The sequence below is a fragment of the Triticum urartu genome, chromosome 1, assembly GCF_003073215.2.
Source record: "Triticum urartu cultivar G1812 chromosome 1, Tu2.1, whole genome shotgun sequence".
In the NCBI taxonomy this organism is placed as follows: Eukaryota; Viridiplantae; Streptophyta; class Magnoliopsida; order Poales; family Poaceae; genus Triticum; species Triticum urartu.
In genome coordinates, this window is record NC_053022.1 from 145,878,348 (window position 1) to 145,950,436 (window position 72,089).

Sequence of the window (72,089 nt, forward strand, 5' to 3'; positions counted from 1 at the left end):
ATAGCCCCTCCGATGAAGTGTGAGTAGTTCACCTCAGACCTACGGGTCCATAGTTAGTAGCTAGATGACTTCTTCTCTCTTTTTGGATCTCAATACAATGTTTTCCCCCTCTCTTGTGGAGATCTATTCGATGTAATCTTCTTTTTGCGATGTGTTTGTTGAGACCGATGAATTGTGGGTTTATGATCAAGTCTATCTATGAATAATATTTGAATCTTCTCTGAATTCTTTTATGTATGATTGGTTATCTTTGCAAGTCTCTTCGAATTATCAGTTTGGTTTGGCCTACTAGATTGATCTTTCTTGCAATGGGAGAAGTGCTTAGCTTTGGGTTCAATCTTGCGGTGTCCTTTCCCAGTGACAGTAAGGGCGGCAAGGCATGTATTGTATTGCTGCCATCGAGGATAACAAGATGGGGTTTTCTTCATATTGCATGAGTCCACCCCTCTACATCATGTCATCTTGCTTAAGGCGTTACTCTGTTTTTAACTTAATACTCTAGAAGCATGCTGGATAGCGGTCAATGAGTGGAGTAATAGTAGTAGATGCAGGTAGGAGTCGGTCTACTTTTCTCAGACGTGATGCCTATATACATGATCATACCTAGATATTCTCATAACTATGCTCAATTTTGTCAATTGCTCAACAGTAATTTGTTCACCCACCGTAGAATACTTATGCTCTTGAGAGAAGCCACCAGTGAAACCTATGGCCCTCGGGTCTATCTTTATCATATTGATCTCCTACTACTTAGTTATTTACTTTGCTATTTACTTTGCCTTTATTTTACTTTGCATCTTTTATCATAAAAATACCAAAAATATTATCTTATCATATCTATCAGATCTCACTCTCGTAAGTGGCCCTATAGGGATTGACAACTCCTATTTGTGTTGGTTGCGAGGATTTATTTGTTTTGTGCAGGTGCGAGGGACTCGCGCGTAGCCTCCTACTGGATTGATACCTTGGTTCTCAAAAACTGAGGGAAATACTTACGCTACTTTGCTGCATCATCCCTCCCTCTTCGGGGAAAACCAACGCAATGCTCAAGAGGTAGTGGTGCTTCCTTGACTTCAACCACCATTGTGTAGAGACTTGGTGATGTAGAAATTGCTCAAGATATGAGTGAGTTGCAATCTCATGGATTTAGATTCATCCAAGTACCTACAAGGGTTAGATAGCATGCAAGGGTGCAAATATATCTAAGACATATAAATAGCAACATGAAAGAAATATCAAGGATTAGTCAAGGGCTCATGCCTTGCATGTATCCAAATGGAGTTTCTACTCCAAGTTTGAAGCATCAATGATGTTCAATTCAGCTCTCAAACGGCAAAAGACTTTCTCATCAAGCGGTTTGGTGAATATATCCGCCAATTTCTTATCAGTGCGGACATGCTTAAGATCAATGTCTCCTTTGGCAACGTGATCTCGAATGAAATGATGATGGACTTCAATATGCTTAGTTCGAGAATGTTGCACGGGATTGTGAGCAATCTTGATAGCACTTTCATTGTCACAAAGAAATGGAACATGGTTCACATATATTCCATAATCTTTAAGAGTTTGGGTCATCCAAAGTAATTGAGCACAACATGAACCAGCGGCAATGTATTCCGCTTCGGCGGTGGATAAGGATACCGAGTTTTGTTTCTTGGAAGACCAAGACACAAGAGATCTACCAAGAAATTGACAAGTACCCGAAGTGGACTTTCTATCAACCTTGTCTCCGGCATAGCCTGAATCGGAGTAACCAACAAAATTGAAAGAAGACCTCTTAGGATACCAAATGCCAAAATTTGGTGTGTGTATTAAGTATCTCACTATCCTTTTCACAGCCTTAAGATGACATTCTTTAGGAGCCGCTTGATATCGTGCACACATGCACACACTTAGCATAATATCGAGACGAGAGGCACATAGATATAACAATGAGCCAATCATAGAGCGGTAAACCTTTTGATCAACCTGTTCACCATCTGTGGTCAAATCAAGATGTCCACTAGTAGGCATGGGTGTAGTCATACCTTTGCATTCTTGCATGTTGAACTTCTTGAATAAGTCCTTGGTGTACTTTGTTTGAGAGACAAAGGTACCTTCCTTAGTTTGTTTGATTTGCAAACCAAGAAATAATTTGATTTCACTCATCATAGACATCTCAAACTTCTCCGACATTAGCTTTCCAAACTTCTCACTAGAATGAGGGTTAGTTGAACCAAATATTATATCATCAACATAAATTTGGCACACAAATAGTTCTCCATTAACCCTTTTAGTAAAAAGAGTAGAATCTATTTTTCCAATTTCAAAGCCTTTTTCAATAAGGAACTTGGTCAAGCATTTATACCATGCTCTAGGAGCTTGTTTAAGACCATAAAGAGCTCTGTGAAGTTTGTAAACATGATTAGGTTTCTTAGGATTGACAAAGCCGGGAGGTTGCTTAACATAAACTTCCTCCTCAACTTCACCATTTAAAAAAGCACTTTTAATGTCCATTTGGTACAAGGTGATATCATGGTGATTAGCATAAGCAAGTAAGATGCGAATTGACTCAAGTCTAGCATCGGGGGCATATGTCTCACCATAGTCCATACCTTCGACTTGAGTGTAGCCTTGGGCGACTAGACGTGCTTTGTTGCGAACAAATTGTCCATCTTCATCTTGCTTGTTGCGAAACACCCATTTGGTACCGATGATGTTGTGGTCGTTGTCGGGCTTCTCAACCAATGTCCACACTTGATTTCTCTCAAAGTTGTGTAGCTCTTCATGCATGGCGTTTATCCAATATGGATCTTCTGATGCTTCTTCAACCTTCATAGGTTTAATGCTAGAGATGAATGAATAATGTTCACAAAAATTAGCCAAAAGAGTTTTAGAGCGAGTGATTCTCCCGGTTTGGATATCATTGTAGATTTGCTCGACGAGATGGTCTTTGGCGACTCTTGCTCGAACTCGTGGGAGGTTTTTCTTGGCTCGGGGTGGAACATCCTCTTCATCTTGTTCTTCTTCTTGGCCTTCTTCATTGTTGACGTTGTCGTTCTCTTGTGGTGGTGGAGAAGGAGGTTGTTGATGTTCATCTTGGTGTACTTCCTCGTTTTCTTCGTCTTGGTGTGTCCCACTTGTGGATGCTTCCGTATCAACTCTTGGTTCACCTTGTCGTGAGGTGGAAGCTTCCACTTGGACGGACGAGGTACTCTCCTTCACCTCCGTTGGACGAATTTTGCCAATAGACAAGTCTTGGATTGCTTCTGAAGGGTCTTTGTCTCCTACATCAATTGTCAATTGCTCTACTTGCGAGCCGTTAGATTCATCAAACTTCACATCTACCGTCTGTTCAACCTTTCGGGTGAAATTGTTGTAGACACGGTAAGTGTGAGAGTTTGAACCATAACCAAGTAGGAAACCTTCATGAGATTTAGGAGCAAATTTAGAACGACGATGCATATCAAGAATGTAGCACTTTGAGCCGAATACTCAAAAGTATCCAACTTGGGATTTGTTACCGGTGAGGAGCTCGTATGCCGTCTTGCCGAGTAGCTTGTGAAGATACAAGCGATTTGTTGCATGACAAGCTGTCTCAACCACTTCCGTCCAAAAGTGTTTTGGAGTCTTGTACTCATCAAGCATCGTTCTTGCCATCTTAATAAGAGTCCGGTTCTTCCTCTCAGCAACTCCATTTTGTTGAGGTGTGTACGTAGCTGAGAACTCGTGTGAAATCCCTTCTTCGTCAAGAAAGGTATCCACATTTGCGTTCTTGAACTCTGTTCCATTGTCTCTCCGAACCTTCTTGATCTTCACTTAAAATTGATTTTGGGCCTTGCTAGCGAAGTTTTTGAAGATCTTTTGGACCTGCGATTTATCATCAAGGAAGGACACCCACGTAAATCTTGAAAAATCACCGACTATGACTAGACCAAATGAGTTACCACCGAGACTCTTGTAGGCATTGGGACCAAAGAGATCCATGTGAAGTAGCTCGAGCGGTCTTCTCGTGGTCATGATGTTCTTCACGGGGTGAATCCCTCCAACTTGTTTTCCTGCTTGACAAGCACTACAAAGTCTATCCTTGTCAAATATAACATCTTTTACTCCAAGGATATGATCACCTTTAACAAGCTTATCAAGATTTCGCATGCCCACATGACCTAGCCTTCTATGCCACAACCAGCCTTTAGAAGATTTAGCAATTAAGCAAGTTCTAGGTCGAGCCTTTTTAGTGAAATCAACAATGTAAAGATCACCTCTACGTATAGCGGTAAAGACCATTTTATGATTGTCTCTTCGAAACACCTAGCAATCTACTTCAGTAAATAGGACATTGAAACCGAAATCAGCAAGTCTAGATACTGAAAGTAATTTGTACCCAAGAGATTCAACGAGCATGACGTTTTGTATGGAGATATCATGTGAGATGGCCACCTTACCGAGGCCAACCACCTTACCCTTTGAGTTATCACCAAAAGTGACATACTTTAGAGGGTCGTCGTTTTCAGCAAGCTCACGAAACATATCTTTGTCTCCGGTCATCTGATCAGTACATCCACTATCAAGAACCCATTCCTTTCCTCCAGCCATGTAGCCGCGAATATTAGCCATAAGACCAAAGTGTCTTATCGCATCGTCAAGATCACTGTCACTATCATCATCCTCATCATAGTATCCATGTTCAACATCGTCTTGTATTTGATCAATTCCTAGAGAGGGTAATTCATTAGATAAATGATCATCACAATGGTCACCTTTATGAATTCTAATAGCTTCAGATATGATATTGCTAATGATTCCAACATCTCCTTTAGCACGCATAATATTGGTAAGCTCAAATAGACAATCACCAAACATAGGATCACTAGAATTCATCTTACTCAATGCAATAGACTTATGAAGAATTTCATCTAAGTTTTGCAAGGAATAGTTTGGAAATCTTTCCTCAAGAAATCTCCATATAGTGTAGGCACAATCAAGAGTAGGCAAACATCCAATCAAGTTTCTAGGCAAGCCTCTAGTGATAAGATTAACAGTTCTAAGGTTGCGGATCATGTCAATAGACTCGTCAAGGGTAGGATGCAAAGGATCAACATGAGGTGCACAAGGGCTAGTAATGTACTTGCTCAAATGATATTCATTTAAAATCTCAAGCATCTCATTTTTCCACTCATGAAAGAACTCTCCATCAAGAATAGGCACTCTACGTCTAATACTCCCCAACGTAGACTCATCCATCTTCCTCCAATGGTGATTAAACCAAAGCAATGGAGACCAAAGCTCTGATACCAATTGAAAGGATCGAGAAGTGGAGTCTAGAGGGGGGTGAATAGACTCTACTCAAGAAAAGTTGTAGTTTTTAATTTCTTTAGGTTTAAGTAGAGTTTTGGCACAAGTTTAAACATTCACAATACATATCAAGCAAGCATGACAAGATTATATGAGCAACGAAAACTAAAGCATGCAAGTCGCAAGAATGTAAAGGGATGGGATTGGAGTGTGCAAACGCAATTGGAGACACAGAGATTTTTGGCGTGGTTCCAATAGGTGGTGCTATCGTACATCCACATTGATGGAGACTTCAACCCACGAAGGGTAACAGTTGCGCAAGTCCACGGAGGGCTCCACCCACGAAGGGTCCACGAAGAAGCAACCTTGTCTATCCCACCATGGCCGTCGCCCACGAAGGAATTGCCTCACTCGGGTAGATCTTCACGAAGTAGGCGATCTCCTTGCCCTTACAAACTCCTTGGTTCAACTCCACAATCTTGACGGAGGCTCCCAAGTGACACCTAGCCAATCTAGGAGACACCACTCTCCAAGAGGTAACAAATGGTGTGTTGATGATGAACTCCTTGCTCTTGTGCTTCAAATGATAGTCTCCCCAACACTCAACTCTCTCTCACATGATTTGGATTTGGTAGAAAGAAGATTTGAGTGGAAAGCAACTTGGGGAAGGCTAGAGATCAAGATTTATGTGGCTGGAATGGAATATCTTGACCTCAACACAAGTGTAGGTGGTTCTATCTCAGAAAATGTATGTTGGAAGTGTAGGCATGTTTTGATGGCTCTCTCCACGAATGAAGAGTGGGTGGAGGGGTATAAATAGCCTCCACACAAAATCTAACCGTTACACACAAATCACCAAACTCGGTGGGACCGAATCATGAAACTCGGTCAGACTAATTCAGTTTGAAATGTGACTGTTAGGCATTTCGGTGGGACCAATGTGCTAGGGTTAGGGTAAAGCCTCATCTCGGTTTGACTGATTACACAAACTCAGTGGGATCGATTTGGGTAATAAGCAAAACAGAGAGTTGGCCAAGCAAACTCGGTGGGACAGATTGCATGTCTCTGTGGGACCGAAATTATTGCAATAGGCAACAGAGAGTTTGCAAGCCCATCTCGGTGAGACCGAGATCCCATCGGTGAGACCGAATTGATTAGGGTTTCTAGCAGTGGCTATGTCAACTGAACTCGGTGGCGCCAGATAGAAAGTTTCAGTGGGGCCGAGTTTGACTTTTGGTTTGGGACAAATATGGATATGAGAAAGTGGTTGAGGGCTTTGGATCATATCACTAAGCACTTTGAGCAAGCAAGCCATTGAGCAACACCTCATCCCCTCTTAATAGTATTGGCTTTCCTATGGACTCAATGTGATCTTGGATCACTAAAATAAAATGTAGAGTCCTGAGCTTTGAGCTTGAGCCAATCCTTTGTCCTGAGCATCTTGAAGGGGTTCCACATCCTCTAGTCCATGCCACTCCATTGTTGAACTTATGTGAAACATACTAGGTAGAAGCATTAGTCCAACAAGAGATATGTTGACATTAATTACCAAAATTACCTAGGGAGCACTTGTGCTTTCACTTGGTGTTCGCGTCTCCTTCCCGGATCCATCGCAGCCGTGAGCACTGGCGCTCAATGGTACGTTGCATAGAGGACATCCCCAGGACCGCCAGTTTGATAGTCTTGCGAAGCCAAAGCTCAGCGGGGGTGATAGCACGCGCCTCCATGGCGCGGTCAAACCTGAGGATGACATAGTTGGCAATAGTGATCTGTGTCTTGATGTTGCCAGACTTCCTCTGTCCCCAAGCTTGCAGCGCGACAGCAGTATTTCTCAGAAGCGCATCCATCCTCTCGAAAGGATCTACTATGTTCTCACCGCATATCCCATGCATCCCGAACAGCTTGATCAAACCCCTCCAGTTTGGTCCAGTACATCTCAAAATAGAATCTTCTCTTGTGGTAGAAAGGAGCTGAAGTAGACAGGTGGAGCGGGCCATGGTCCGATATGTTGGTGGATAAAGCTTGGAGGAGGACGTCCGGGTGAGAAAGCTCCCAGTCCACAGTCACCAACACACGATCAATCTTCTTCATCACTGGTTGTTCCTTTTCATTAGTCCACGTGAATCTTCGGCCATGCATGTAAACCTCCTTAAGTTCATTGTTATCCACGAACTCCTTAAATCTCCTCATAATGCGTCTGTTGATGTTATTATTGCTCTTGTCATCCGCCCGAAGGATCATGTTAAAATCCCCCAAAACCATCCATGGCCCAGGGCAGGCCGCGCGCAGGGCATGAAGATCACAGAGAAATTGAGATTTGGGACCCTCACCTTGCAGGCCGTACACCACCATAACCCACCAAGTTGATCCGCCCTTATCATGCACGAGCCCTGTGATAGAGTTAGCGTCACGCACTATGTTATTCACAGATAGCACCGTGCTATTCCAAGCAAGAAGAATGCCCCCACGAGTCTCCTCAGCCGGCACATAGTCAAACCCATCGAAAGATGGGCCAATGCATTGTATAATGATGAAAGGATCAAATACATCGAGTTTAGTCTCTTGAAGACACATAAGGTTAACCTTGGCCGCCACTACAAACTCCCTAACTACATGCTTCTTGGCAGGGTTGTTAAGACCCTTACGTTCCAACACAACACATGTGGGTTATGATCCATAGACATTGCGAGGAAAAACTACCACCTCCAAACCCAGTGATCAAGCTGGGCTTGCCACCACCGTGTTGCCGGCCCTCAGTTCGCATGCCGGAGGCACCTCCTTCCCAAACAAGGCAACGATCACTTTGATATGCTGCTCGCGGAGAGGGGAGTCGAAGATCGCCGCAAGCTCGGCAATAGAATCCTCATTTCCTTCTATATCTTCCGGGACCAAACCTAATGCCCGCATGAGCACATTCTTCGCCTGCGTAGCCTTCATGGGAATCGAAGACATCGCATGCTTGGCACCTCGAGTAGTGCGACACGGCGTGAATGGCTCTGCTTCCGATCGCAGCGATGATTGAACTTCCTGAAGGAGAGGGGGCACCAGCTTGCGAACTAGGGCATTACATAACCACTTCAATTTTCCGAAAGCGGCTTCATGCCACCATTGCATGCAAACTCCCCGCTCTGCATGTCGCAATTTACGTGAGCATTTTGCTGGCCAGTCTCAAACTCCTGCATGGCCACCACTTGTCCAGAAACCACCTCGTCCCCACCTGCTTGGGGATCCGCGCCAATCATTGTCACCAACCCACCCTACGTTATGGGCTGGGCACTGATCCTTGCAGATCCACCGCTCCCGCCTGGTCTCCGATAGGCCCGGGTGGGGCTGGCTCCTGCGCGAGCCTGATGGGATCCGGTGTGGAGGGCAAGATCACAGCCTGCATGCGGCTCTCCGCACTTCCAGACGCAACTGCAGCCTTGTCTCCCCTGTCGCGTAGCTCTGTCCCGTGTTCCTGTCCCGCAACCGCCGCCAAAGTGGGGGCCGCTGGTGTTGCCACATTCGCAGTGGGGCCATCCAACTGCGGCGACAAACCTGACCCGCTAATCACGTCCGTGGTCATGCTCGGCCGGACAGCTTGTAGCCGCATCACCTCGGGCTCGCCAATGTTATCCACCGAGGTCACATCTATCCGAACAGCACGGCTCATGATTGGGGCCTGGGTGTCCATCCGATCTGCTTGCTGCATGATTGGTGCCGGACTCCTCGCCCCCTCTCCACCAGTCCGTTCTGGAACAACCGGACCCACCACCTACCTAGTCGAAGCGCACGCGCTAGAGGAATTCAAAATTCGAACCGTCTCCGTCGCATCCTTCTCCACCTGACCGGGCCCAGAAGCGATCCGGTCAAAAGCAGACTGACGGAACGTCAGCCTATCGTGAACGCGGACCCCAGTCCCACCACGGCTTCTCTCTCTGGCCTGAGCCATGGGGGGAATCTTCCACTCTGACGGTGGCACGATGCTGCGGGCCACGCCGCTGGCATACCTCCGGCCACCGCCCATCCCGCCGGCATTGTCACCCTGCAAGTCGCGGACCCAACTGAAATATACATGCAGGCAAAACCAGCGCGGATAACAAACACGCCCTTAGAGCATCTCCAACAAGCGCCGGTCGCGCCGCGTGCAAAAAACAGATATGCCGCGCACGCATCGCCTGGTTTGGCGCGGCACGCAACGCTGGCTCCAGCAGCCGCGCTAAAATGCAGCGCGCGCGACTCGCACAAACAACATATGCATTCGAAAACAGAAGCAAAAAGATCAAAACAAACAAAAATAAATAGTTGAATTTCGTTTATTACAACTCAAACAAAAACAGTTTATCGTTCAATACAACAAATAGTGCAATTAAACACAACAAATAATTCAACAATACAATAACGAACGCTCAAATCATGATGCTCTTTGTCGTCCATTCCATGCCCATCACTCCTCAATGAGATCCTTCTGAAGATCATTATGCGCCGCGGGACGTCGAATGGCATGATAGGAGGCAACAAAACGGGCCACCCTTTCAGCCCTCCGTCGCACTCGCACGGGATGTTCCAAGAGCTCATACTGAGAGTAGTCTACATCTTGGCCACGCTCATTCTCGATGATCATGTTGTGCATGATCACACAAGCGTGCATTATGTACCAAAGCATCTTCTGATCCCAAAATCTAGCCGGTCCTCTCACAATAGCAAATTGGGCTTGCAAAATCCCAAAAGCTCTCTCCAAATCTTTTCTAGCCCCCGCCTGAGCATTGTGGAAATCAAGATTTTTCTTACCTTCTGGCTTTTTCAACGGCTTGACAAAGGTTTGCCACTTTGGATAGATGCCATCCGCTAGATAATAGCCATAGTTGTATGTACGACCATTTGCTACAAACTGCACCGGTGGCAACTCCCCATTTGCAATCTTACTCATCAGTGGTGACCGGTTGACAACATTGATGTCATTCAAAGATCCAGGCATTCCAAAGAATGCATGCCAAATCCAAGTCTCTTGATCGGCCACCGCTTCAAGGATTATAGTGGAACCCTTTTTTTGCCGTAGAATTGCCCATGCCATGCCTTTGGACAATTCTTCCAAGTCCAATGCATGCAATCTATTGAGCCAAGCATGCCAGAAAAGCCGCGAGCTTTGTTCATCGCCAAAAGCCTTGCAACGTCTTCAGCGTTGGGAGATCTCAAATACTCCTCGCCAAACACTTGCACAATTCCGACTGCGAAGCGCTTGACGCACATGATGGCTTGGCTCTCACCCATAGCCAAGTGATCATCAACTAGATCAGCCGGTATACCGTATGCCAACATACGCAAAGCGGCTGTCACCTTCTGAAAGGTGCTATGCCCGAGCTCTCCGGCGGCATTCCTCCTTTGCTGAAAAAAGCGGTCATGGCTCGCTAGTTTCTCTGCAATTCGCCTGAACAACTCGGTGCTCATCCTAAACCGGCGACGAAAATACGACTCGGGATATGTGGGATTCTCCGCAAAATAATTCCTGATCAATCTGTTGTGGGCATCGATCCTATCCCTCCAAATTTTTTGCCGACTCATAACCGAACCACCGTGCTTCGGTTTTTTATTAATATGCATAGCTAGGATCATTGCAAGATCCTCCTCCTCTTCCATATCAAATTCTTCTTCGGAAGAATCATACGACGAACTCATGTACAATGTTGAATACTATGCTATAAATAAAAAACTACAATCAACATGCACGAAATTCATGGCTTTTGAGCAATACATACCTTCTAGGCGTTTTGTCGAACACCTTGCGGGTGCTGAGCGGCAGCGAGCGCGCGGGCGCTGTTCGTCGGAGGACCAGCACGCGCGCGGGGCGGCGGGACTAGAGGGGAGCCGGAGAAAGCGCGCGCGGGGCGGGGATAGGCCGGGGAAGCGCCGGAACGGTCGCCGGGTGGCATGGTCGGTGGCGGTGGCGCGACTAGAGGGGGGGTGGGAGGTGCGAGCGAGCGCGGGAGAGTCCAGCGCGCGGGAGCGGGCGCAGCAAATAAGCGGCGCGCGATTGCGTTTCGGCCCGCGCGCTGGACTACGTATGCCGCGCGCGCTGTTTTCACGCGCCCGCTGGAGCAACTATTCCGGTTGCGCGCGCGCTAAAATGGGGGATTTTGCGGCGCGGCGCTAGTTTGGCGTGCCTGTTGGAGATGCTCTTTATGGCCAGTTTTTTTCACTTTATATCTAGTTAAGGTCTAATTAGTTAGGATTGTAAAAAAAATATGAAGTGACGATTTTAGGAGAAGCTGGGGAGGAGGGCGATTCTTGGAGAAAGCTTATTATGGTACGGGTCGCCATAAGCGAGATGTAGTCGCCTAGAATAGGAGCACTAGTCACCTTATCCTCCGGCTAGCCGTTCGCGTGCAGCCGTTCTATCTCTCGCCAAACATTTTCTCTTGGAAGGCACTCGTTTTCCTTTTGTCTCTTTGAGAAAAGTATCTTCCTTGTAAGCCATCCCGCATCCGGGCAGTGTAAGTCAACCACTCCACTCCCGCGCGCTCCCCTCTCGCGGCTTCGGTTCTTCCGCCCGCCGCCGATTGCTGCCGAGATGAGGTCGCAGCTTGACGCCGCCGCCACTGCGTCTTCGCCGCCGGCGTCCGCTCTCCGCCCCTGTCCGCCTCGGGCCCTCCTTAGGTGCACCCGGTACTGTTGATTACATTATGTTGCACGCATGCGGCGGCCTTGAACGCGGCGATGATTTGATCTATCGCTGCTCTTATCCACATCCTAATTCCTGCTCGTGCACTCTAGGGTTTGCGCGTTCCCCGGGCGGTTCCGCGTCAGGCGCAGTGACGGGATCAGGGTTAGCTGCTCGGCTAGCCATCTTCCCAGCGGCATCAAACGAGGTTCGTGGTACTAAATGCAGCAAACTCTTCCTTCGATACTTAGCCAATTACTACCTCTGTAAACTAATATAAGACGTTTTAGATCACTAAAGTAGTAGTGTTCAAAACGTCTTAGAGGGAGCAGCTGTCTACAACTCTAGGCAGAGAGTTGTAATAGCAGTGGCGGAGGTTGACAAAGTTGTTTCGGGGGGCCAAATAGAATATACTCCCTCTGTCTCAAAATAAGTGTCTTAACTTTGTACTAAGTTGAGACACTTATTTTTTGGGATGGAGGGAGTATGAGTTAGCGGGGGGGTTGGGGTGCCTCCCTGCCCCCCCCCCCCCCCCCCCCCCCCCCCGCCCCCGGCGCGAATTGGGTTTTCATCATAGATCGTTATCGATTATGTACGTGTTCTCTGTTTAAGCTTTACCTTATCATAGGAGGAGCAAGAGTGTTCAAATCGGCAAAGAGAACATGCGGAAAGGAGACGGAGTCTAATGTGAACACGCCAACCACGTCGGAGGCAGAAAATCACCTACACTTTCCTGTTAAGGTGATCTTTTTTTATTGTTTCACTGGTGTACTATTCAGTTGTTTGATCACCTGGCCTGATGCATGGGCATATGGGCTTAGTCTGAAAAAATCCAACCTGTAGTCAGGGGCGGAGCCAGCCCAGCGGGCCGCCCCAGGCCGCCATTGTGCACTGTAGCAGTGTGTACAGTAATTGCTACAGTCTGCACTGGGTTTGGGGCCTGGGCCCTGGGGGCCTGGCGCCTGTATCTGCCACTGCCTGTAGTCTTGTTAAGGTTCCAGGGGCATACCATGTTGTTTCTGAGTTCAGTACATAATTTTAACGATAGATGGATCATGGAGGGGACATGTGATTTTTCGCTTATGTGGACAATGTGAGTGCATGGAGCCATTGATTGCTTGTGAGAGCATCTAAATGATTCTATGGTTATTTGTGTTATGAAAGCAACTTGTCGCTATTACATAGTCCATGGGGCATATATATATATTACACATGACTTGGGATACAAGAAAAGAAGGACTCCTAGACCAATACTAATACTTCCTCACACCCCTGCAAAGCGTATGCAATAGCATTGTATTTGAAGAAGTGTAACACTAGAAAAAATGATAATTCAAATCCATGTCTAGAGAGTGCCGTCGTAGCATGAAGAGTCTTCAAAACCTGTCGCGTCAAACCAAAGGGGGATAACAAAGAGATGGCACATCAAAGAAAGACATTGCATCACTTGAAGATACAACTGAAGTATCAAGAGAAGATGGGTTATCAAAATAAGATGGCACATCAATGAATAAAGCATTGCGGAAAAAAATCATGGCCCATGACAACCGATGGCAAAAGAAGCTCGACGGCTAAGGCACAATGGGTGTAGATCAACAATGCAAAAAGAGTCCAGCAAATCCTATATAAAACAACAAGGGCAAGTAGGCCACAAAAGTTGTATATAAAGGATCAGGACTAGAGAAAGGCCGACGGACAAAAGTTAGGTGGACTCGCATGGCATGAGAAACACAAAATATCAACGGATTTGGTGGACGCATCAAAAAATATAGCAAACTAGACTAGATGTGATAGCAGAGGAAGTAAATCATGAGGGCGAGGGCCAAAACCAAGTAGATCAACTAACATAGCCTGCGAAAGACGACTGAGGGAATAGTAAGCCTCATGCACTAGCCAACCAACCAAAAGTACGAACTGATGGAAAGGGCTAGGCAATCCATATATACACTTCAACACCCCCTTTCACGTGTGACACAGGAAGTTAACACGTGGATACACTCAGAGGTATGGCTCAAGAGGCCTGTACGTGGACACAAAGGGGGCAACAACAATTTTTAGATAAATTGCGAAAGCCAGGACTTGAACTCAAGACCTTAGGCTCTGATACCATGGTAAGCTTCATGCACTAGCCAACGCAACCAAAAGTCCGAACTGATGGAAAGGCCTAGGCAATCCACATATACACTTCAACAACTACAACTTGCGTCTACTAGAGATACGGAAAGAGATCGCATAAGGAAAGAGATCACATATGAGTCATCTAGTCCTACTGTCAAACATAACCCAACCTTGTATTCCCCTTCGTGCCACCCATGAAGAAGAATCCCAAGGCACTCACCCGGTTGGCAAGTTTTATTTATCAAGGTTGAAGTTGTATTATAATCTATCAGCTATCAAGATTAAGGGTGGGCAAGTTTTAGCAATTATTAGTTGAAGTTGTGCTATGGTCAAGTATGTAATGTCGAAGTCATCCATAACTGCAGACACGACTATTCAAATAAATTTAACCCTGTAGGGTATACCACTGTTAAACCGTAACGTGACTACCACTCTTAAAGTCGTGTGCCAAAACACATATTCCGCGAAAATCACACCTCAATTGTATGCTGGCAGATCGATAGCCCTCAAACACTTCCTTGACGTTGCAAACAAGTCCAAGGAACAACCTAACTAAGTTTAACATAAATCGAGAGTTCGGCCCTAGCTCCGAGTCGGACTCAACCATTGTGTACATGGTGAGGTCGGCTAGAGCCCCACAAAGGTAACTGCTCACCGATGCGGCTGTTTTACATGTATACGTTGGCATACCATTCATCCATCATAATCATCATCGTAACAATAATATAAACATGTAACATGCGTATGCCAAATGGAAAGCCCGAATTTGTGGTCCTTGGACAAGTTTGTGGTCTCGGGTAGTAGGTCGTGAGAGGGGCCCATATTCCCCCCTCCCAACGGAAGTCTGGCATGCTCATCTTGGATCAAGATAATGGGAACTAAGTTTCTAGGTCGGCTCGAGTGGAACAAAGCACCGAGACATAAAGCCTGGCCTCCCACCGTTACCTCCCTAACTTACCATCACATTCCACAACATTGCATAATTAAACTTTATAACAATAAATGATTGTATCAGAGCCAAGTTAATACTATCCACCAACAACGCAAGATAAGAGCTACAATATGAGGGCAAAACCCTAAGCATGACCACGACAAGCGCGGCTAAACATTGGAAAGCTTGCCTAGAATCCACACTTGGTACATTTGCAGACCTTTCTCATATCCAATGTCATCTCCGGATCCTATCCGCGAAGAAGCAAAACAATGGAAAGCAATCAATGGATGCATCTTATAACTACGACAAAGATACAACATGCTCATGGAATGCAATTCATGACATGACATGGATGATAAGCAACATTACCCTAATGCAACATGAATCAAGGTTCAATGGAATTAACATGTAATGGATAACACATGTTCAATTAATGCAACAATTAAGGATGATGGTTGAATGTTGATTATACTTAGCATTACATTAAGTGTGGTGAACATGGGTGTACATGGCATAAGATGGAGATGGATTGTAGTAAATCTATCTACACATATTACATGGAGTGGAATTTTTTTTATATAAAGCATTTCCAATTACCTCATATAAAGAAAGGTTAATTATGGATTAAGCCTAACTCCAATAGTTGATGCAACATCCATGAAAATGACATATTACTGATCTTTGCACCATGCTGATCAAAATGGCATATTGAATCATGTTAAGCTAAGATAGGATGATTTAGTTATTAATTAGGCATTTTAAATAATGCATTAATGCTAATTAAATGGATGCAACAATTTAAAATGCTCTAACATGGATGCAACAATTTAAAATGCCCTAACACGGATGCAAATGACAATTCATGATCTATACATTTTTCTGATCAAGATTCATATATAATATGTTTAATTTGGAGCTATGGATTAAAAGATATGAATTATAGAAGTTTAGGTCATTTTTGGAATTTATAATTCAAAAGAATTCAAGGTATAACGCCTAGAAACTAAATGCACCGGAGCCTAGCTAGCCATAACAACTGACTAGTGGGACCAAGGGGAGGTTGACGAGGCGTTGGTGCAGTAGCGTGGGTGTGGGGTTTCCTCATCGGGGCTAGACCTAAGCCACGGTGGCTGATTGGTGGGAGGAAGGGGCCCACAGTCGGAGGTGTGGGTGCATGGTGGCTAGCCAGGGACGCCGATGGGTGGGACCAGGGGTCCATATGGTAGGTTCTGGCTATGTGTTAGGTGCTACCGAGGCTATAACTAGCTGCATTCGCTGACGGGTGGGGCCTAACTGCCACATGTCGTGGTCAGCGATGGACCTTGGACCCTCACGGTCGGATGCGCAGCGAATGGACCGGATCGGCTGGAAGTGTGTGTGTGTATAGAGAGAGAGAGAGAGCTGACAGGCGCAAGGACAGGGCCTATGAGTTGGTGACTTAGGTTGCGGTGGCGCGTTGGATTTGAACGACGGTGACCTATAGAGTGGCGGATGGACCTGGCCAGCGATTTTGACATGTGTGATCGGACAAGCGAAGCGAGCCGCGTCTACCAGCACAACGCACGCAATCGGATGAGGATGTGAAAGTCGTCGGCGGCGAGGTGTAGCGGCAGGTGCCCTCGGGTGTGTGTGATGCGTGGTGCGGGAGCTTGCTAACCAGTGGGTGGATGTCTGGGAGTGGGCTACGAGTGATTGCGAGGCGGATGGCGCAACCGACAAGAGCAGATGGTCACCAGAACAACGCCGGCGACCATGCAGTGCGGCCGCCGACGGCGGTGCTCGTGGAAGCGGTGCAGGTGGATGGAACCGGGAAGGGGAAGTGAGAGGAAAGATGTGGCAGCTCACCGCGGGGATGTTGGCGTAGTCAAATGGGGCGGAGGACGCCCGGTGGTGGCGAAATTGGCGGCAAGTCGGCATTACCCGAAGGGGAAGAAGAGGATGAAGCGCTCGTCTCCTTGCGTCCGGGCTTGATCTGGTTGGTGAAGAGGAAGAAGGAGTTGTGGCGTATCCCCTGGACATGGCCGCAAGGACGGAGGAGGACGGTGGCCACTCCGGCGACGAGCTCGTGCTGTTGGCTATGCTCGGTTGGCTTGGGGAAGAAGGAAATAATAGGGGAGGGGCTCATCAGCGCCACGGAAGAGAGGGGAGAGGCTAAGGTTAGGGTTGGAGGGGAAAGGGGGTTTTATGGTGGGCGATGATAAGAGAGCTCTTGCCAGCAAAATCACTACTTGTGATGCAAATGCCTCTCTCCCAGATTCAGAAAAAGGAAGGAAGAGGGCCTCTCGACGGGAGTGATTCCCTGAAAAGAGATCGTTCCCAGCATCCTCGAGTTCGTAGTCAAACTCACCTTCATCCACCTTTCATGGACTGGCGCGGGCATGCGCCGATGTCTAGAGCAGGAGATGGAAGCTTGGGTTGAGGAGGCTGTCAACGAGTCATCAAAGGCGAGAGATCGGTTATATTCGGATTTGTTGGCAACTCAGCCTCTTTTACAATGAGCTTTTGTTTGAGTGTATAGCCGAGGTTAAGTGTTCTGGCTAGAGGAAAAGGGCAGAAAGAGAGTTGATTACAACTGCGCGAAAGGAATTCGTTGAGACCTATCCGAACCAGCCTCTTTGACATGAGCTTTTGTTTGAATACGTCGGTACTTAAGTTTTTTGATGGTGTGAAATGGGGTATGGGCATGTGCTAGTTTCATATACTTATATATGAGGCCCCACTGTTTTCCCCCCATTATATGATTCTCAATTACCTTTTGCCTGGTTTTTATATGAGGTGCAGGCCGTCGGCGCTCATGGCCGACGTCGGAGCGGAGGGGGATGTCTCTCCCGGGAGGAAGACGACAAGCACAAGGCAGGTGGTCTAGGCTGGGCTTTAGCGGGTTAGGTGGGGAGGTGGGCTTCCTGGTGGTTGGAAGAGAGGCCGAAGGGAGAGAGAAGAGATGGGCTGGGTGGGTCACTGGGCTGTGTTGTGCTGCTGCCTCTCCCAATTCTCTTCTCTTTTCTTTTCCCAGAAAATAGAAAAAGCAGAGTATAGGAATTAATTGAGGCCCCAAAGCAATTTAGAAAATTCTGAAACTTGTTGTGGACCTTGCTGGAATATTTCCAAGCCACCATAAACATTTCAGGAATTTTCGACAAGGAAAATATATGCATTATTTAATAACACATAAATGGGTTTTGAATTGGGGGTAGGTGATGGAAGAGGGATCAAATAGTGAGATAAATTGGGGAGCCTCTAGATGTGACATAAAGGCTATGTGCAAAGTATGAGAGTCTATCTCACACCAAAAGACCGAAAGGGAGAAGGCTCAAGTTAATTATTAATAAATAAAATATCAATGTAAATTATTGAAGATATTTATTATAGCTTCCTAATACCATTGGAAGAATATTGATAGTGTTTTCAAGAGAATTCACCATGTGAAATCCTTCAGTTTAAATAGATAAAAGATCTATGCAATTTATTTAATTGGATTTAATTAGGGTTGGCAATTTTAATAATGTTGAGGTTTTAATCAACCTCATTTCAAATTAAAGCATGCTGACATGATGCAAAAATAAAAATAAAAATCAATTCCTATTTAGGTTACTGCCCCAGGATGTTGCACGTAGGACGAGAGATACGAGGGAATCTGTGTGGTGGCAGGAAGAAGTGGAAGTAAAAGGGAGGTAAAAGACGAGGTAAGGCTCGTGCGCTGGCGAGCAGCCTTACTAGCGGGCCCACCAGACAGCTAGGGAAAGAGGCAAGAGAAAGGCCACCTGGGCCGAATTTGGCCCAGTTAGGGTTTGGCTGACTATTTCTCTTTTTATTATTCTTATTGTCTTTGTCCCCTCCAATTGCACAAATGGTTTAGTATAGCACTTTACACTACTATGAAAATTTTCAAGGATTTTCAAATGGGTATTTGACTGCCATATTGATTCAAACCCAATTTTGCCCCAATTTGGGTTTGAGCTGCAAGTAGGCGAAATATGGCTCCACAAGTCATGAATATTTTACTGGAGGTTATGGGCATCTTATTATCCCCAGATATTATTTTTCATGAATTTTTATCAAGAGAATCATCACCAGACAATTAGATTACAGTTCTTCCAATTTTTTGAATTTGAACAAAAGCACTTGATTGAAATACCAAAACTAAGCCAGAAGTTTTGGGGTTAAAAGCAGGGGTTGGTTATGACAACTGTGAGCTAGCAAAACTACTAGCTCAGAGGTTTGATGACTACTCATGCACAACATTCACTTGGGGCAGATTTGAGACTAATGCAAAGTTTTTTAGGGTTTTGGCTTTGAAACTATATGATGAGATCATGCCATGAAATGCATTATGTTACATGATGCTTCCATACTCTATTACAACTCCTGATAAGCAGGTTTTCACAATGGGTCATTACACTTTGCAACAAATATACTATCAATGTACCTTCTGTTTCCTGAATATCCCATGCCTGTTCAACTTTGCAGGGAAACAACATGGTGAATATAGTAAGCATCACATTCTGCCTTCTACATAGAGTTGTTATAGGCCAGATGCAGTTAATGATGAAATCATTCCCCAGGATATCACAAAATATTACAAGTTTGCCATTTGCTTGCATATCTGATCCTATTAGAACACCTGTGCCTCTTAAGCTAGATGTGACTCTTCCACCACTGCCTGATGTCAGATGGAGTATTTCACGCTTGTACTATCTATTCAATACACAGCTTGACCGAAACATTGCCTTGTAAGTGAATATATCTAGTTTTTACTAGCTAGACATGTATATTTGGTAATGTGCAATGCCTCTTTGATCGTACTACTACACTTGCCAGGCTGCCACCTTTCTGCGCATTCCAAAAGTTCATCCTAAGTTACGCATAATAACTGAAGTTTCTTGCTCATGGTGAATTAACCTGGTACTTTGTCTTCACTATATCTTCAAAGGTCTATTATCACTTTGCTCGTCACATGCTTTTCTATTGTGTTCGTTGGAGGATTGCTATTTCATAAGTTCAGGTCTGTAACTTTCTTATTTGAAAGGGCTTGAATTTTCTGATTTATTCTTCTCTATTTGTCAGAGAGGATATCCTACATCTTCACTAGTCAGTACTAACATAAATGAAATATACTGGTTTCTATTTTAGGAAGAAAGAACAGCCTCTGGAGGACTGCTTATGGGAAGCTTGGGCATGTCTATGTTCATCATCTACTCATTTGAAAGTAAGTGCTAGTTGCTTTCTGGGTTCAGAACAATATGTGCACTTAGTTATTCAATACTGTCTTTTCTTAGGTAATATCTTTGACAAATCATTCTGTAGATATTTCCCTTTTAGAGGACTCTTTTTGATACATTCTTTTGCTTGTTTTCACAGCAAAGGACACGTATTGAGCGTCTTATTGGGTTCTTTCTTGCTATCTGGGGTATATTGTTCTATTCTCGTTTGTTAAGCGCGATGACAGAACAATTTAGAGTGAGTTTTTTTTAAGTATTCTACAAAACTGAGGTGAAAAATCTTTACACAGAGCAAGTCTTTATCTGTCACCTGGTTTTACAGACCCAAATGCATAAGGTAAGGGAAGGAGCCCAGTTGCAGGTCCTTGAGGAGGATCATATCGTTATCTGTGGAGTCAATAGTCATCTGACGTCCATATTGAATCAGTTGAATAAGTTTCAGGAATCAGCAATTCGCCTAGGTACTGCTACAGCAAGGTAACTGACGGATAACATAGCATTTTGGCAATATGTATTTACACAATTTTATACAGCCATTTACTTTCTTTGAACAATGTGAAGGAAGCAGAGAATTCTCCTTCTCTCGGAACTTCCCAGAAAGCATATTGAGAAGCTTGGAGATACCATATCTAAAGATTTAAATCATGTTGATGTATTCACCAAGAGGTACAACGTTATGCAATTCTTCTTGTGATGCTTTCTGAATGCATGCAACTTGTTTTCAGTTTTTTACCCTTAGAACAGATGTTCCAATTGATATGTGAAAACTGACTTCACTTAAAATTTCAGTTGTAGCCTTAGCTTGACAAAATCATTCGAGAGAGCAGCAGCAAACAAAGCAAAGTCTATAATCATCTTACCATCAAAAAATGAACGGTATGTATATAACCATATAGGCATATGCCTTTATGTTTGCTGACTGGAAATAATTTGGGAGAAGGGAGGGTTGTTGTGTTTTTATGTACTAGTGCATGCTATCTTTGTGGGCCATCAAACTCCTGTGTGCATGTGAATCCATTGTTCTAGTGTTGGATAGGACAATTGAAACTTTTCATTTCAATGGTTTGAGGCGAATAACTTGAAAAGAAGCCGTGGCTATTATTAGAAAACATACCAAGACGAACTCTTTAAAGAAAATTCATGTATTTTCCTATTGAACATCGATGCCATATGCTACATTTTGATATATTATTTCTGAGTACCAACACTTATGTGAAAACAAATATGTGCCTGATTTGGTATTGTCTGAGGATCGAATGTAGGCATTCACCCCTACACGGCTGGCCATGACGCCCTGCCAGGTTGTGAAGAGAGGGAGACACTATAATTTATGATTAGTGTTTGCCTAATTCTCAATGTTCAAGATGGTTGTTCTTTTATAGTATCGGCTAGTATCTAACCAATCAAATCTTATTCCTAAAATACACTCCCTCTGTTCCAAAATAATTAAAGTATTGGGTGTGTCCTAAGTCAAACTTGTTTAAGCTTGACCAACTTTATAGAAAATTGTGTGAAGATGTAAAATAGCAATGTGAGCGATACAAGAGAGCGTCCCCCGGCCCTCTAAAGATGTGCCTGGCATAGCACGAGAAGACACAAGGAGTAGTGCTTGGGATTCCTCAAGCATGAAAGCTTCAATCTCGGTCAACAACGATTCACGGAGCTCGGCGAGGTGATCAGGGTCCATCCCTGAACCCAAGTACTCCCCGAGCACCAACTGCGCTTCGGTGGGCCATCCAGGAGGCCCATCACTGGCGAGGCAGTAAAAACAGGTTTGAGAGGCTCACGGAGTTTTTTTGGGGTCGACCGGCGTAATTAATGCATGCCTGCATGCCTATGGTGGTATACATTTCGTAGATACTCATCATGAGTCTACAACATGACGATTCGTCTTGTCCCAAGACGATAATGCCCGGTGCCCATTAGGGATGTGACAAGCGCCCTATCTTTTTGACTTTAACTCCACTGCAAGTGATGTATCTACAACAACCTTGTGCCATTTACAGACCCAGTGAGCTGTCAATGGCAGGGGAGGACGGAGGCCATAGGCCTATATAACGTATAAGGATTAGTTCTCTCTGCGAGCTCAATAGAAGACTAGAGCTAGGAGAAGAACAATAGAGCTATACCGAGCAATAGAATTGCCCTGAGCAGTAGCTTGTAGCCACTCATATAAGCTGGTCAAGAAATAGAGTAGGACATAGGATATTACACCTCGCGGTGGCTTGAACCTGGGTAAAAAACCCGTGTCTCTGACGTGAAGTTTGCTGAAGTGTTTTAGCCCCTGGCCGAACAACTAAAAGGGGGTTAGCCTTAATCCCTGATATTGACGATCACACGTCGGCATCTGTCGCGCCAGGTAGGGGGCTAAGGCTTTAGTTTTCTTCACCTCCTCATCAGCCATGCCCAAACGCGGAGCACAGTCAAAACGAGGGCCTCTTCGCCGGCACGCTCAAGGCCCTCCCGTGTGGAGGAAGGCGACCGTGCTGTGGATGAATCCGCACCAAGGGAGGCGGCGGTGTCCAGGGAGCATGATGCAGCCGGCTCTCAGCAATCATTGCCTCCGTCTCTTTTGAACCCTCACAGTGTGGGAGAACATCGTGGCATGGCCCATGAGTCCCGGTCAAAGGGCGCCGCGTTAGCCGCAGGCCAAGGGTCCGCCCACGCTCGTTGATCAGCCTGTTGTCGATTGGATTTTGAGGAGTTGAGCCTAAAGACTCCGCTCCACACCAGACAGACCCTACTTCAGTTCGCTCCCGTGCAAACGGAGGAAGAATCTCTCATGGGCCTTTGGCTTCGGGAGGTTGTCGGTTTCGTGGATGTTGCCCACCATCGCCAGATAGCCGCAAGCGTCCAGGCTTCGTGGAAATCTGCCCACTCGCTCGGGACCCACGATAGGCTTGCCATTGTCGTGGCCGCCGAGCCTTCCACGTGGTGAGGCAAGGGTTCACCTTTCAAGATTACACCTCGTCACCTCTGCTCCAGTTGACGCCAATGACCTCCAAAAAGTCCGCAAGAGAAAGGGCGAGGACGCACGCATCAAGCTCGACCGACGGTGGAAGAGCCGGCATGATCTTGAGGCTGGCGAGGACCGGGCTTCATCGGGATCGATAGTGGATCATTTGCACGTACCACTGGCCATCGACATCGACTTCTTGCCCTACGTAGCAGGTTGTCATGCCTTCACCTCCGAGCTCCGGCGGGTCATCTGGTCGGAGAAGTTCCGACCCGACCTACCACAGAAGTACGACGGTTCTTTCTATCCAACGGAATTCCTCCAGGTCTATACCACCGCTGTCCAAGCAGCTGGCGGTGACGAGATGGTTATGGACAACTAGTTCCCCATGGGCCTGGAAGGGTCCAATCGATCCTTGCTCATGAACCTGCCTCAAGGCTCGATCACCTCGTGGGAAGAGCTTTGTCATCAGTTCATGGCCAACTTCTAGGGCACGTTTGTACGCCCTGGCATGGAGATCGACCTCCATGCTGTTAAGCAGAAGAGCAAGCCGGTGAGGCAGCACATTCAATGCTTCAGCCAGGTTCGCAATGTTGAATTGTATATGTGGATTACCTAGCCCTTTCCATCAGTTCGGACTTTTGGTTGCGTTGGCTAGTGCATGAAGCTTAACATGGTATCAGGGCCTAAGGTCTTGAGTTCAAGTCCCGACTTTCGCAATTTATCTAAAAATTGTTGCTGCCCCCTTTGTGTCCACGTATAGGCCTCTTGAGCCATACCTCTGAGTCTATCCATGTGTTGACTTCCTGTGTCACACGTGAGAGGGGGTGTTGAAGTGTATATGTGGATTGCCTAGCCCTTTCCATCAGTTCGGATTTTTGGTTGCGTTGGCTAGTGCATGAAGCTTAACACGCAACACTATCCTGAAGGTCTCTCCACATGCCGTCATCTTAGCCTTCCGCCATAGGGAGCACGATGAGAAGATGCTGCAGAAGTTTGGCACCAACAAAGTTCAAACTGTGGCTGAACTTTTCGCTCTAGCGGACAAGTGCACCAAGGCCGCCGAGGGCCAGGCTTTCCACCACACATGCTTCGATCAGCCAAAAGATGGAGGTGCAGATCATTGCGGCTCTTCTGAGAAGGCCAAGAAGCGCAAGCCCGAGCTCGTCCTAGCAGCAGAGCCCCAAGTACGCAAGTCGCCACAGGTTGAACCCGGGGCCGACCAAAGGAAGGCTGGTGATCAAGGTCCATCCCCGAATGCCAGTACTTCCCGAGCACCAACCATGCTTCGGTGGGCTATCCAGGAGGTCCACCACTGTTAAGGTACTAAAAACAGGTTCGAGAGGTTCACTTAAGAGTTTTTCTTGGGCCGACCGACGTAGGCCTCGCATGCCTACGATGGTCTACACTTCGTAGATACTCATCATCAGTCTATAGTACGACGGCTCTTCTCGTCCCAAGATGATATCTCCTGATGTTCATCAAATATGTGACATGCGCCCTATCTTTTTGACTTCGACGCCACCGCAGCGATGTATCTACAACAACGTTGTGCTACTGCCCCAGGGACCCCAGTGAGCTATCAATGGCAGGATGGACATTTTGCTCAAGGAACCGCCTTGGCCTATCGTCCACTACGTCGCAACTGTCTGCCAGGCCCATGTGGGACGTGTAGTTTTGTACCCTCAAACGTTTCAACATATAAGGATGTTTGTAGAGGCTTTTGTGGTACCCCCCAGGCCTATATAAGGGGAGGGCCGAGGCCATAGTGGAGGAGGACTTTTGATGACATTAGCTCTCGCTACGAGCTCAATAGAAGACTAGAGCTTGGAGAAGAACAATAGAGCTATCCCAAGCAGTAGCTTGTAATCACTCATATAAGCAAATCAAGAACTAGAGCAGGACGTAGGGTATTACACCTCACGGTGGCCTGAACATGGGTAAAAACCCCGTGTCTCTGACACGAAGTTTGCTTAAGTGTTTTAGTTTCTGTCCGAACTCCAAACGACTAAAAGGGGGTTAGCATAATCCCTGATCTCGGCAATCACATGCCGACATCTGGCAGGCCAGTTAGGGGGCTAAGGCTTCTGTTTTCTTTAGCACTTCATCAACCATGCCCAAGCATGGAGCACAGTCGAATACACGGGCCTCTTCGTCGGCACGCTCAAGCCCTCCCGTGTGGAGGAAGGTGACCGCGCCATAGATGAATCCTCGCCAAGGGAGGCGGCAGTGTTCGGGGAGCATGCCACGGCCGACTCAGCAATCATCACCTATGGCGCTTTTGAACCCTCACAGCGTGGGAGAACATGCATGACCCGTGAGTCCTAGTCAAAGGGCGCCATGTCAGCCGGTGGCCAAGGGGGCCCGCCCATGCTTGTCGACCGGCCTGCCGTCGGCTGGACTTCAAGGAGCCGAGCCTAATGACTGCACTCCACGCCACACGCACCCTACTTCAGTTCCCTCTTGTGCAAATGGAGGAAGAATCTCATGGGCCTTTGGCTTGGGGAGGTTGTTCTAGATGTTAATATATTTTCTAAAGAATCTCATGAGACTAATTTGGCATTCTAGATGTTAATGTATTTTTATATAGAATTGGTCGACCACGGAAGCCATTTTCTTGGTGCGACAACTTATGGAGAGATACAGGGAGCAAAAGAAGGACCTGCATATGGTGTTCATTGACTTGGAGAAGGCCCACGATAAGATACCGCGGAATGTCAATTGGTGGGCCTTGGAGAAACACAAAGTCCCAACAACATTAGCCTTATCAAGGACATGTATGATAATGTTGGGATTCGAACAAGTGATGGCGGCACTGATGACTTCTCTGTTAAAGCAGGACTGCACCAAGGGTCAGCTTTGAGCCCTTGTCGTTTTGCTTTGGTGATGGATGAGGTCACAAGGGATATACAAGGAGATATCCCATGGTGTATGCTCTTTGCCGATAAGCTGTGGAGACAGACTTTAGAATCAAAAGGTTTTAGGCTTAGTAGAACTAAAAATGAGTACATGAGGTGCGATTTTAGTACTACTAGGCAGGAGGAGGAAGTTAGTCGTGATGGGCAGGTGCTACCTCAGAAGGAGACCTTCCGATATTTGGTGTCAATGCTGCAGAAGGATGGTGATATCGATGAAGATGTAAGCCATCGAATCTAAGCTGGATGGATGAAGTGGCGCAAGCGTTCTGTGATAAGAGAGTGCCACAAAAGCTAAAAGGCAGATTCTATAGGACGGCGATTCAACCTGTGATGTTGTATGGAGCTGAAAGTTGGCCAACTAAAACGGGTGTAGCAGAGATGCGCATGTTGAGATGGATATGTGGCCACACAAGAAAGGATCAGGTCCAGAATGATGATATACGCGATAGAGTTAGGGTGGCACCGATTGAGAGAAGTTTGTCCAACATCGCCTGAGATGGTTTGGGCATATATCACGCAGGCCTCCAGAAGCGCCAATGCATAGCGGACAGTTAAGGCATGCTGATAATGTCAACAGAGGTCGGGGTAGCCCAAACTTGACATGGGAGGAGTATGTAAAGAGAGATATGAAGGACTGAAATATCACCAAAGATTTAGCCATGGACAGGGTGTATGGAAGTTAGCTATCCACGTGCTAGAACCATGACTTGGTCTTGATTGTTACGAAATATGCAACTTGTATTCCCATGAGGCCATAGGCCGATATATATACATGTACAGGTGTGGAACATATGCAGGAAACCCCTTATACAACGGGATAAACACAAAGGGGTACACGACTGATATTATAACTCTAACACCCCCCCTCAAACTCATGGTGGATGAACAACACTGAGTTTGGAGAGATAAAAGCCATGTTGTGCTCTAGTCTGGGCCTTCGTTAGGAAATCCGCCAACTGTAACTCGGAAGGCACATACTGAAGAGCAATAACCTGATCCTGCACACCAGCGCGCACATAGAAAGCATCAACACCAATATGCTTGGTGAGCTCATGCTTCACAGGATCGCGCGCAATGCTAATAGCACCTGTACTGTCAGATAGGAGCAGAGTCGGTGTAGTGACAAAAACACCAAAATCCTGAAGTAACCATCGTAACCAAGTCACCTTTGCCGTCAAAAGAGCCATGGCTCGCAACTCAGCCTCAGCACTCGAACGGGAAACTGCAATCTGTTTCTTCGTCTTCCAGGCAATGAGAGAACCGCCAAGAAAAACACAGTAAGCAGAAAGTGAACGGCGATCGGAAGGATCACTAGCCCACGTAGCATCCGAATAGGCCTGAAGCTGTAAAGAACTGGAGCTAGGAAAGAATAGACGGTGGGAGATCGTGCCCTGAAGATATCGGAGAACACGAAGGAGATGACTATAGTGAACCGATGTGGGAGCAGAGACAAACTGACTGAGAATATGAACCGGATAAGAGATGTCCAGACGAGTGACAGCTAGATAGACAAGACTGCCAACGAGATGACGATAACGCGTCGGGTCAGGGAGAGGATCACCATCAGTAGCACGGAGGTGAACATTGAGCTCCATAGGAGTCTCAACAGTGCGCTCGTCAGTAAGAGCAGCACGAGCAAGAAGATCCTGGATATACTTTTCCTGGGATATAAAAAAGCCATCAGAGGTAGAAGAGACTTCAATCCCAAGAAAGTAGCGAAGAGGTCCAAGATCAGACATAAGAAACTGCTCACTAAGACGTGCCTTTACAAAGGCAATATACTCGGGGTCATCCCCAGTGATGATCATGTCATCAACATAGAGAAGAAGAAGAGTCCGACCACGAGGAGAAAGGTGAATAAACAATGCTGGATCATGAGCACTGGCTGAAAAACCAGCAGTAGTGACCACAGAGGCAAAACGCTCAAACCAGGCGCGGGGGGCTTGCTTAAGGCCATAGAGAGAGCGACGAAGACGACATACCATGCCATCAGGAACAGAATACCCAGGTGGTGGCTGCATGTACACCTCCTCACGCAGCTCACCATTAAGAAAAGCATTCTTAACATCAAGCTGAGATATAGACCAGTGGCGTACAGAGGCAACGGCAAGAAGTGTACGAATAGTGGTCATATGGGCCACAGGAGCAAAAGTCTCGTCATAATCACGACCATGCTCCTGCTGAAAACCACGAGCCACAAGACGAGCTTTGTGGCGCTCAAGAGAACCATCGGAGCGAGTCTTAACCTTGTAGACCCACTTACAAGTGATGGGACGGACTCCGGGAGGAAGAGAAACAAGATCCCACGTACCAGTGCGTTCAAGAGCAGCAATCTCCTCTGCCATCGCAAACTGCCATTCAGGATGAACAACAGCCTGACGATAAGAAGTCGGCTCAAGAACAGCAGCACCAGCGGTGGGAAATCCAAACTCAACAGGCGGACGAGGACGAGAACGCAAGCCATAAGTAGGCTGAGAGGAAGATGACGACTCATCCAATAAGGCATCCATAGGTCGTGAACGACGAGTGTAATGCTGAGGAAAAGATGGAACAATAGAAGGAGGAATCGCCAAGGTAGAATCGGGGGGTGGCGACGAAGAAGTCACCGGAGATGAAGGTGTAGAATCCGGTGACATGCTAGGCGAGGAGACCGGAGAAGATGGTGGCTGCAAATCGACTAGAGGTGGAGAAGCAGAGGGAGTGGAACGAATAGGCACAGGCGCGACGGGGGTGATAGGTGAGTCAGGAAAAGTGAGGAAAGAGATATCCTCCACTGAAAAAATCAAGGAAGATGGGCGTGGGTAGAAGGGATGAGACTCATCAAAAGTCACGTCTCGAGAGATACGCATCCGACGACCGATAGGATCCCAACAACGATAGCCCTTATGCTCATCACTGTAGCCTAAGAAGACACACTCAACAGACTGAGCGGTCAGTTTGGTGCGTTCGCGAGGGGCAAGAAGAACATAACAAACACAACCAAACAAGCGAAGCATCGAATAATCGGGAGAACGATCAAAAAGACGCTCGAAAGGAACACCACCCTGTAGAGCAGCGGAAGGCTGTATATTGATAAGATAGGTGGAGGTGGAGACGGCCTCAGCCCAAAAATGAGGCGGGAGAGAGGCAGCAATCATCAATGCACGAGCCGTCTCAAGAAGATGTCGATGCTTTCGCTCAGCCACACCATTCTGAGCATGAGCACCAGGACAAGAGAATTGAGAGAGAGTTCCGTGCTCAGCAAGAACACCACGCAACATCTTAGAGATATACTCGCCAGCGGAGTCAGCACGAAAAACACGAATGGGTGAAGAGAACTGAGTATGAACCATGGCAGCAAAACGCTTATAAATAGACAACACCTCACTACGAGAAGTCATGAAATAAAGCCATGTGTAACGAGAGAAATCATCTATGAAAATAATATAGTATTTATGACCACCTTTCGAAGCGAAAGGAGCCGGACCCCATACATCAGAATGGACTAAATCGAAAGGACGCTTAGACACTGACTCACTATGTGAATATGGTAACTGAATCTGCTTGCCAAGACGACAACCCTGACACTCTAAAGAGACATCTCCTGAGACAGACCCCAGAAGACCTCGACGAACTAAAGACGACAACCGAGAACCACACAGATGACCAAGTCGATGATGCCACTGCTTGAAGGAACCAGTAACGGAGGCGACTGAAGCGGAGGAACTGGCGATGGTGGTGGCAGCGGAAGGAACATGAAGCCAGTCCAACTCCCAAAGACCCTGAGAATCACGGCGGCGAGGGCCAGCCCCAACCAGAGTGTGCGTGCGACGGTCCTGGACAGAACAAGAGTCAACGTCAAGGATGACGCGACAACCAGAATCGGTAAGTTGACCAGCAGAAAACAGATTCATGGTAAGTCGAGGAACATGAGCAACATCAGGAACAGAATAAGGAGTGGTAAGATTGCCCCTACTAGCAACAGAAAGTGGAGTACCATCAGCAGTGAAGACATGAACAGGAGAATCCAGCAATCGAAGAGAGGACAAAGTGGAAGAATGAGAAGACATATGAAAAGAAGCTCCAGAGTCCAGAACCCATGGGGACGTACCTGACTATGTAGAGGGCGGTTGCTCAGTGCGGGAAGCATCAGTCACAGAACCAGCAGTACCCGTCGAGGAAGAACCTGAAGCCGTGAGCAGACGCTTAAGTCTCAGAATATCCTCCTCAGTCAAAGCAATGGCTGAAGCTGTCGAGGTAGATGACGAAGTCCCTGAGGAGGATGATCGCGCCTTGCGCAGGTGTTTCCTCTTTGTGTAGCACTGGGACTCAATATGACCATCATTGTTGCAGTAATCGCAATGTGGACGGGGGCGACCTGAGCCTCCAGAAGGAGTGGGCAAGAGTGGCGGAGCACTCGAGCGAGAAGGGGTCGGTGGTGCAGTAGGTGGCGTGGAAGAAGACCGAGTAGCGAGCACAGAGGGAACCTCCAGCAAACCAGCACCACGTAAGCGAGTCTCCTCAGCACGAATCTCAGAAAGCGCCTCCATGAGAGAAATACGGCCACGAGCAAACAACTGAGCACGCCGGGGCTCAAACTCCTTACGGAGCCGAGACAGGAACTCGTAGACGCGATGAAACTCCAAATTGGCCTGGACAGCCTGGCAACAGGGGCAAGTACGACAACCAGCACTGCGGAGAGAATCAAGCTGGCGCCAGATAGCAGAACTCTGTGCATAGAAGTCATCAACAGTAGAGTCACCCTGCTGAAGAGCATGCTCCTGACGGATCACAGAAAGGTATAAGGCATCACCAGAGGGCTGATAGCGCTGACGAAGACGGGTCCACATCTCAAAGACAGTAGGAAGACCCAGAAACTCAGAAGCAAACTGAGGCAGAACACTAGCAGTGAGAACAGCTGCAGCACGAGCATCATCATCAAGCCACTGGGTGTAAACAGACAGAGCACCATGATACGTCTGAAGAGCCTCCTCATAAGCCAAAACCATCTCATCATAAGTACGAGCAGCAGCCTCATCAGCAAGCTTAGCCGCATCCTTGGCGGCCTGATTAGCATCCGTAGGAAGAACAGGTGGAGTCGGCGGAGTAGGGGCCACCGGAGGCGGCCTGATTAGCATCCGTAGGAAGAACAGGTGGAGTCGGCGGAGTAGGGGCCACCGGAGGAACTGGACGTGGCGGACAGCAGACCTTGCCAGAAAGAACACCCCAGAGACGGATGCCACGCATGTGAATGCGCATGAAGCCAGTGAACTCGGTGTAGTTAGTACCATCAAAGATCACCGGACAGCGAGGGACAGCAACATAGCCCGATGCAGCAGACATTTTTTTTTCAACAGGAGGCAACCAGCGGAGGGTCCGGACTAGAACCGCAGCAGCAGTCCGGGGCAAGAGGTCGAGGCCCGATCTGGAGGGCGAGCGGCTCGTGCAGGCAGAACCCCGATCGTGAACTGGAAACGAGCGGTAGCAGCAGCCTGGATCGTGAACAAGCAGCAGCAGCAGGGACGCTTGTGCGGCTCTCCTTGGTGGTGAATTGGAAACGAGCAGCAGCAGCAGCTTGGATCGTGAACAAGCAGCAGCAGCAGGGACGCTCGGATGCGATTGACCAGCGGACGAGCCAGCCGGATCGAGCAGAGGCCTGGCGGACGAACTCGAGGGCGGAGGCAGCCGGCCTGGGCGCTCGATAAGGAGGGGGGCAGGGGCACGAGAGAGCGCAGCACCGGAGCAGGGTGAACCTGCGGTTGGTGAAGACGCCGGACAGCAGCGCTGCTCGGAGAAGGACGGCCGCTCGGAGAAGAGATTGGATCGAGAGCACGAGTTGCGCGTGCGTAAAAAAAACCCTAAGGCTCTAATACCATGTTAGGAAATATGCAACTTGTATTCCCATGAGGCCATAGGCCGATATATATACATGTACAGGTGTGGAACATATGTAGGAAACCCCTTATACAACGGGATAAACACAAAGGGGTACATGACTGATATTATAACTCTAACATTGATATCTTATGGGTTTCAACTCTAGCCTACCCCAACTTGTCTGGGACTGAAAGAATTTGTTGTTGTTGTATAGACTTGGTCAAATTGAAACAAGTTTGACTTAAGGCGAACCTAGAACTACAATTATTTTGGAATGGAGGGAGTAGCCCACAAATACTAAACATCTTATCTGCAATTAATAGCCAATATTGCATGATAAGACCACTGCCATAGGGCACATGTACCATACTAGAACTGCTGCTGTTGTTTGATGACTTGTTTTATTTATTTATTTATGTAAAGCTCATCTTGTTGAACATGATCAGATATGAAGTGGATACAGATGCATTTCTTTCTCTGTTGGCTCTCCAGTCTCTTCCACGAATTGCATTGGTTCCTACCATTGTTGAGGTATATACAAGATCCACCATGTATACTAGTTTTGATATATCAAACATTTAAGCATTTATTTATTCATCATGTTCTATCAATGTAGGCTTCTAACTCGACTACCATCGAACTTCTGAAATCAATCACAGGCTTAAATGTGCAACCGGTGGAGATGGTTGCCTCTAAGTTGTTTGTGCAGTGCTCTAGGCAAAGGGGCCTTCTTAAAATCTACAGACACTTGCTTAATTCTCGCAGTACTGCTCTTATCTTCCTGATATGCATTTTCGGATACAATAAGTTTGGGAAGGGTGCAGATGGCTATTGCTATTATATTTAGGGTTTAGCAACCGAGAGGTCACAGAGAAATGAACAAATAAATGCATCTAACTGCGATAATTTTGTTGTAGTAGGACTATATTTCTGTGCCACGTCGCTATTCTCCATCGGCATCGTTCACTGCCTCTGCTTGCTGATTTCCATGCACGCCGCCTGTCATAGCTCTGGTTTCTCCCGGGCGCATCCCTCCACCTCCACATCTCCCTGTCAGCACCCCCCCGGCCCGCGTGCGTCAAGTGTTGGGCTGCTATGTTTCGAGCTAACTAGTAGCTGGTTGGACACATATTAGAAAACAGCTCCAATGTAGTAGTCATGGGCCTCTGTTTCCATACTCCTTACGTAGTGTTTTTTGACGATGTTAAGTACACATGTGTGGTCTTCGTCTCTGGGGCTTCCTCTTTGGCGAGGTCTTCTATCCGCCGCACCTTTATGTCCCCCCCCCCCCCCCCGTGGAGACTACTGCACCTGGTGTTGACAAGGTTGATATTGATGCTGCCAAGGTTTCTGATGATGCCGCTCTTTGTGTACAGTTAGGCGGGTTCCGACTACCAGGCGGTCTCGAGTCATACCAGGATCAACTGATCGCGTATGCTCAATGGCTTGATGATGATCCATGTCGTGCGACTGTCCTCATTGCTAGTGTCCTCTTGGTTTTTTCCTAAGATAGTGGGATTCTATACGCCCTTTTTCTATGTGGAATTATCTTTATCAGTGTTATCAACCCTATGTTGACGCTCTATATCTATCTATGGTTCTTGGAAGTACGTGGAATTATCTTTTGGACTGTGATATTTGGCACATGTGTGCCATATAAGCAAAACTGCCACACCTCTACTTCTTTCACTTTAAAGTACCACACGGTCCCCCTTCCTTCGACCCCATCTTCTCCCGAACGACCTTGCAGACTCACCTGAGAAATCTGCTTCTCCCGCACATCTCGCGCGTCCACCCCCGAGAAAACTGCCACTTCTTCATGTCTACCATATGATAAAAAAATATTGCGCATGTGGGATTTGAACCCGCACCTCCTTGGCACCAAAGCGCGCCACCACAACAACCTCACCCTTAGGTATTTGTTGCTCAAACTAAAGAAACTAATCGTTTTGATCTTTTTTTTACAATTGTGTTACTACAAAAAAGTACAGAAAATTACCACTATTTTCCCTCGAGACAAAGTTACCATGGTATTCGCATGCAAGTTATCAGACCTGTGTTGCGTAAGTTACTGTGCTATTTACATAGAACTTACCAGGTACTATGTTTCAACAACCACCCCTTTCAAAGTTACCACTGTGTTATAAGGTCTTCGATGTGTAAAATATCGTGGTACTTACACATAAGTTATCAGGGTATGTGTACATCAACCTCGTCCTTGGTCAAAGTTACCATGAGGGATTGTACATGAGTTACCAGGTCTATAGTTCGTGTATTATCATGGTACTTACACCTAAAAACCTGAGTGTGTTTCGGTAACTTTTTTCATAACTTTTTCGATGTTTTTGCGTAACTTATCACGCCTATAGCGGGTCAAGATGGGCCATTTTTCTGGGCCAACCCACGAGCACATGTGCCTCCTCATGACACTAAACATTATGTGGCTTTTCTGTGGCACATCATGTGTTGTGTTCATCTAAGAGGCCTCGCGAGGCGAGTGTATGATTTTAACAACTTGTTTTCCTTTGGTAAAACATTACCATCATGTTTATATTGTAACTTATCGGTTATGCGGTGCTTATATTATCATGTTATTCACACAAAAATTATCGGGGATGTTTTGAACAACTTTTCCCCGGGACAAAAGGTTATCATGTTGATTCTAGGTAACCTATCAAGCCCGCGGTGCTTAAAATATCATGCTATTTACACAAAATTTATCAAGGGTATGTTTCAGCAAAATTTCCCCCCACGGGTCAAAAATTTATCATGGTGTTTAGTTATCGCGGTGCATATGTTTTCATGCTATTTACACATAAAAATACCAGGGGAGGGAGGTATAGTACCGTGCTATTTGCACAGAAGATACCGGAGTATCTTTTCAAAAAAAAAATCCCTATGGTCAAAGTTACCATGGTGTTTCTACCTCAGTTATCAGATGTGCGCTGCGTATATTACCATCTATTTACACATAAATTATCTGGTATATTTTCACATTTTTCTTCCCTAATGGTTAAAGTTACCACGATGTTTGTATCTAAATTATCAGGTCTATGGCGTGAATGTTATCGTGCTATTTATAGAAATTACCTGGGGCCGGGGTTCAACAAATTTCTTCCCAATGATCAAAGTTACCATGATGCTTTCACCAAAGTTATCACGCCTTCAATGCTTATGACCATGCTACTTACACATAATGTACCATGTGGTATACAAAAGTTATCATGTTGGTGGTGCGTCATTTATCGTGGTGGTGATGGAGAATTTACCATGGGAAAAGTTTATGTGTCAGGTTTGATAGGTGAAACAAAAGTTTTTCAGTGATAAAATATTAAAGGCAAAACATGTCAAAAACAGTATTTTCCTTAGCTTGTTCAACAATGAGTGCCATAGGTGAGATGGTTGGCTCCCTTTGTTGATTACCTGCAGACCAGAGATCAAATCCCAATTAAAGCATTGTTTTTGCCCAAAAATCTGAAAGGCGCGTGGGGCCGTAACTGGTGATTGAAAGGAAGGAAATCAGGAGGGCCGGAAAGGAAGGAGATCAAGAGGAAAGGAAGGAGATCGGGAGGACGTGCGGGAATGGAATGGAATGGAATGGAAGGAGAAGGAGATCGGGAGGGTGTGGCAGTTTTGCAATCTGCCACACGGTTGCCACTTACATATTTCGTTATCTTTTTCAGTGTTACCCGCTAGCACTGCTGTTAGGATCGACGTAAAATCCCTCCACACTATCACCCACTAAGAATCCACGAAGGAGCAACCAACACGATCACAAAGGTCTAGTTTTGCTCAGGGTGGATCTTCACGATGTAGGCTATCTCCAAGCCCATACAAACTTCTTGGTTTCTTCACAACTTAAAGACTTACCGAAAAAGGCTTTCGCCCCGCTTTTATATATAAAGCACCAAACAACAGCACCCGGTACAAACACACACCCCCACAACACACACACACACCCAAGGCAGGATACATAGGCGCTGAGCGCAGCAACACCATCCCTAGCACTACGCGAAGAGGTGAAGCCACATATGACGAACCGTAGGCTCCTAGGCGACGCCTTCACGAAGGGGCCGCCACCGTAGCGCCGCCACCGCCCGATCCGAGGATCAGAGTTTCCCCTGGAGCAACTATGGGCAATGAGAGCCGCGACGATGCCTTCAAGAAGGGAACAAGCTTCGCCGCCGCCGGTCCGTCCGAAGATAGAGCACGTTTTCACCCCGGCCACCATTCACCACCGCCGAACGCCACACCCCGGCTACCATGCCGCCCACACGGCCATGGCAACCGGGCAGCACCAAGCCACGGGCTCTGCCCATGAGCACCGCGGGCCCACCACCAGGGCCGCCGCCCGGCATTCAAGACCTTGACACCACCTCACCCGAGATCCGCCGCTACCCCAACCAAAGACATGAGCTGAAAGGACCCGCCTTTCACACCCCTGGGCTGCCCCCAGTGCCAAGACCCGATAGGCCGGCCGAAACTGGCCTCCATCGCCCCGTCCTGCGGCATTGGGCGTGAGACGAGCATGGTCCTGCTGCCGGGCGCGAGATGAGCTCGGTCCTGCTGCCGGGCGCGAGACAAGGTCAGTCCTGCTGCCGGGCGCGAGACGAGCTCGATCCTGCTGCCGGGTGCGAGACGAGTGATGGACCGCAGCTGGGGGAGGGCCAACCCTTCGACGAAGGTTGCGCCCGGATGACGAGGAGAGAGCTCGAAGGTCGCAACGGGCTGACTAAAGACGAGCCGACGCCGAAAATCCAGCCGCCGCCGCAACCGATCCGCCAAGGGAAGCAGCCACGCCGGGCACTGCCCACCCGGTGAGCTCCAAGCACCTAGCCGGTCTAGGAGGTGCAGACCCTCTAAAAATAACAAGATTGAGGTTGGTGATGAATCCCTTGCTCTTGTGCTACAAAAGATTATCTCCTCCACACTCAAACTCTCTCAAGATATGGCTTTTAGATTGGAGAGGTAGGAGTGGAAAACAAGGACGGGATTAGAGATCAAAGACTTGGCTTGTTGGTTGGAGTAGAAAGCTCTTTGAACTCAACACAAGAAGGTGGTGTTCTCTCAGAAAATATGATGGGGTGGAGTTTGCTTCGAGTGAACTGTTGGGATAGGTGGGCGTATAAATAGGAGGGACCAGAAATCGGACTGTCATGCACTTTTAACACAGCTCAGAGGAAGCGGAGTGATCAGGTCAGAAGTTCTGAACAATGCTAAACGTGGAAACTTTCAAATGGCTCCGAATGGACTACCTTGCATGTAGCACTCTCTCTAGAACGCCTTCAGAGTTTGCAAGCGGGGTCGTTTAGAGGTTTTGAAGAGGATACAGAGAAGTGGTCAACTATCTCGGTGGTTCCAAGTGGTCAACTAGGGTTTTGGAACGGCTATATCTGGATAGTGGCTCAGAGGCTTTGAAGGAATGAAACTTAGGTACATATAGTGGAGAAATGTAAGTCTTTTGAGGACTTTGGACTTTCATCTTTAAGCACATATGGCAAGAGACTCAGCTTAGCCACCACATTCCCCTTTTGATAGTATTGGCATACCTATGACCCAATGTGATCTTGGATAACTAAAATGTAAAAACTAAGTCCTTGGCTTGGCCAAAACTTGTCTTCATGCAAATTTAGTGGGGTTACTGAAAGATCGTGGATGCCCCCTAGAGGGGGGGGTGGTGAATAGGCGTTTTAAAATAATTACGGTTTAGGCTTGAACAAATGCGGAATAAACCTAGCGGTTAATTTTCCAAGCACAAAGCCTAAAACAACTAGGCTCACCTATGTGCACCAACAACTTATGCTAAGAAAGATAAGCAACTATGTGATATCAAGATATATGACAAGAAACAATATGGCTATCACAAAGTAAAGTGCATAAGTAAAGGGCTCGGGTAAGAGATAACCGAGGCACGAGGAGACGACGATGTATCCCGAAGTTCACACCCTTGCGGATGCTAATCTCCGTTTGGAGCGGTGTGGAGGCACAATGCTCCCCAAGAAGCCACTAGGGCCACCGTAATCTCCTCACGCTCTCGCACAATGCAAGATGCCGTGATTCCACTAAGGGACCCTTGAGGGCGGTCACCGAACCCGTACAAATGGCAACCCTTGGGGGCGGTCACCGAACCCGTACACTTTGGCAACCCTTGGGGGCGGTCACCGGTACCCGTCAAATTGCTCGGGGCGATCTCCACAACCTAATTGGAGACCCCGACGCTTGCCCGGAGCTTTGCACCATAATGATTGAGCTCCGAACACCAACAACCGTCTAGGGAGCCCAAGCACCCAAGAGGAACAAGCTCAAGGGTACCAAGCACCCAAGAGTAATAAGCTTCTCAACTTGTAACTTCCACGTATCACGTGGAGAACTCAAACCCGATGCACCAAATGCAATGGCAAGGGCACACGGAGTGCCCAAGTCCTTCTCTCTCAAATCCCACCGAAGCAACTAATGCTAGGGAGGAAAATGAGAGGAAGAACAAGAAAGAGAACACCAAGAACTCCAAGATCTAGATCCAAGGGGTTCCCCTCACATAGAGGAGAAAGTGATTGGTGGAAATGTGGATCTAGATCTCCTTTCTCTTTTCCCTCAAAAACTAGCAAGAATCCATGGAGGGATTGAGAGTTAGCAAGCTCGAAGAAGGTCAACAATGGGGAAAGAACACGAGCTCAAAGGATAAGGTTCAATGGGAAGAAGACCCCCTTTTTATAGGAGGGGGAAAATCCAACCGTTATCCCCCACTCAGCCCCGCAGAGAGCGGTACTACCGCTCATAAGCGGTACTACCGCTCCCCCTCAGCGGTACTGCCGCGCCAGAAGAAAAGGGGCTGGGGCTGGGACCCAGAGCGGTACTGCCGTGGAGGCAGGGCGGTACTACCGCCACTACTACCGCAGCAAGTGCCGCAAAACCCGACACGAGAAAAAGCGCACTCGAGTCGAGGCGGTAGGAGCACGGAGCCGCAGCGGTACTACTGCAGAGACCATCAAGCGGTACTACCGCTCTGAGGAGCGGTACTACCGCTGTGGCCCGCGGTACTACCGCTGCGGAGCGGTACTGCCGCTTGTGACTCCTCAGCGGTACTACCGCTGGGTACCACGGTACTACCGCTGGGACCCTGACAAAAACCACACTCAAGAAAATCAGAACTGCCATAACTTCTGCATATGAGCTCCGAATTGAGCAAACTCAAGCTTGTTGGAAACAAGACGACGAGTAGCATCAAAACAGCGACTGGTTATAGTAAGAAGAGGCAGGGGAGGTATGCCAACAAATAGAGGAGAGAAACCTCCAACCGAGAAGAACCGGCAAAACATCCATCATCGAAAACATCATAGAAGATGCATGCGAACTCCGTTTTCGATGAACTCAAGCTTGTCATCAAGATGACCATAAGCTCCAAGACTCACAAAGAGAACCAAACAAGAACCAAGAAAGATGATGTAAGGATGCAATGGTTTGAGCTCTCTATGAACGATACGATCAAGCTACTCATTGAGAGCCCCCCTTGATAGTACGGCAATCGATCCTATAACCCGGTCTCCCAACTACCATCATGAGACCGGTAAAATAGAAAACCTACCAAGGGCGAACCTTTGCCTTGCACATGGTCCATTTGAGCTAGATGATGACGATCTTGACTCCCTCAAGTTGGACCACCTTTCTTGATTGGGTTGACTCGATGAAGACTAGTTGATTGCTCCCCCATACTCCACTATGGGTGAGCCACTCTTCCGCACATCTTCACAAGTCCATTGTCACCACAAAGGACGACAAGCTTCAAGCATTTGATCTCTTCGTGATGCTCCACTTGAACTCGCACACGGCAATCTTGATGACGATCACCACTTGATGTCATCCTCTCCATGGGTTGAGAGATATCTTCCTCTTGACACAAGCCCATGAACATGTACCTAACCCCACGTAGAACTCTCACATAGACCATGGGTTAGTACACAAAGCACAATGGACAATGCTTACCAAACCATGGGATCACTTGATCCCTCTCGGTACATCTTCTATGCTTTGTGAGTTGATCAACTTGATTCACTCTTGACTTAGTCTTGATCAACCTTGAATCTTTCCAACTCTCTTCGTTTGGATGATGTCTTGAAGGTAAACATGAATGATCACACAATCTTCTTCTTCAAGACATGCTTGCAATAAGCTTAACTCTCAAATGACCAATCTTTGGATAATTCCTTGAATAGCACCTTGGTCGACACAAACTCTTCTTGAAACCAACACATGTACTCCAAGAAAAGCCTATGAACAAAACCTTCAAATATAACTCAAGGCAACCATTAGTCCATAGAGATTGTCATCAATTTCTAAAACCAAACATGGGGGCACCGCATGTTCTTTCAATCTCCCCCATTTTGTTAATTGATGACAATCACTTTCAAGAGTTTAATACAAGGAATTATGCATCACCATGCAATGCAACAACCAATAATGTATGCGTATGAGATGCAAATGCTTAGGAACAAAACCAAAGTAAGGAGAAAACTCTAAAGACTTCTCCACAAAACTCTCCGAAACCTCCACAAAACTCTCTGAAACTTCTCCCCCATTGGCATCGATTGCCAAAATGGGCGAAAAGCTTAGAAGGCCAATATAGATTGAGTTCCTCCATAAGTTGTGTATTTCTCAACAAGAGAGTGGAATGCAATACACATATCCAACGGTAAATACTTGGAGGAAGACAAACTATATTGAGGCCCAAAGATTGCTAAAGGAAGATATGCCACAAAGACATAATCGACAGAGACACAAGCAATCAAGCGATCAAAAGATACCAATTGAAGCAAGCTATCAAAAGATACCAATTGAACCAACTAGGCCAATGGTCCTACGAGCCACAAGAAAGAAAGATATTATGATAAGAGCAAAGAAGTGTTCTAAAGAACCTAGAGAAGCTCCCCATGATTTGTGCACATCAAATTTTTTTGTATTTGGATACAAAGTGCACAAAATAGGATCATAGCTCCCCCAAAATCAATAGAAACTTACAACAAGTGCAAGTGAGCATATAGGAAACTAAGCCTAGTACTTGCAAGAAACACATGGTTGAGCAACAAGTAAAAGAGGCAACTTAAGAATGGGCTCAACCAAAATGATGTGTGTGTGAGTCAAGGCAATGCACTTGAGAAGACTAATGTACGGATGAGCATTAAGCATCAATAAAGTCTTGAAAGAATGAGGCAACACGGTGCAAGGCCTATCATTCCCACACACAACAAGTAAATGGGTTCACAAGCTTACTAATAAGCATATAAAGAACCTATGCTTGTGACGACCCGTGGTGAAGATAGAAGATGAAAGCCTCATCAAGACGAGGGATACCAATAAGATGGCAAAAGCCTCGTAAAGATAAGCAAGAGGAAAGTAATCTTCACCACACAAGAGTGCATCAAGATGCAACGAGATAAGACACGCACTCAAGGCAAAAGCTTTCACGGAGCCACCAAAGAAGTAACATAAGAAAGACACGGTGGACGTGAAAGAAAGGATATCATCTAGAGATGTAATTTCTCTCAAGTGTATAAGGTTCTAGGTAGACGAAATCATGATGATATATATCTACAAAGAAGCATGTACACCCGAAATAGTTACAACATGAAGGAACAAGATATCCAACAGGAAGTCATACATATACCAATAAGATATTTGCTTGAGAGCATGGCACAAGGCTAGATATGGTCTTATTGCATATAAATGAATTCCAACCACACGAACATCAAAGACATCACAACTAGCAACAAGACATCATTGTTGGGATGCTTTGAGAAAGGAAACAAGTATCACAAGAAAGAATGGATAACATGCCATGATACAACCTACACAAGGTTGATGCAAGGAATGTGTGCATGAAGTATATGAAGATACTTGTTACCGAGATAACATTGGAAGGATGTAGTAGATACCAATAGAAGGTACAATGTAGTTCATTGATCATCCTAGCTTGACTCCAATAAGCACATGGTGACAACTCCTTCCTTGTGAGTGAGCTGAGCATCCAATGCATCTCCACTTGTTCCTAGAACAACAACACAAACAAAATGGTACCCAACCTCATTGGGACCAAAGAGTTAGAGAACCAACAACACATAGGACAAACTCCACATAAATATGTGCATATAGATATGAAAATGAATTTCATGCACATCTCATCCAATTTTGAGACTTGGTGGAGTTCCCCCTATATATTGGGTCAAAGAAAGAAAGCATGCCAAAGATACTACACGAAGTTAATATGCATGCTCAAGACTTTCAAGAACTGAGACCAAAAGACAAAGAAAAACCAAGCGAAGAAAAGATACCAAATGAATAAATCATCACTTGGAGGATATCCATAATGGATACAACAAGGAATGAGATATCCATTGATATACACAAAGAAGAGACATCAAACTCCCAAAAGAGAGGATGATTCCAAACAAACCAAGCTCTCTACAAAGTTTCATGATGGCACAAAGCAGCAAAAAGAAACGGCTTGCCTTCCACAAACACACACTTGATAAGGATCACAAGATGAGTGTTTTATAGAAAATAGGATAGCTCCCCCAAGACTAGTGCATTATAGAGAATTTACATTTGAATACAAAATGCACAAGGTGGGATCACAACTTTCACTATATCTAGAAAACACTAGACAAGATCAAGAAATACACAAGATCCACAAGTGGTATGGAAGACAAAGGGAGTTGATACAAACCTTGGCAAGAGAAAGGGCAAATAAAAAGCAAAAGCCAATGTAAAGATGATCAATAAAATCTACCACAAAAGTGAGTACCAATTGTCAAAAGACAAGAAGTAAACGGAAATAATTCCCGGTGGTAGATAGCAAGGATATCCGACATCATCTTCACACCAACAAAAAGCAGATTGCAACTTGTAGAGTTAGCATGCCACTTAGGAACAAGATAATTTACAATATCAACTCTAGATGACAATATCTCAAATGTACACATTTTTTAGGCTAGTAATATACACGTAGCATATTACTCCCCCATAATGTGATACCAATTAAAGACTTTAACAAGAGGCAATAAGAGGAACCAACAAGAGATAATTAATGGACTATTTAGAATTTGAATTTCTCATGAGGAGACATACCACATAGCAACTAGATATTCTTGTAATATCAATACTAAATGGTATTCCTCGTGTACACACATTTATAGAATTGTGAGGTGCACAAAGCACATTACTCCCCCATAACGGGATATTCCATTAATCTCTCACAAGAGCCAACTAAGATACAAGAAGAAGCATAAAGGCTCTACGCACGACACACACGTACATGATGTCCAAACCAACACACAAGTTGGAAGCACAACATATACAAACACATGCAAGGAACAAAGCCAAACATGCAAAGGGACAAGTAACTTTCAATGTAAACAATTTAAGCACGAGTTACCGCAAGGAGAAACATTGGATATAAGATAGAAACTTGATAATCCGAATGACTTGGCTTGAGACAATAAGTATGATGAAGTCCCCTTAATTCTTCATAATATAGCCAAGTCTCCAATGACCTCCAACATCACCTATTGATCAAGTTTGAGCTTGTTGGTCCCCAACCAAGTTGGGTCCTAAGAGGTTAGTCACAATAGGCTTGGCTACCCAAATGGTTCTTTGCTTCAAACCACTTTGAGTACCAACAAACTTGGCAACCACATTGCCAACCTTATCCTTCCCAAGAGAATAGACACCATCAATAATAATTGGGTTGGATAAGTTACCACTAGTGCATGAAGAAGCGAGGTGACCTTTCTCGCGACATAGGTAGCAACGTCTACTCTTCACTTTCTTCTCACTTAATTTCTCAACTTGAGAAGCATTAGCTTGAGTCCTTTTGGGAAGAGGCCTTTCTTCAACTTGAGGTTGAGAATGAGAGTGAACTTGTGGCTGCTTCCCTTGTTGCTTGTCACTAATGGGCTTCTTCTTCAATGGGCAAGATCTAACATGATGCCCTTCTACTTTGCACTTGAAGCAAATAATCTTGGCCGAGTTCTTGACTTGTTCTTGGCCCTTCTTCTTGATCATCTTGGACTTCTTCTTCTTATTGGAGTTGAATCCAAGTCCACCTTTGTCATTGGGGGATTTTTGCACACTCAAGATATTGTTGAGTGTGGATTTCCCTTCATGACTCTTTTCCAAGTCTTTCTTCAAAGAAGTGACTTGGGCCTTGAGCTCTTTGATTTCCTCTACATGGTTAGTCTCAACACAAGTACTAGAGGAAGTATAAGCTTCATCGTTAGAGCAACAAGGCAAGAAAAGCAATTCATCACAAGATGTACCAACATTGTGAGTAGATGAATTACAAGGACTAGCACATGGCAATATAGCATTTTGACTAGAAGTAGTGCTAGTATCCGCATGAGGCTCACTAGATGTTACCTTAGCAAGCATGGCCTTATGAGCTAATTTTAGCACATTATGGGATACTAGGAGATCATCATGAGAGCTTGTGAGCTTTACATAATTTTCTTCCAACATTCCATAATTGCTAGGTAGCAACTCAAGTTGAGCCCTTAGCTCAACATTCTCCTTCAATATGGATGCTTCACAAGAGATAGAGTTAGTGGCACAAGCATCATCATTAGCAACAAGAGGAGAAGACAACTTGGCAAGCTTTTTAGAATATGAAGCTTTAAGTTGAGCATGAGACTCGGTGAGTTTGATGAGCTCACTCTTAATGACCCTTGAGCCATTTTCGAGGTGCTCAAAGTCCTCAAGGAGTTTAGCATGCGCAACTTCAAGCTCCTCATTTTTAGTTTCAAAATCATTGGCCACCTCAAGAGCTCTATCACGAGATTCCCTCACTCTAGATAATTCTAGAGCAAAAGTCTCCTCAAGAGATTCCTTGGTGGTTTGTTCAGGTTCAAGAGCTTGAGAGAGATCCGCAATTTCATTAGCGTAATCACGCTCATAACCTTCCATTTTATCAATGGTGACCTCATGCTCTTCAAGACGAGATTCCAACTCATCAATATACTTCTTGCCCTCAATGGCAATGGACATGATTTCCATGAAGTTGGAACGAGCAATTTTATTTTTATGAAGAGCTTTAAAAACTATTTCTCCCTTAATTTTTAAGGAGGCAACATTATCATTCTCTTCATCATTATCCTCATCATCATTAGCATCAACATCATCAAGAGACATATTGGGTTTCAAAGTAGGAGATACCTTTGAAGCCTTAGCCATAAGGCAAAAAGCAATAGATGATGATGTAGGATCCCTTGAAGCACCATTTAAAACCACATCTTGTTCCATGGAGTGTTGGGTTTCCTCTACATTGTTAGCACAACAACTCGAGAAAATAGATACATTTTTATCATGGCAACAAGGCATAGCAAGCATATCATCATGAGATTTAGTCAAGCAATTTCTACATGATATGCAAGAACTATCAACACAAGCATGTGAGACATTTGGAGTGCTCGAAGTGTTAAAGCCCAAAGAAGGAGCTTTGCAATAAGATAGTGATGAAGGATCATCCATAATAAACATACTATCATCATTGCAATGACCAACACTACTCACCATATCATTACCTTGTGGCAAACCACATGTGGGTGAGGTAGAAGAAGTTGAGAAGACTATACGACCGGAGGTGGAGGGAGAACAATCATCCCCACAAATCTTGGACACTCCATATTTATCTTGAAGCTTCGTCCACAACTCATGAGCATCCCGGAACGGCATGAGTTGAAATATAACTATATTGCTCAAAGCATTGAAAAGCACATTAGAAGCTTGAGCATTGAGATAAGAGTTTTTCTCATCCTCTAAAAATAATCTTTGAGGATCCTTCGGAGGAGAAAAACCCATATCTACAATTCGCTCTAAATTTGGGTCCATGACCCTAAAGAGATTAAGCATGCGAATTACCCAAACATCAAAATTTGTGCCATCGAAACTAAGAGTGTCAGAGAATCCTAATCCCCTAGTTGACATCCTTACTCTCTAGGCGGTTAAGCCCTATAAAGAGAGACGAGGCTCTGATACCAATTGAAAGATCGTGGATGTCGCCTAGAGGGGGGGGTGGTGAATAGGCGTTTTAAAATAATTACGGTTTAGGCTTGAACAAATGCGGAATAAACCTAGCGGTTAATTTGCCAAGCACAAATCCTAAAACAACTAGGCTCACCTATGTGCACCAACAACTTATGCTAAGAAAGATAAGCAACTATGTGATAGCAAGATATATGACAAGAAACAATATGGCTATCACAAAGTAAAGTGCATAAGGGCTCGGGTAAGAGATAACCGAGGCACGAGGAGACGACGATGTATCCCGAAGTTCACACCCTTGCGGATGCTAATCTCCGTTTGGAGCGGTGTGGAGGCACAATGCTCCCCAAGAAGCCACTAGGGCCACCGTAATCTCCTCACGCTCTCGCACAATGCAAGATGCCGTGATTCCACTAAGGGACCCTTGAGGGCGGTCACCGAACCCGTACAAATGGCAACCCTTGGGGGCGGTCACCGAACCCGTACACTTTGGCAACCCTTGGGGGCGGTCACCGGTACCCGTCAAATTGCTCGGGGCGATCTCCACAACCTAATTGGAGACCCCGACGCTTGCCCGGAGCTTTGCACCATAATGATTGAGCTCCGAACACCAACAACCGTCTAGGGAGCCCAAGCACCCAAGAGGAACAAGCTCAAGGGTACCAAGCACCCAAGAGTAATAAGCTTCTCAACTTGTAACTTCCACGTATCACGTGGAGAACTCAAACCGATGCACCAAATGCAATGGCAAGGGCACACGGAGTGCCCAAGTCCTTCTCTCTCAAATCCCACCGAAGCAACTAATGCTAGGGAGGAAAATGAGAGGAAGAACAAGAAAGAGAACACCAAGAACTCCAAGATCTAGATCCAAGGGGTTCCCCTCACATAGAGGAGAAAGTGATTGGTGGAAATGTGGATCTAGATCTCCTTTCTCTTTTCCCTCAAAAACTAGCAAGAATCCATGGAGGGATTGAGAGTTAGCAAGCTCGAAGAAGGTCAACAATGGGGAAAGAACACGAGCTCAAAGGATAAGGTTCAATGGGAAGAAGACCCCCTTTTTATAGGAGGGGGAAAATCCAACCGTTATCCCCCACTCAGCCCCGCAGAGAGCGGTACTACCGCTCATAAGCGGTACTACCGCTCCCCCTCAGCGGTACTGCCGCGCCAGAAGAAAAGGGGCTGGGGCTGGGACCCAGAGCGGTACTGCCGTGGAGGCAGGGCGGTACTACCGCCACTACTACCGCAGCAAGTGCCGCAAAACCCGACACGAGAAAAAGCGCACTCGAGTCGAGGCGGTAGGAGCACGGAGCCGCAGCGGTACTACTGCAGAGACCATCAAGCGGTACTACCGCTCTGAGGAGCGGTACTACCGCTGTGGCCCGCGGTACTACCGCTGCGGAGCGGTACTGCCGCTTGTGACTCCTCAGCGGTACTACCGCTGGGTACCACGGTACTACCGCTGGGACCCTGACAAAAACCACACTCAAGAAAATCAGAACTGCCATAACTTCTGCATATGAGCTCCGAATTGAGCAAACTCAAGCTTGTTGGAAACAAGACGACGAGTAGCATCAAAACAGCGACTGGTTATAGTAAGAAGAGGCAGGGGAGGTATGCCAACAAATAGAGGAGAGAAACCTCCAACCGAGAAGAACCGGCAAAACATCCAACATCGAAAACATCATAGAAGATGCATGCGAACTCCGTTTTCGATGAACTCAAGCTTGTCATCAAGATGACCATAAGCTCCAAGACTCACAAAGAGAACCAAACAAGAACCAAGAAAGATGATGCAAGGATGCAATGGTTTGAGCTCTCTATGAACGATACGATCAAGCTACTCATTGAGAGCCCCCCTTGATAGTACGGCAATCGATCCTATAACCCGGTCTCCCAACTACCATCATGAGACCGGTAAAATAGAAAACCTACCAAGGGCGAACCTTTGCCTTGCACATGGTCCATTTGAGCTAGATGATGACGATCTTGACTCCCTCAAGTTGGACCACCTTTCTTGATTGGGTTGACTCGATGAAGACTAGTTGATTGCTCCGTCATACTCCACTATAGGGCGAATTCGAGCTCGGTACCCGGGGATCCTCTAGAGTCGACCTGCAGGCATGCAAGCTTCAAGCATTTGATCTCTTCGTGATGCTCCACTTGAACTCGCACACGGCAATCTTGATGACGATCACCACTTGATGTCATCCTCTCCATGGGTTGAGAGATATCTTCCTCTTGACACAAGCCCATGAACATGTACCTAACCCCACGTAGAACTCTCACATAGACCATGGGTTAGTACACAAAGCACAATGGACAATGCTTACCAAACCATGGGATCACTTGATCCCTCTCGGTACATCTTCTATGCTTTGTGAGTTGATCAACTTGATTCACTCTTGACTTAGTCTTGATCAACCTTGAATCTTTCCAACTCTCTTCGTTTGGATGATGTCTTGAAGGTAAACATGAATGATCACACAATCTTCTTCTTCAAGACATGCTTGCAATAAGCTTAACTCTCAAATGACCAATCTTTGGATAATTCCTTGAATAGCACCTTGGTCGACACAAACTCTTCTTGAAACCAACACATGTACTCCAAGAAAAGCCTATGAACAAAACCTTCAAATATAACTCAAGGCAACCATTAGTCCATAGAGATTGTCATCAATTTCCAAAACCAAACATGGGGGCACCGCATGTTCTTTCAGTTACCTTTCATCTTCTTTGTTGCAACCGAATGGAACTTTACTAAGATAAGCTAGTTAAAACATTAGTTCCTTCAGATATGTTGACATTAATTACCAAAATCCACCAAGGGGATTAGATGCACTTTTACACTCCGAACAAATTAGCTATCCATCATACACCCCTGATAGCACTGCCGGATCCGGAACATTGACAGTTGACACTCCTATCTCCTAGTAAACGAAATTTAAATGACTCAAGACCAGCTTCAACCTTTTGCTATCTTTCAACAAATTCTGGACTTTATCACATGTGCTTAGAAGGACTCACCAGTTCATGCCCTCCGAGCTTCAAATAGCACATTCATTCACGAAGGCACAAAATCGAGCTCAGCACAGCTATTTTCTTTCCAAAGTGAGTGCTGTAGACCCACCATAGATTTGTGTGGTTCCTCCTTTCTATAGGGGGTATATTTGCATATGTATCATGTGTATACTCTGGCCTGTTTGGCCCATAGCAATACAAGGTCCAGCTTGTAATAGGTGAATAGAGCTAAACTATCGGAGACGATAAGGATGGACGCTAACTCTGGGCTCTTATCGTTTGTCTTTCATGACCTCTAGCACAATCGTAAGATGAACGGTGAATTAATCATCGACACTCCCCCATATGCGTGACCTCCACCAGTGTTCTGGATTGATGGCTGGTCAGACCGCCTCCTCTTGCAGACTTGGCCACCAAGTCGTCATCCACTCTTGGCAAATCCGGCAATCCGATCTGACTGACACACTCGCCGAACAGCCTCTCATGATTTATTTACAATGTGTGCCCCCTCCCATCCTTATGCTACTTGTCTAGGATACATGAGTCCGACTCAAACTCTATTCCTACCCTATCCATACTCGTTGCAGTACCCTATCACAATACTACAACCTCTCCAAGTCCAGCTCATAACCTACCCGTACACATTTCTGACTAAAACTCATTATTGGTTCGTATGCATGCTTTTGCCTTGCATTAATTGTTTACCTGTATCAGCCTTGTTTTTAGCCTAGATGATAGGACCATTATCCTACTTGGTCTTGTGACTTGTTTTGTTTTATCCTGCAGAGAATGTTTTCAACATTTTCAGCATTCCTGAAGTAGGAGGCATGAAGTTTAAGGACGTGAGACTTAAAGTCCAAGATGTAATGTTGTTTCAAATAAGTGAATGCCTAAACTCAGCAGTCTGCATCACTTCTTTGTTGTGATTCCCCTTTATGCTCATCATCAGGCAGTCGTTTGTGGTATTTTTCGGTCTGGTGGGATTCACTTCCACCCAGGTGACGATGAAGTATTGAAAGAAACAGATAAAGTATGTATTTTCTGGCTTTTGTTTTCTATATTAGGGGCTACCAATCAAAGCCTTTTCTCCAGGTCTAAGATTCCACAAGAAAAATCTGTTGTTAGTTTTTTTTCATAACTGGTTTTCCTAAACCATTTGTGAAAGTAACTACTCAAATTTTGCCAGTTCAAAAAATTATTACAATTTTCTGTTAAATATGTTCATTACCATATTTTGTTGCACCCTTGCTTTATGTTACATATCCTTTTAGTTCTTACTTAACACTGATATAAGCATATGCGATGCTATGAACATGTTACAGATATCTTTGGACCTTTTCCATGAAGTATTATTTTTTGGGAAACAAGGAAAATGCAGCATGAACTATATTATTTATAGGAAACATTATGATGGGTCGATGTTACATTATTTTGCATTTGTACCATCAGTCTTGACAAGATGCTTGGCCTATAATTTCCTAGTGGATTCCCTGATGCACTCTTCATTTCGTTGCTTCACAGTTGCTTCTTATTTCTCCTGTCTGCGGGAGGATAAAATCACAGTATTCAGTTTTAAATATATCTGAACGAACAGATAATTCAGTTAATTACTCAGAACCAAAAGAGGGTCAAAGATCTTCTAGTGTGGTTACTGAGCTGAAGGAAACGCGGCTAAAGAACATTGTAGAGCGGCCGTCAAAATCACTCTCTAAGGTAATTCAGTGTGATGATGTATTGGTGAAAATTCCCCCCTTGTCAAATTACTTGGTTCATCAAATTAGCTTTATGCAGAGCAGCGAATGTACACTGGGACCAAGGGAATGCATACTTATTGTTGGTTGGAGGCCAAAAATTACCGATATGATTCGAGAATATGATAATTACCTTGGACCTGGTAGTGTATTGGTATGTATAGACTCAGAGGGTACAAGAAATTAATATACTGCTCTCAGTTTTAATACTAGTGCTTAGGGTGGAACTTGTATAACAAATTCACTTAATGTGCAGGAAATATTGTCAGAAACCCCTATTACAGAGAGGACGAGTGTTGTCAACCCCCTTATGCAGAGCCAACTTAAAAATATTAAAGTTACTCATAAGGTCCTCTCTCTCTTTTATGCAGTAACCTTTGAAGCTCACGGACAGAATGCTCCATGGACTTGATCTTAGCCCTACTCTTATTATTTCCTAATTTTTATGTGATGATGTTTCATACAGGTGGGATGTCCTATGAACTATGATACTTTGAAGGAAGCGATTATTAACATTAGGAAATCTGCCAAGTGTGACAAAAATGTTCCTCTTTCAGTCGTGGTGATATCTGATAGAGACTGGCTCATTGGAGGTACAAGTAACATGCGAACAACAGAAATATGCTATTTCTTACATCAGTAAATGACTACAAGCTGCACCTGCACCTGGGATGAACAGTACATTCGATTTTTTTTGCATCAAAATATAGTATTGAATGCACAGCCAGCTCACCCAAAAAACTCAAGTTGACGGGAAAAGTGTGCAATGTACTTCCCCCCCCCCCCCCCCCCCCCCCCCCCCCCGGCGCGCCACGCTTTTTTTTAACGCCAATTTCCTCCCCCCCCCCCCCCCCCTCGCCCCTCAAAAGTGGGCTGCAATTGTTTATTTAAAAATGCAGTAGCCAGGTTCTGAACTATGTCTGCCCTTCTCTATTAGTTCGGACTCTTGGGTGAACTGAGAGGTGCATGCAATTCAATATGAGGTATTAGAGCCAAGAGGTCCTGAATTTAAGACCTGTCTAACAAAAATATTTGTGGCCTACATCAATTCCATGTCTAAGACCTGACATAGCCTAGACATGTGGGAAGTGTTGAAGTACCTACTCTTCTCCGTCAATTTGGACTTTTAAGTGAATTGGCTGGTGCATGCAAATCTATATGGTGTTAGAGCCAACAGGTCTCGATCTGAAGACCCTGCCAAAACCCTATTAATAAGAACCATTGCGGCTTACATCAGTTCCACGTGTGAAATGGTCGGTTGCGTACAACTTCCAACCAAGAGGTCTAGGGTTCAAAACCCAATTAATGCTATAAGGGCATGTACAATGGTGCTATCTTAAGAGTGCCATGTAGGATAGATGATGAGGTGGAGGAGAGAGAAGTCACAAGATAAGGCTTGTCTTCTCTTATTTAAGAGAAGACAAGAGATGATCTCTTAGCACAATATGTCTCACCATGTTTTTAGGAATTACCAGTTATTGAAGATAAGGCTAAGAGATGACCCATTGTACACGTTTTTTTTGTCTTCTCTAAATTACATGCAAGATTTAAGATAAGACTATCTTATCAACCACTGTACATGCCCTAAATAATTCTGGTCTGCCCCGGCTTTCACTGCCCACGTGTCTCCCATCTCTCTCGGTTCGGACCTTTGGATGAAAAAATTGGCTGGTGCATGCAATTCTACAAAAAAAAATATGTTACATATGTCGGGAGTCATTCGTATGTGTGTATATTTGTATGGAAAAGGAACTTTTTTGCTCTTTGAAAATAACAAATTCAGCTCTAAAAAGGTACATCACTAAACTTGTTTCCTTACACCGGGTGCAAAACTGATATTCTTTTGCAGAAAATTTGCATGCACAATAAGGGCTCAAACTTCTACATGTGTAATTGTTTTCAGAAACGTTTGACATTTGGAAAATAGGTTTTCTGCGTCCAGGAGCACGTGCTCTCTAGTGCACCTTTGAATTACTGTACTATTTCCCTGTTATATATGGAGAAGTTTCATCTGTGTATGTGGCTTTGCAGATACTGTACAGGCTGATAAGCAATTGGCATATACCCTTCTCCTTGCTGAAAATATTTGCCAGAAAAATGACATTAAGGTCAGTTCTCACTACAAATAATGTTAAGAAATGTGAAACTGAACCTCCGTGTTTCTCATCAAAGCGCTGCTATGCATTTCTTGTGGGGCATGTAACATATTGATAATGTGAACTGTCTGGAAAGACTAAAACTTGACCCTGAATCAACAAATCACTCCTCTTTTGCGTTGCTAGTGGCTCAACAAAATAGACCATTCTCCAAGGCTATTTTGTTTCGTGCTCCCTGGACTTAAACTTAATCTGGCCTGGTTCAGTTAGTCATGTTATCTGATAAATACTCCCATGCTAAAAGAAATACCAATTTGCTCGAATTTACAAATTCTCACTTTAATGCGTCCTATAGGTTCAGCATCTTGTATCAGAAATTGTAGACACGGGGCTGGGAAAGCAAGTAAGAATCTTATTATATCTCAACTGCCCAGTTCATCAAATGTATTTAAATTTTGGAAATAAGTTCCTACCTCTGCATTTTATGCAGATAACTAGAATAAGACCCTCCCTTTCATTTATTGGAGCAGAGGAAGTTATGAGTCTTGTGACGGCACAAGGTTGGTTGTGTACTTATTAGTTGTCTCTTTATTTTCCTAAAAAGGGCTCTATCTCATGATAAAAATGAAATGTAGTTGCGGAATGTAGTGAGCTGAATGAAGTATGGAAGGATATTCTGGATGCTGAAGGAGATGAGATTTATATTAAGGTAATATGGTCGTAATGGTATCCCTGTGCATTCTCTGCTTGTGGTCAGTAAATCATCTGTCCTGCTGCATGTGCTCATTGTAGGAAGTAGGACTGTACATGAAGGAAGGAGAGAAAATATCATTCACTGAGCTGTCTGAAAGGGCAGTTTTGCGTCGTGAAGTTGCCATTGGTTATGTTAAGGACCAGAAGCAGGTTAATACTCTCTTTTTATTTGTTAGATATAATAAGGAAATGGTGTTCCCTAAGTATATAAGATCCTAACATAAGGTTCTTTCTAACTTCATTATTCAGAAGCTATCTAGCTTCTTTAGATCTATTTTTTGTGGACTGGCGCTCTTTTCAGTTTTCACTTTGGGAATATTGGCAACCATAATTCATCTATTGTTTAACCATGGCAGCATATAAATCCTACGAACAAGTTGCAGCCACTTTCTCTTGAGATGACAGATTCACTCATCGTGATATCAGAGTTTGAAGGTGAACAACCAATTGTGAGGGGCAGCAAAACTTCGGCATGACATTTTCAGCTTGCCATTCTTCTGAAATTTTGACAGTTTTTGCTACCCAAGGAGATGAAATATAGCCTGTTACTTATCTGTTCAAAGAGATAAAAAATGTCATTTGATCAAATATAACTTGTCTCCATAGCTATAGAAATTTTGTGGCCACTTATATTATTGTAAATGACAATAGTTATATTAGATTACCCAATGGCATGTTTGGTAGGCTGCATGTGGGCCATGCATGCTCTGGGGAGCCCAATTTGGCCTGTTTGGATGTCTACTTTTACTGTGTGGCCTGCATGGCATAATGTTTAAGGCTGGTCACGATGGGGAGGAGCTTAGGAGTAACATCACACACTCCAATACAACTTTGCCTATGTGGCACATATTTAATGAAGAGAGAGGTGCTTGTGGTAACTAGCTAAGTTACCGGAACATCACTCACTCCAAGAAACAATGAGTCTATAACCTAATAAATACATCGTTGTATGACACTACATAGATGTTCCTACCCACTATGGAGGTAGTAACATAGTCTAGGGAAGTGTGTAAGTTACTAGCTTAGAGCATCTTTAGTGGCTTGTGTAAATTTGGTAGTCTATATCTTCACATACACAATGGTGTAAATTTTTTTCATTTTAGACAACCTCCGTTTTTCAGTGGATTGTCTAAATTTGGTAGTCTATGTCTCCAACGGCTATATTTCCAACAGCTACTTTTTCAACGACTCTATTTCCAACGGCTATATTTTCAATGGCTATATTCCAGGTCTATATATACCACCCCTCCCACCTCTCATTCACCAATCTTGGTTGTGCCTTCTCATTCCTCTCCTGAATTCCTTTGTCTTCTCTCACACAACAGAATGATGAGTGGAAACATTTCTTCTTTGGATATGCTCATGAATTCGTCGTCGTGTTCATCTGACGACGACGAACTCATTCTTGTAGCATTCGCAGAGCGCGAGAAGGAAGAGCAGAGGAATCGTCGACGCCATGGCGGTTCCAAGCATGGACGTCAGACAATCAATCGAGCAAGAGATGCAGGATTTGTTCTACTATGGAATGACTACTTCAAAGAGCAAGAGATGCAGGATTTGTTATACTATGGAATGACTACTTCAAAGAAAGTCCTCGCTATCCCGAAAACTTATTTCGGCGAAGGTTCGTAATTAGTACATTTACTTAATGTCTGCCTATTTTTCACCTCCCTATCTCATTTACATTTTTACGAACAGGTTTAGGATGTCCCGTAATTTGTTTAATCGCATAGCTGAAACTATACTTCAACATGATTATGATGGTTATTTTACGCAAAAAAGAAGTGCTTGTGGACTTCTTGGGTTGCATCCGTTGCAAAAGATGACCGCAGCAATGCGAATGCTAACTTATGGAATAGCAGCTGATAGTGCGGATGACTACATCCGGTCTGCAGAAGCTACTAATCTAGAGGCTTGCAAGAAGTTTGTGATCAAAATTTGTGAAGTCTTTGGGGACCAATACCTGAGATCTCCAAATGAAGAAGATACTACAAGATTACTTGCAATAGGGGAGGAAAGAGGATTCCCTGGTATGTTAGGGAGTATAGATTGTATGCATTGGGGTTGGAAAAATTGCCCAAAAAATGGCATGGCATGTTTAAAGGTCATGTGAAAGAGCCCACAATGATCTTGGAAGCAGTTGCTTCCCAAGATCTTTGGATTTGGCATGCTTTCTTTGGTTTACCAGGGTCAAACAACGATCTGAATGTTCTTCAACGTTCTCATGTGTTTGCAAAGCTAGCTGAAGGTGAAGCTCCAGAAGTGAATTATACCATCAATGGTCATCAATACACAATGGAGTATTACCTTGCAGATGGCATATATCCACGATGGGCAACATTTGTGAAGACCATACCATCTCCACAAACAAGAAAGAAGAAACATTTTGCCCAAAGGCAAGAGGCGGCTAGAAAGGATGTGGAACGAGCCTTTGGAGTTCTGCAATCCCGTTTTGCCATTGTCCGAGGACCTGCGAAAGGATGGAAACGTAAAGAAATCGGTGATGTCATGAAAGCTTGTGTCATAATGCACAATATGATAGTTGAAGACGAACGACACACTGGTCAGCAAAACAACACTTATGAGGCAATGGGAGAAAGAGTCAGGGTGTCCTCTACTCATGCGGAAGAGCTGAGTGCATTTATTCAGATGCATCAACAAATTAGAAACAAAGATGAACATTCTCAGCTTCAAGATGATCTAGTTGAGCACCTCTGGCAGAAGTTTGGACACGAATGATGTAGTACAAGTAACTTTGTGGTCTATTTCCTTTCATCTAGTTTTTCATGTATGCATAAGAAATAGTTGAAGTGACAAATAGTTCAAGTCACAAATAGTTGAAGTGACAAATAATTCAAGTGACAAATAGTTCAAGTGATAAGAAATAGTAGACAGAACAACAAATGAAGGTCAACCAGATGTGTTCTGGCAGCGAGTAATGATCTCATCTTGTTTATTCTTGTAGAATTGCTTCTGTGCATCACTCATATGAGATGTGTCCATGAGCATGATTTTCTCATCTAATTCAAACTGTTTCCGTGCATCCTCCTTCTCTTGCAATGCAATCTGCTTCTCTTGCAATTCAAAAGCTCTCGCGTAGCGAGCAATTTTTGTGGCCTCTTTGATATCATCCTTCTCTATCTTCTGTGCCCACATACTTTGTAATGATAACTTGCAACCACTATCATTGGATTCAGAAGTTTTACCTTTCCTCAAACGTTCATTCTTGTCATGCTTCGTACCAGGAGGTCTTAGCTCTTCTTCAAGAGCATCAGTGCATGTGCCGAAGTCTTCATCGTTGGAGGTTGTACCCGGACTTGCATCCGAGGTCTTCTTTTGTTTCTTCTGAGGAAGCGGACATGTCTGCCACTTTGGATACTTCTCAAACTCTATGTAGCAATGCATTAATGTAAATGGCTTCTTTTTCTCATCCAGTTCAATGTACATGCGGTGTGCATCTCTTTCCTAAAAAAGGAAATGAAGAGTTAACACTTCCATACAACACATGGTATATTAGAAGCGAATTAGAAGATAGATGCATACCTTATCAGAGAGAGTCATTCCGCTGCAATTTCTATTTAATATCTGTTGAATACATGCATAGAACTTGCTTGTGAGCGCTGAAATAACGTTGTAACGACAAGTGAGTCCATTAGAACCACGCTCCGGCCATGACGGTTTTTTGTGAGCGTCGTAGTGATCTGAAATCCTACCCCAATATGTACTTGAATTCTGACCGGTCCCGGTCACCGCATCCAGACTAGTGTTTGCCCATGCTTGAATCAACACCAAGTCCTCAGCAGTTGACCAATTTTTCCCTTTTGTGGAGGCTCCTTTTGCTGATTTTGGTTTCGCAGATTTTTTCCCCTTTTGTGGAGGCATCGTCACTTGTTCCGCAAGTGGGCTACAATCTGCTGTTCCATAACAATTTGTGTCACTCGATCCTACATTCATCATGTCCAGAAATGAGGAGTTGTTGATCTGTGAGTCCAGCTCATATGAGTTTTCCATCTGCACACAAAGAGCAGCAGCAGCAATATTCAGATATTCAGAGAACAATACCAATATTCAGATACAGGGAGCAACAGCAATATTCAGATACAGGGAGCAGCATCAATATTCAGAGAGCTGGCGCTCGCGCACATGCTACTGCTCGCAGCCGTTGCCCGCAGCCGGCGCCCCAGTCGCTCGCGCCTCATAGCCGCTCGCGCTCGTGCCCCACCCGCTCGCGCCTCACAGCCGCTGCTCGCAGCCGGCGCCCCAGCCGCTCGCGCACACGCTCGCCCCCGCAGCTCGCGCATCCCCCTCACACTAGCCGCTCGCAGCCTGTGCACCCGCCTCTCGCGCACATGCTCGCCGCCGGCGCCGCGCTCGCAACCGGAGCCCCTTCTCTCGCATCTCCCTGCCCCATCCGCAAGGGCGACAGTGGCCGGCGGCGGTGGCCGGATTTGGCCTCAGATCCATCGACCCCATCTCCCTGCCCTGTCTCTTCAATCACTCTCCCTCTCTCTCCGAATCGGAAAAACCAGAGCGTACCTCAGCGACGGTGAGCTCCTCGGGGCAGTGGCGTGGCCGTCTTCTTGTCTCCAACTTCTCCAGATCGGCGCGGGAGCGAGCTCGGGAAGGGGCAGCTCTGTTTGGACGTCCTCGCTCCGTCATCTAAATATGGACAATGCGTAGTGATTCGGGTGCATGTCTAAAATTTAGACTAGCACATACACAAGCCGCTGGACACATTTTTTGGCCTCTGATGGTCTATATTTGACATAGACTATGGGATACACAAGCCACTAGAGATGCTCTTATGTTCTTGCCCATTGTGACCAGCCTAAAGCATTGTTGAGCTTAGCTCACGAGGAACGTTCGAATAGGCCATTTCCAGCGAGCCAAACTTGAGCGATGCAAGCGAGTGCATGTGGCTGCATGTGTGGCAACCAAACTATGTATAGAACATTATTTTTTGCCTGCATTTACTTAAGCAAGCCCAACCGAAATACAGATGCAAGGAGGCCAAAATCCATGCATGTAACTAAACATGCCCCCAAGTGCTTTGACCCTGCAGTTTTGCTAGCCTGATGCCTCTTCACTGATTTGGGCAGAGATAATCATTGAACGGTGGTCGAAAAATGAGCTGGTGGATTGGGAGGGACTCCTGAATGGCTCCCCTCTCTTTCCCTCCTAGACCCAAGCGGGCCACATTTTTTTGAAACGCAGTTCCTTAGGACCTGGCTTGTTAAAAAAGGTAGAAGAGAGTCGTCTTGTTAATTAACGAAAACCTAGGTAAAAACCGTTACAATAGGGCACTGTCAACAATACATGCACCAGGCGAGCCGCTGGCTCCGTCACCAAGCAACCTGTAGCTGACACGCCGCTCCGGCATCCATAACGACCCGAGGCCGTGCACCAGGCGAGCCGCCTGCCTGAGCAACCGGAGCTGACACCCTACAACCATCTCCGAAGTCGCCGTTCGATGTACAAACGAAAACCCCACACGCCGACCCCGAGGCCGTGCACCAGGCGAGTCGCTAGCTTCGCCGCCCGAGCAACCGGAGCTGACACCCAACAATCATACCTGGAGCCACCGCTCTGACATCCACGCCAACCCCGAGGTCGCGTACCAGACTGGCCAGCGACATACCACCTACGAGACCAATGCCGGCACCCCTCCATGACGACGAGATCCGGAGCCGCCACTCCGACTTTCACGCCGGCCCCGGGGCAGAGCACCACCCGAGCCGACGCCTCTCAAGCCAAGACCACTCCAAAATGGCGCCTCCAAGGACCACGACACCGAAGCGTTGCCATTGTCTACTCCAGAATCACGTCCCACCTGTAGCGTAGAATTGACATCCACTCCGAGCAAGGCCACAACCCGATCCCATAGCGCCATTGTTGTCCGATATTCCGATTCGCCCCCGACTTTCGTTTTGAGGATCCACCGCCCAGAGTCAATGCCCAACATGGCAAGATCCACCTCCCCCTGGCAAATCCATCATTGCCACTGTCCAACACCGAGCAATGGTACATCTACAAAAGGTTACTCTGCCTTATTTACAAACAAGTTGATGCGGAGGATTAAGCATCAGAGAGAAGTGGCATGGGAGGGGGGCAACAACTGCCAAATCACGGTTGCGCTGGTCCTAGGCTGTGGAGTTGCATCGTTCTCGTGGATGACCCAGGCTATGACGACACACAACACCACAACTCCAGCCGTTCGGGTTGCGGCATGCTACCATCATTGGATCATTTTCTTAAAAGCAAAAAGAGTGCAACACAAGGACTTCCCAAAAGTCCATCCATCCTAATACTTGGTCCGCCGCCCCAAGACGATCAAATAATGCCCTCCCCTTTGAGGAAAGGGGTCCACCGCCACCACGATAACATAGGACGTGGTTAGCCAATTAGGATTTAGGAAGGCCATCCACGCCGCTAGGAATTTTGCCTTCGATCGCTCGTTTTCGTGCGAGTTTTGGATGTTGAGGTGGCGACCTTGAGAGTTGGCGTGGCGGTCGTATCTGTGGCTGGACAACCGGGGTAGCTTGTGTTGTGTAGTGTCATGGCTTGCGTGCAAGTGGTGGATGTGTGTTCCAACGACAGGGTCACCATGTGGTTATCGCTGTCTCGCTGAATAGGAAAGGACAGTTACAAGCCAACAACACTTTACTGTTTACCAATTGACCAACGCCACAACGACAAGGTCACTACATATTTATAGCCTAGCTACACACCCACTCCTTCGGCTCGACGGCTCGCGGGCCCCTTGTTAGGGAGAACCTGAGAGCAACTTCAACGCGGCGATTTAAACGGACACGCGGTTTGTCCGTTTGGGTCGGCGTGTCCGTTCACTTTTGCGTTTGGGTTGACAGTGCGCCTAACGCGCAGACGCATTTGTTGGAAATATGCCCTAGAGGCAATAATATTTGCATTATTATATTTCCATATTCATAATTAATAATTTATATTCTATGCTATAACTGCTATGATCCTGAAATATGCGACTCAGTGGAAAACTCATATGCACGTGTGTAATGATAAACGACAAATAAAAGGTTCCTAGTCTCGCCACTAAGACCAGCTCAAGTGTTGTTGGTGATCATGTTTTCCGGATCTTAGGATATCGTTAAGTGTAACGATAGTCCCAAAACAACATTGAGATTATGACGTTGAAAGAACAATCATATTGAATCAACCCAATCTTGTTTGCTATGAATTGAGTAAATATCGTCTACATTCAATTGTAATAATACGGAGTGTTAGCGTGTGATATTGTTCCTTAGACCATGAGAGTATCATGGTCACTTCTTACCGTACGGTGGGCTTCGAGATTGCTCAAACATCACCTGTAATACGGTGATCATAACAATAATTTATAGGTTCATCGAAAATTTTGACAAGTGGCCAGATAGCTCGAGAGTGGGATCTGCTCCTCCGACGATGAAGATATATTCTTAGGGCCCTCTCGGTGTGACGACATCCATCATCGTCTGGCCAGACACAGGCGACTACGTCATGGGGATGCCGGAACACGTCAACGAGAAAGAAAAACAAAACCGGTAACGGGAGCAATGATATTGTGAGCATGATGATGACTCAGGAGGATACCGATGCACACCGGGTTTTGTAAAGTATCGCGAAGCAAAGGCAAGATCACATGATAACCAAAGGTTCACTCGATCATTCATGTAACCATAGGGACCGATATGGATGTCCACGATTCCGCTATCGGTCATTGAACGAAGGGGTTTCGTTCATGTCTATGATTTACTGAACCTACGGGGTCACAAGCTTAAGGTAATCACGATCTGCTGAGTGTTAGTAGTGCGGGAGTGATGAGAATATATTTGTGAAATTGTTTCGTTAATATCCAGAATAGTTTCGAGAGGTTCCGGAAGCGTTTCGGGGTCACCGGAAGGGTTCAAGTGAATATCGGGTAATACCGGGTAGTATCGATTAATATATATATGTGTGTGTGTGTGTGTGTGGAAAATGTTTCTAAGGATGTTAAATTATATATATAATATTCTGAATTTTTTAGAATAAACATATATTTAATTTAATACCAATGGGCCTAATAAGGCCAAGAGGTGGAGGGAGATATGGGCCACAAAGGCCCATATGGAAGTGGCGCCCCCTTTCCCATCAAGGGGAGGGGGGACGGGGGGGGGGGGCGAATCCTACTTGGGGTGGGTGGACTCCCCCCCCCCAAGGCTGGCGCACCAAGGGGACTCCTTCCCCTCTGGTGCCTGCCCTTCGTCTCCCCTCCAACCTATATATACTAGAGGATTTCACCCTATTGGATACACAAGTTTTGGATCCTCTAGTTGATCTAGTTCTAGTTCTAGTTGGTCCTAGTTGACTAATTAGAGTTAGCCCTAGCCACCTCTAATCCTCATAATTAGAAGCCCAACGTGGTTCTAATCTTCTCCCTCTAATTCTCGGGCGTCGATTAGCTCTGGACGGCGAAGCATTGCCGGATCGTGAAAACCGTACGCTTGCAACCAAGTAGAGAGGCCGTGCTTTCGTCCTATGTTTGAGGGATCGTTCGAGGGCGGTTCGCGGGATCTTCATCGACGTTTGAGGGACTCCAAGCACAATCCGCACCGATTCGTCTGCTGCACTCCCGGAGTCGGTAACGATCGTTGATCACAACCCATTATGCATCTTCATATTGTTCCTGTCGGGGAACATAGTAATTTCAAAAAATTTCCTACGCACACGCAAGATCATGGTGATGCATAGCAATGAGAGGGGAGAGTGTGTCCACATACCCTCGTAGACCGAAAGCGGAAGCGTTAGCACAACGCGGTTGATGTAGTCGTACGTCTTCACGATCCGACCGATCAAGCACCGAACGCACGACACCTCCAAGTTCTGCACACGTTCAACTCGATGACGTCCCTCGAACTCCCATCCAGCCGAGCTTTGAGGGAGAGTTCTGTCAGCACGACAGCGTGGTGATGATGATGATGTTCTACTGACGCAGAGCTTCGCCTAAGCACCGCTACGATATGACCGAGGTGGATTATGGTGGAGGGGGGCACCGCACACGGCTAAAAGATCTAAGAGATCAATTGTTGTGTCTCTAGGGGGTGCCTCCCTCCCCGTATATAAAGGAGTAGAGGAGGGGGAGGGGGCCGGCCACCCTTGGCGCGCCCCATGAGGAGTCCTACTCCCACCGGGAGTAGGACTCCCCCCTTTCCATGTTGGAGTAGGAGAGGAGAGGGAAGGAGAAAGAGGGAGAAAGGAAAGGGGGGGCGCCGCCCCCCTTCCTAGTCCAATTCGGACTTGGGAGGGGAGGGGCGCGTGGCTGCCCCTTGGCCGCCTCTCCTCTTCCACCAATTGGGCCCATGAGGCCCATTAACCTCCGGGGGGGTTCCGGTAACCCCCCGGTACTCCAGTATGTATCGATAACCCCCAGAACCATTCCGGTGTCCGAATATAGTCATCCAATATATCAATCTTCATGTCTCGACCATTTCGAGACTCCTCGTCATGTCTATGATCACAACCGGGATTCTGAACTACCTTCAGTACATCAAAACACATAAACTCATAATATAACCGTCATCGAACTTTAAGCGTGCGGACCCTACGGGTTCGAGAACTATGTAGACATGACCGAGACATGTCTCCAGTCAATAACCAATAGTGGAACCTGGATGCTCATATTGGCTCCTACATATTCTATGAAGATCTTTATCGGTCGAATCGCATAACAACATACGTTGTTCCCTTTGTCATCGGTATGTTACTTGCCCGAGATTCGATCGTCGGTATCTCAATACCTAGTTCAATATCGTTACCGGCAAGTCTCTTTACTCGTTCCGTAATACATCATCCCGTAACTAACTCATTAGTTGCAATGCTTGCAAGGCTTAAGTGATGTGTATTACCGAGTGGGCCCAGAGATACCTCTGTGACAATCGGAGTGACAAATCCTAATCTTGAAATACGCCAACCGAACAAGTACTTTTGGAGACCCCTGTAGAGCACCTTTATAATCACCTAGTTACGTTGTGACGTTTGGTAGCACACAAAGTGTTCCTCCGGTAAACGGGAGTTGCATAATCTCATAGTCACAGGAACATGTATAAGCCATGAAGAAAGCAATAGCAACAAACTAAACGATCAAGTGCTAAGCTAACGGAATGGGTCAAGTCAATCACATAATTCTCCTAATGATGTGATCCCGTTAATCAAATGACAACTCTTTGTCTATGGCTAGGAAACATAACCATCTTCGATCAACGAGCTAGTCAAGTAGAGGCATACTAGTGGCACTCTGTTTGTCTATGTATTCACACATGTATCATGTTTCCGGTTAATACAATTCTAGCATGAATAATAAACATTTAGCATGATATAAGGAAATAAATAATAACTTTATTATTGCCTCTAGGGAATATTTACTTCAGTCTCCCACTTGCACTAGAGTCAATAATCTAGTTCACATCTTTATGTGATAAGTTCACATCTCCATGTGACTAATACCCAAAGGGTTTACTAGAGTCTATAATCTAGTTCACATCGCTATGTGATTAACACCCAAAGAGTGATCATGTTTTGCTTGTGAGATAAGTTTAGTCTATGGGTCTGCAACATTCAGATCCGTATGTATTTCACAAATTTCTATGTCTACAATGCTCTGCATGGAGCCACTCTAGCTAATTGCTCCCACTTTCAATATGTATCCAGATTGAGACTTAGAGTCATCTAGATCGATGTAAAAAGCTTGTATCGACGTAACTCTTTACGACGAACTCTTTTTTCATTATTGTACTCCCTTGCCAAAAAGATGCTAAGGTATACAATATTACTGGTAAACAACATAGCATACTTTATAGAACCTATGACTGAGGCATAGGGAATGACTTATCATTCTCTTTCTATTTTCTGCTGTGGTCGGGTTTTGAGTATTTACTCAACTTCACACCTTGCAACACAAGCAAGAACTCCTTCTTTGACTGTTCCATTTTGAACTACTTCAAAATCTTGTCAAGGTATGTACTATTGAAATAACTTATCAAGCGTCTTGATCTATCTCTATAGATCTTGATGCTTAGTGTGTAAGCAGCTTCATCGAGGTCTTTCTTTGAAAAAATCCTTCCAAAAACACCTTTATGCTTTACAGAAAATTTGACATTCTTTCCGATCAACAATATGTCATTCACATATACTTATCAGAAATGTTGTAGTGCTCCCACTCACTTTCTTGTAAATACAGGCTTCACCGCAAGTCTATATTGTTGGGGAACGTAGTAATTTCAAAAAAATTCCTATGCACACGCAAGATCATGGTGATGCATAGCAACGAGAGGGGGGAGTGTTGTCCACGTACCCTCGTAGACCGAAAGCGGAAGCGTTAGCACAACGCGGTTGATGTAGTCGTACGTCTTCACGATCCGACCGATCAAGTACCAAACGTACGACACCTCCGAGTTCAGCACACGTTCAGCCCGATGACGTCCCTCGAACTCCGATCCAGCCGAGTGTTGAGGGAGAGTTTCGTCAGCACGACGGCGTGGTGACGATGATGATGTTCTACCGACGCAGGGCTTCGCCTAAGCACTGCTACAGTATTATCGAGGTGGACTATGGTGGAGGGGGGCACCGCACACGGCTAAAAGATCAAACGATCAATTGTTGTGTCTATGGGGTGCCCCCTGCCCCCGTATATAAAGGAGCAAGGGGGGAGGTGCGGCCGTCCAGGAGGAGGCGCGCCAGGAGGAGTCCTACTCCCACCGGGAGTAGGACTCCCTCCCTTCCTTGTTGGATTAGGAGAAGGGGGGAAAGAGGAGGGAGAGAGGAAGGAAAGGGGGGGGGGGCGCCGCCCCCCTCTCCTTGTCCCATTCGGACTAGGGGGGGGGGGGGCGTGCGGCCCTGCCCTGGCCGCCTCTCCTCTTCTCCACTAAGGCCCACTATGGCCCATTAATCCCCCGGGGGGTTCCGGTAACCCCTTGGTACTCCGGTAAAATCCCAATTTCACCCGGAACACTTCCGATATCCAGATATAGGCTTCCAATATATTAATCTTCATGTCTCGACCATTTTGAGACTCCTCGTCATGTCCGTGATCACATCCGGAACTCCGAACAGCCTTCGGTACATCAAAACTCATAATATAACCGTCATCGAAACTTTAAGCGTGCGGACCCTACGGGTTCGAGAACTATGTAGACATGACCGAGACACGTCTCTGGTCAATAACCAATAGCAGAACCTGGATGCTCATATTGTCTCCCACATATTCTACGAAGATCTTTATCGATCAGACCGCATAACAACATACGTTGTTCCCTTTGTCATCGATATGTTACTTGCCCAAGATTCGATCGTCGGTATCTCAATACCTAGTTCAATCTCGTTACCGGAAAGTCTCTTTACTCGTTTCGTAGTACATCATCCCGCAACTAACTCATTAGTTACAATGCTTGCAAGGCTTATAGTGATGTGTATTACCGAGTGGGCCCAGAGATACCTCTCCGACAATCGGAGTGACAAATCCTAATCTCGAAATACGCCAACCCAACAAATACCTTCGGAGACACCTGTAGAGCACCTTTATAATCACCCAGTTACGTTGTGATGTTTGGTAGCACACAAAGTGTTCCTCCGGTAAACGGGAGTTGCATAATCTCATAGTCATAGGAACATGTATAAGTCGTGAAGAAAGCAATAGCAACACACTAAACGATCAAGTGCTAAGCCAACGGAATGGTCAAGTCAATCACATCATTCTCCTAATGATGTGATCCTGTTAATCAAATGACAACTCTTTGTCTGTGGCTAGGAAACATAACCATCTTTGATCAACGAGCTAGTCATGTAGAGGCATACTAGTGACACTCTGTTTGTCTATGTATGCACACATGTATCATATTTCTGGTTAATACAATTCTAGCATGAATAATAAACATTTGTCATGATATAAGGAAATAAATAATAACTTTATTATTGCCTCTAGGGCATATTGCCTTCAGTCTCCCACTTGCACTAGAGTCAATAATCTAGATCACATCACCATGTGATTAACATCGATAGTTCACATCATCATGTGATTAACACCCATAGTACACATCACCATGTGACCAACAACCAAAGGGTTTACTAGATTCAGTAATCTAGTTCACGTCGCTATGTGATTAACACCCAAAGAGTACTAATGTGTGATCATGTTTTGCTTGTGAGAGAAGTTTAGTCTACGGGTCTGCAACATTCAGATTCGTATGTATTTCGCAAATTTCTATGTCTACAATGCTCTGCATGGAGCTACTTTAGCTAATTGCTCCCACTTTCAATATGTATCCAGATTGAGACTTAGAGTCATCTAGATCGATGTAAAAAGCTTGCATCGACATAACTCTTTACAACGAACTCTTTTATCACCTCCATAACTGAGAAATATTTCCTTAGTCCTCTAAGGATAATTTTGACCGCTGTCTAGTGATCTACTCCTAGATCACTATTGTACTCCCTTGCCAGAAAGATGCTAAGGTATACAATAGGACTGGTAAACAGCATAGCATACTTTATAGAACCTATGACTGAGGCATAGGGAATGACTTATCATTCTCTTTCTATTTTCTGTTGTGGTCGGGTTTTGAGTCTTTACTCAACTTCACACCTTGCAACACGGGCAATAACTCCTTCTTTGACTGTTCCATTTTGAATTACTTCAAAATCTTGTCAAGGTATGTACTCATTGAAATAACTTATCAAGCGTCTTGATCTATCTCTATAGGTCTTGATGCTCAATGTGTAAGCAGCATTATCGAGGTCTTTCTTTAAAAAACTCCTTTCAAATACTCTTTTATGCTTTCCAGAAAATTATACATTCTTTCCGATCAACAATATGTCATTCACATATACTTATCAGAAATGTTGTAGTGCTCCCACTCACTTTCTTGTAACTACAGGCTTCACCGCAAGTTTGTATAAAACCATATACTTTGATCACTTTATCAAAGCATATATTCCAATTCCGAGATGCTTGCACCAGTCCATAGATGGATCGCTGGAGCTTGCTCACTTTGTTAGCACATTTAGGGTCGACAAAACCTTCTGGTTGGATCATATACAACTCTTCTTTTTAAGAAATCCATGAAGGAATATAGTTTTGACATCCATTTGCCAGATTTCATAAAATGCGGCAACTGCTAACATGATCCAGACAGACTTTTAAGCATTGATACGAGTGAGAAAATCTCATCGTAGTCAACACCTTGAATTTGTCGAAAACACTTTGCGACAATTCGAGCTTTGTAGATAGTAACACTACTATCAGCGTCCGTCTTCCTCTTGAAGATCCATTTATTCTTAATGACTCACCAATCATCAGGCAAGTCAATCAAAGTCCATACTTTGTTCTCATATATGGATCCAATCTCAGATTTCATGGCCTCAAGCCATTTCGCGGAATCTGGGCTCATCATCGCTCCGTCATAGTTCGTAGGTTCGTCATGGTCAATTAACATGACCTCCAGAATAGGATTACCGTACCACTCTGGTGCGGATCTTACTCTGGTTGACCTACGAGGTACGGTAGTAACTTGATCTAAAGTTACATGATCATCATCATTAGCTTCCTCACTAATTGGTGTAGGAGTCACAGAAACAGATTTATGTGATGATCTACTTTCCAATAAGGGAGCAGGTATAGTTACCTCATCAAGTTCTACTTTCCTCCCACTCACTTCTTTCGAGAGAAACTCCTTCTCTAGAAATGATCCATTCTCAGCAACGAATGTCTTGCCTTCGGATCTATGATAGAAGGTGTACCCAACTGTCTCCTTTGGGTATCCTATGAAGACACATTTCTCTGATTTGGGTTTGAACTTATCAGGATGAAACTTTTTCTTATAAGCATCGTAACCCCAAACTTTAAGAAACGACAACTTTGGTTTCTTGCCAAACCACGGTTCATACGGTGTCGTCTCAACGGATTTAGATGGTGCCCTTTGTTAACGTGAATGCAGCTATCTCTAATGCATAACCCCAAAACTATAGTGGTTAATCGGTAAGAAACATCATAGATTGCACTATATCCAATAATAGTACGGTTATGACGTTCGGACACACCATTATGCTGTGGTGTTCTAGGTGGCACGATTTTGTGAAACTATTCCGCATTGTTTTAATTGAAGACCAAACTCATAACTCAAATATTTGTATCTGCGATCAGATCGTAGAAACTTTATTTTCTTGTCACGATGATTTTCCACTTCCCTTCTGAAGTTCTTTGAACTTTTCAAATGTTTCAGACTTATGTTTCATCAAGTAGATATACTCATATATGCTCAAATCATCTGTGAAGGTCAGAAAATAACGATACCTGCCACGAGCCTCAACATTCATCGGACTGCATACATCAGTATGTATTATTTCCAATAAGTCAGTTGCTCGCTCCATTGTTCCGGAGAACGGAGTCTTAGTCATCTTGCCCATAAGGCATGGTTTGCAAGCATCAATTGATTCATAATCAAGTGATTCCAAAAACCCATCAGCATGGAGTTTCTTCATGCACTTTACACCAATATGACCTAAACGATAGTGCCACAAATAAGTTGCAATATCATTATTAACTTTGCATCTTTTGGCTTCAATATTATGAATATGTGTATCACTACGATCGAGATCCAATGAACATTTTTATTGGGTGTATGACCATAGAAGGTTTTATTCATGTAAACAAAACAACAATTATTCTCTAACTTAAATGAATAACCATTTTGCAATAAACATGATCAAATCATATTAATGCTCAACGCAAACACCAAATAACATTTATTTAGGTTTAACACTAATCCCGAAAGTATAGGGAGTGTGCGATGATGATCATATCAATCTTGGAACCACTTCCAACACACATTGTCACTTCACCCTTAACTAGCATCTGTTCATTCTGCAACTCCCGTTTCGAGTTACTACTCTTAGCAACTGTACTAGTATCAAATACCGAGGGGTTGCTATAAACACTAGTAATGTACACATCAATAACATGTATATCAAATATAGTAGTATTCACTTTGCCATCGTTCTTATCCGCCAAATACTTGGGGCAGTTCCGCTTCCAGTGACCAGTCCCTTTGCAATAGAAGCACTTAGTCTCAGGCTTAGGTCCAGACTTGGGCTTCTTCACTTGAGCAGCAACTTGCTTGCCGTTCTTCTTGAAGTTCCCTTTCTTTCCCTTTGCCCTTTTCTTGAAACTAGTGGTCTTGTTAATATCAACACTTGATGCTCTTTCTTGATTTGTACCTTCATCGATTTCATCATCATGAAAAGCTCGGGAATCGTTTTCGTCATCCCTTGCGTACTATAGTTCATCACGAAGTTATACTAACTTGACGATGGTGACTAGAGAATTCTGTCAATCACTATTTTATCTGGAAGATTAACTCCCACTTGATTCAAGTGATTGTAGTACCCAGACAATCTGAACACATGCTCACTGCTTGAGCTATTCTCCTCCATCTTTTAGCTATAGAACTTGTTGGAGACTTCATATCTCTCAACTCGGGTATTTGCTTGAAATATTAACTTCAACTCCTGGAACATCTCATATGATCCATGACGTTCAAAACGTCTTTGAAGTCCCGATTCTAAGCTTTTAAGCATGGTGCACTAAACTATCTAGTCATCATACTGAGCTAGTCAAACATTCATGACGTCTACATCTGCTCCCGCAATAGGTCTGTCACCTAGCGGTGCATCAAGGACATAATTCTTTTGTGCAGCAATGAGGATAATCCTCAGATCACGGATCCAATCCGCATCATGTCTACTAACATTTCTCAACTTAGTTTTCTATAGGAACATATCAAAAATAAAACAGAGGAGCTAAACGCGAGCTATTGATCTACAACATAGATATGCTAATACTACCAGGACTAAGTTCATGATAAATCTAAGTTCAATTAATCATATTACTTAAGAACTCCCACTTAGATAGACATCCCTCTAATCTTCTAAGTGATCACGTGATCCAAATCAACTAAACCATGTCCGATCATCACGTGAGATGGAGTAGTTTCGATGGCGAACATCACTAAGTTGATCATATCTACTATATGATTCACGCTCGACCTTTCGGTCTCAGTGTTCCGAGGCCATATCTGCATATGCTAGGCTTGTCAAGTGTAACCTGAGTATTCCGCGTGTGCAACTGTTTTGCATCCGCTGTATTTGAACGTAGACCCTATCACACCCGATCATCACGTGGTGTCTCAGCACGAAGAACTTTCGCAACGGTGCATACTCAGGGAGAACACTTATACCTTGATAATTTAGTGAGAGATCATCTTATAATGCTACCGTCAATCAAAGCAAGATAAGATGTATAAAAGATAAGCATCACATGCAATCATAATATGTGACATGATATGGCCATCATCATCTTGTGCCTTTGATCTCCATCTTCAAAGCATCGTCATGATCTCCATCGTCACCGGCATGACACCATGATCTCCATCATCTTGATCTATATCAATGTGTCATCACATGGTCGTCTCGCCAACTATTGCTCTTGCAACAATTGCTATCGCATAGCGATAACGTAAAGCAATTATTTGGTGCTTGCATCTTATGCAATAGAAAGACAACCATAAGGCTTTTGCCAGTTGCCGATAACTTCAACAAAAACATGATCATCTCATACAACAACTTATATCTCATCACGTCTTGACCATATCACATCACAACATGCCCTGCAAAAACAAGTTAGACGCCCTCTACTTTGTTGTTGCAAGTTTTACGTGACTGCTACGGGCTGAGCAAGAACCGTTCTTACCTACGCATCAAAACCACAACGATAGTTTGTCAAGTTAGTGCTGTTTTAACCTTCGCAAGGACCGGACGTAGCCACACTCAGTTCAACTAAAGTTGGAGAAACTGACACCCGCCAGCCACCTGTGTGCAAAGCACGTCGGTAGAACCAGTCTCGCGTAAGCGTACGCGTAATGTCGGTCCGGGCCGCTTCATCCAACAATACCGCCGAACCAAGGTAAGCAGTATGACTTGTATTGCCCACCACTCACTTGTGTTCTACTCGTGCATATAACATGAACGCATAAAACCTGGCTCGGATGCCACTGTTGGGGAACGTAGTAATTTCAAAAAAATTCCCACGCACACGCAAGATCATGGTGACTGCCCCTTGGCCACCTCTCCTCTTCCACCAATTGGGCCCATGAGGCCAATTAACCTCCGGGGGGGGGGGGTCCAGTAACCCCCCGGTACTCCGGTATGTATCCGATAACCCCCGGAACCATTCCGGTGTCCGAATATAGTCGTCCAATATATCAATCTTCATGTCTCGACCATTTCGAGACTCCTCGTCATGTCCGTGATCACATCCGGGACTCTGAACTACCTTCGGTACATCAAAACACATAAACTCATAATATAACCGTCATCGAACTTTAAGCGTGCGGACCCTACGGGTTCGAGAACTATCCAGACATGACCGAGACATGTCTCCGGTCAATAACCAATAGCGGAACCTGGATGCTCATATTGGCTCCTACATATTCTACG

General features: G+C 45.3%; 2 protein-coding genes across 3 annotated transcripts; one reads left to right on the forward strand and one right to left on the reverse strand.

The window, feature by feature from the left end:
• The first annotated feature begins 11,620 nt into the window (after window positions 1–11,620).
• LOC125552058 (putative ion channel POLLUX-like 2) lies at window positions 11,621–54,348 on the forward strand. 2 transcript variants are annotated; one of them, XM_048715533.1, is made up of 24 exons: window positions 11,621–11,907; window positions 12,025–12,119; window positions 12,540–12,652; window positions 19,431–19,693; window positions 19,894–19,965; window positions 20,094–20,169; window positions 20,322–20,420; window positions 20,505–20,659; window positions 20,744–20,848; window positions 20,972–21,058; window positions 32,359–32,443; window positions 32,529–32,676; window positions 49,745–49,821; window positions 49,908–49,988; window positions 50,480–50,671; window positions 50,750–50,863; window positions 50,966–51,058; window positions 51,176–51,302; window positions 52,741–52,817; window positions 53,161–53,208; window positions 53,296–53,365; window positions 53,441–53,514; window positions 53,598–53,708; window positions 53,915–54,348. In XM_048715533.1, exons 1-24 carry the CDS (start codon window positions 11,822–11,824, stop codon window positions 54,032–54,034), a joined length of 2,568 nt encoding a protein of 855 aa, XP_048571490.1. In that variant the 5' UTR covers window positions 11,621–11,821; the 3' UTR covers window positions 54,035–54,348. The 2 variants fall into 2 exon arrangements, with proteins under 2 accessions (XP_048571490.1, XP_048571483.1); XM_048715526.1 differs by having other exon boundaries at window positions 11,639–11,916.
• Window positions 54,349–56,467: 2,119 nt separating this feature from the next.
• Window positions 56,468–57,135, reverse strand: LOC125552076. The gene has a single exon (XM_048715544.1). It carries the CDS (start codon window positions 57,003–57,005, stop codon window positions 56,469–56,471), a length of 537 nt encoding a protein of 178 aa, XP_048571501.1. The 5' UTR covers window positions 57,006–57,135; the 3' UTR covers window position 56,468.
• Between the last annotated feature and the right edge of the window lie 14,954 nt (window positions 57,136–72,089).

Excerpts from the sequence above, each read along its gene's own strand:
- LOC125552076 (XM_048715544.1), bottom strand. The coding sequence starts at position 57,005 with ATGTACATTGAACTGGATGAGAAAAAGAAGCCATTTACATTAATGCAT.
- LOC125552058 (XM_048715526.1), top strand. The coding sequence starts at position 11,822 with ATGAGGTCGCAGCTTGACGCCGCCGCCACTGCGTCTTCGCCGCCGGCG. Across the intron at positions 19,966-20,093 it reads TTGCTATTTCATAAGTTCAG|GAAGAAAGAACAGCCTCTGG; the intron begins GTCTGTAACTTT and ends TTTCTATTTTAG. Across the intron at positions 53,515-53,597 it reads GAGATGAGATTTATATTAAG|GAAGTAGGACTGTACATGAA; the intron begins GTAATATGGTCG and ends TGCTCATTGTAG.